This window comes from Cyphomyrmex costatus, unplaced genomic scaffold (genome assembly GCF_001594065.2).
Source record: "Cyphomyrmex costatus isolate MS0001 unplaced genomic scaffold, Ccosl1.0 scaffold255, whole genome shotgun sequence".
Taxonomy (NCBI): Eukaryota; Metazoa; Arthropoda; class Insecta; order Hymenoptera; family Formicidae; genus Cyphomyrmex; species Cyphomyrmex costatus.
Genome location: NW_017276638.1, coordinates 156,503 through 219,042, shown reverse-complemented (window position 1 = coordinate 219,042; position 62,540 = coordinate 156,503). Strand labels below are relative to the sequence as shown.

The following is a 62,540-nucleotide window of genomic DNA, read 5'->3' as shown; positions in this document are numbered from 1 at the left end:
TAATGCAAAACAATAATTTTAAATTATTTTTTTTTATTATTTGTAGATATAATTAATCTTATAATAAATATTCGATTAGATGAAAAACATCGCGTGCGTAAGACATTAATATCTTAAAATATATAAATATAATCTTATTTATTTTTAGTGATCGTTAAAAGTAAATGTAGCTATACAAAAAGTATATGTATATATCTAAACATTGTGCGGCATTTTTTCTATAGAATTAAGTTTAATGTTAAAGCTTTCTCTTGCAACTTTTATAAGAAATTTTCTTATTTCGTCTATTATCATGTGTTCGACATCACGACATTGCTTCTTTGTCGCAACTCAAGAACTTCCATCAAGCTCGAAATGTTAACTACGTAAGTTACAAAGGAGGCGCATTCTGGCTTGTGCACGAAAACGACCGAAAATTTATCGCCGTGTTGCCAGTATTTTGTAGCCAGACAATCGTAGAAACGTATCCACTTGCACGCCAAGTGTATCACGCCTTACCTTGTAACGTTTGTATACTGTTTATATAGCAGGAAAAAAGCGCGTGTCATGCTGATTTTATTTACAACAATCACGTCGCCTTTTGTTTCGGCGAGGAAAGCTCTCCATTGATCGTCGATCACGAAGGCTCGCGTGTGATTCATAAATTTAACAAGAGGCGTGCAAGACGTGATTTACAAGGCAATTTGCTGGAATGCTCGTTCGGCGATCGAAATACTGATCGAACTGTCGTGGTCAATCTTGCATGTTTCACGAAACTGTAAGGTGTAAGGTCACCGCGCGATTAAATCCATGATTGGCTGAGTGCTGACATTAATAAAGAAGCGCAATGTTATATCAACTCAACAACAATCTTGATAAGATCAGCGGTCGTATTTTATTTAAAGCTTCGTGTAGGTAACTTTGAATATTTTACAATTCTTATACAGTGTTCCATTTTCGATTAGTTTGAATATTGGAATTACTGAATAAATTTTATCAATTTCTTCCGTACACCGCGCAATTTACAAAATATATTGTTCCATATGTCTTTAATGACTAATAACACCGATGCCTTAACTATAATTAATATAAAATAAATTAAGGATATAGTATGATTAAATTAATAAAATAATTAATAGCAATTTTATTGCTTTATTTAAAACCTGGAAAACGTTACTTATTAGAGTAAATACGAGGGTAGTTTTATAAGTTCATGCAAAGTCTAAAACATATCACCATCAGTACATATCGAGATTATTTTTAGTATTCGGCAATTCTTGAAGGATCACACACCAAATTTCGGTAACTTAGATTTATTATTCTATGTTTGGCGTTTATTTGAATCGATCAAGTTTCGTGGTTTGCAAAAAATGTATCAGAAACAATTTTGCGGTCATACTACACCAAAATTTTTTCTGATCCACAGAATAATAAATCTAAATCACTGAAATTTGGTGTGTGATCCTTCAAGAGAGAGAGAGAGAGAATTTGCCGAATACTAAAAATAACCTCGATACGTACTGGTGCTATATTTTAGACTTTGCATGGACTTATCAAACTACCCTCGTCAATTAAAAATTGATTTTAAAGTGGAAACAATATAAAAGAGAGAAAACACTACGCACTTTCAGTAAAATCAAAAACTTTTTTTAAAGATATATGAATCTGATATCTTTTTCAATTCTATAATTACCAAATAACCAATTGCAATCGTTATTCAATCAACGCATGGAGGCATTAACGTAACTATACATATAAATCGTAAGAAATTAGTGGGAATAATTTATTAAATTAAGGGAATAAGGATGGATGTCACCTCCTTTTGACTGAACATGGCTTACTATCGTTTTAACTAAATAATATTTGTAAGAAGTATAATTTTTATCATCTGATGATAGTTCCAACCAAAACATGTAATGATCATTTTACGTCGTTATAGTGCTTATTTCTTATTTCTGCAACTTGTTCTTACAATATATTTTATAATTTTGACTTATCTAATCTAATATTTTATAACCGACTCTTATATATCCTTGATTTTATTTGTTCTTATTCGTATTAGTTATAGTAATAATTCTTATGTGATAAATCAGTATAAATAAATTTTCTAATAACTTTATAAATTATTTATTTATCATTTATTCGAAATATTGAATTAACGACGAAAGAAATATGTATATCATTCAAAAAATAGGAGAAAATTGTATATTTTATTTCATTTTAATTCTTGTATTTAATTTTCGAAGTATATGATTCGCGATGTTCTTCAGTTTCAATCGAATTCGGAAATTCACTTGAAACGTAATCAATAATTATCATCAAATTTATTGTAAAACAGATATCGTTCATGAAGTCTATCGATGCAGAGAGAAAGAATTTCCATCTTCTGAAAAATTTCTTTTTAATTTTCTAGTAAATCCACGTTATTATTATCTTTTTTGAATGTATTTGATATCTCATCTGTAACGTAACATTATTTTAAATAAATTAATAACATCAAAAATATATCTCGAATTACATTACATTAATTTATATTTTTTATAAAAATGTCAAATGAAGAATCAAATGTATTTCTTTTATGTGATGTAACTACTGTCTCAAACGATATTATATGAATTAATAACTATATAATGTAAAATATAATTGTTTAAAATGATTTAACAAATACTATATTATAAATAATCTACTTTTTAAATGTAATAGTTGACACATACCTTGTTACCATGCTAGATCATCAGTCATTCGTTTTTTTCGATGATAATAGTTTTTCGTAATCTATAGATGATCGGAATTTTGTAAATATTCCAAGAATTTTCTTAAAGCATATTGTTTATGCCATGAATGTTGAGATATGGAATACATATAACGAATAATGCTACAAATATCATTCCGGTAATTATTCTCATAAACGTGTTTTGTTTCTTCTTCATTTAAATTGTAAAATGGGAAATTATGAAATGCAAAATTTTCATCGCTATTTTTACTATCGGAAGGATCTATAAACGTCACATCAAATAAATCCATTGACGCGTCGTTTGCATTTGTAGTGCTTTCTTGCAATTCAATTATATCGATTATTTTAGACTTGTTATTTTGCAACGTTGTAACTTTCTGATTAAAATTTCCATTAGAAATATTATTTTCAATCTTGAATTGCTCATTTACATCTTTGTCACATTTGGTATGTAAGAAAGCATTAATGATATCTCCAAAATTATTAACTTTCGGAATATCAGTTGGAGGTATTTCGGAAGAAGTAAAATTCCATTCTTCATCAAATTTAGTAGGACATTCTACCTTAAGAATGCCCATTTTAATTGTTACCTCGCATTGACTTTCTGGAATAACGTCGTCAATATCTTTCTTATACGTATTCCAAAATGAACTTACCTCATCTGATTTTGATATGTCTTTCCGTTTAAGATCTACAAAGCGAGGGGGCATATTAAACCACTGAAATTTATCATCATTTGACGTCGAGAATTCTATATTATCTTGCATTGTTGGTTGCACTGATTCATCGTATATTTCGTTTTTTACTACTTTCGCGATATCCTCTGACGAATGTTGATCTTCTGTACTTTGCATGGTAATCACCGACATATCCAAATAATCTTGGTTTTCGGACGCAGATGCTGACATCGACATATCACTATCATTTGTATCATGCATATCTTCATTTTTAACAACATCGTCACTTGACCTATCTTTGACTTGTTTCGAAATTTCTTCTTCTAATACAGACTGAAAAGTAAAAGAATCTTCGGCTGAATCTTCCATTGATATATCAGAGGACTTACGAAATTCATAAAATGGGTACATGACAGAATCTAAATCTGATTCTGAATGTTCTACTTGATCATTGGTCTCATCAGATAAAGTACTGTCTTTATTGTTATTATATTGTATCACATCTTTGATAAAATCAGAAAACTTCAAATCTCGCAAAGTTAAATCTACATGTTCCCTCGCGTTATCAATAGAATCTTCAAGATTTGGGATTGTAGGAATATTAAATTCTAAACTTTCAGGATTGTTCGGCGCCTCTAATGCATGACTTTCTTGATTTTTTAATATTAAATAATTAGCATCTTTAGTAAAATCATTTCTGCTTTTAAATTGTTCTAAATCATTAACTGCTTTTATATCTCGCAGTTTCTGAAGAAATTGTACATGACGGAGAGAGTTGTTTTTCTTGTAAGTATTAATGTCTTCATTAGTGGATTCGATCGAAGAAAATTTTTCTGGCACCGAGTTCTTTATGAACTTTTCATCGTGCACTAAACTTCCAAATAATGTCATTAATAATCTATTTACATTATATGCTTCCATTATATTGTTACGCTGTATATTATTAGAATTTTGAGTATTTGTTTGCATCATACTAATTGCATCGGTTCCAATTGCCTCGTTTTGCATTAAATTTTCGCCTTTCGTAAATTTTGTGTCTTCTAAAAAATTATTTATCTTATCTATAGTCTCAGCCTTAACAAATATTGGTGGCATTTCTGCAATTGAACGTGATTCCTGTATTTTAGACAGTGACTCAACTATTGGTGGATATTTCTCAAGAGTGACACAAGTAATCTCATTTTCCATTACTTTGGGAAGATAAGTCTGTGAGATCATATAACAACCCCATCCGAGAAATAACATCACTTCTAATATAAATATCAGTTTGAGATACAATATGAATCGCGTGCAACAGTTGGTTTTAAATATGATCTTCTTTACGTATTTTTGCTTCCCATGATACAATCCTTCTTCCAAAAGTTCTATATTATCTGTGCAAATTTAAATTATTATTTATTTAGACATATTGTTTGCAAAATTATTTATATTAATAAAAAATATTTGTTTAAAAACTCGAATATTAAAATAAAAAGATTAAATAAGAGTGTTTATATATATATATATACTATATTATACATAAAAATCCATATATACGATACGATTTTTCACATTACAACAAATAATTATTTTTTAAGAATAAACCAATAAAATAAAAATATATTATCGTATGTGTGTGAAGACTGTAAACTTTTAAACAACGTTTTAATAAATTTCCTATTATAACGATATAAATAATTATCACTTTCTTGTATTTAATATAACAACGCGAAATGCTCACTTTCACTAATGCTCCACTGTTGCTCCATGTTGAGCGAATAATCGTAAATTGAACGTTCTTTAGAGAAATGACATCGTTAAATGTATAGCGCAGAAATACCAACTAATCTTGACCTGGTAAAATAGCAGAAGGTCGAGATAAAATTGTTTCCTTTTACATTTTTAGGTATGAAGATGTTCATCGGGTCATCAATTATCTTTTCCGGGTCAACAAAGCTGATGACTATGTTCCGCTGTCAACAGAAACTCACCTCACTAAAAAATATATAGTTTAATTTTGTATATGAAATAAATTTTCTACATATGTGAAGGCCAAAGAAAAATAAATTGAATAAATTGCATTAAAAACATTGATTTCGCAAACCAAAAATTAAAAACGATAAATTTAGTACAAATTATTGCATACATCAAATTAATCGTGTACTGTATTTTTTATTCATCTTTTGATTGCTGATATATATTTTATTCATCTTTTGATTGCTGATATATCTAAAATGTATTATTAATTGAATTTAATTGAATTTAAATAGTTGCAGTAATTCTCACAACGTATTCACATTATTTCATTCAAATCATTCACATTATTTCATAACATAAAGTAACTCCGTTATAAATATTTACATGACGTGGAATTTATACTACAGAAATAAAAAAAAGAAGTGAAGAAAATTTCGCACGCAACTCTAACTTTATTAAGTTTTTAAAATTATATTATATGTTACTTTACATAGTTTGTGTTTATGATGATATCCATGAGTGTTCTTTAAAGTACTATATATTCTTTTATATCAATTATCTTGAATTATGTAGACCCTCGCAAGCCACTAATTACGATGTGTGTATGCATGTTAGAAAATTATTTATTAAGACATTTGTGTTATATTCTCACAGTTCTCGGCGAAACTTGCACGAATTTGGGAGAATGTTATAAAAGCTACAATTAAAACAGAGTAGTTTGCAGAAACGGAAAATGCTCATGCATTTGGGGTTATATAATACCAAACGATGTAGAACATCGGCAAAGTTCACAATTTTTTTTGAACGGTAAGTAACCTTGACTCGGTTAAGTGTCAGTTAATAGAAAAATTTTACTGCATTTAATTTCCGCCCATAAAGAAATGTACAATAACGAGAATCTTTCTCACGAGCGCATAAAAACTTTTATGTAGCAGAAATGTACTTGCAACATGACAAGTCGCACATTCGCACACCAAAACTATTCGAAAGCTATGTCGTAATTTTTGTGATCAGCATCGATATGCCTTCAACGACTTGGGCCAGAAATCTAGAATAGACGTTTTACACTGGTTCTATAAAAAGCGTGGAAAGCAGTGCTCTCAAATTACTATTTTTCGAACACACAATTTCAGAAATAAGTTTATTAGTCCATAAATTCTATTATCGCGTAAAAATCGATAACGGTAGAAATAGCTCTCACTTTCCAAGCAACGTTTGACTAATGAAAGCTATTTCTGTCATCTGCATTACCTCCTTCCGTTTTATCACTATTCGGGACAACTAGAATAACAAATTGATTAAATTATGCTTCTTTTCAGGTGGTATAACTAATGTCGTATTCAGGGGACTTTTTAATCATATTTTTTTATACTCTAGTAAATTATTTTAGATTTATAAAAATTTGTAATAAATAAATAAAAAAAAAAATTTAAGAAAAAGATACAAATATTATACAAAATTAAGTAAATTGCAATATTAATTATTACTTGTCAACCGCCATTTGTCTGAAAAATAGAACAAAAATTAACTTAATCTTTATACAATAAATAATTTTGCTTTATAGTGTCAAATAGTCCTATTGGAGCTGAAGGCAATTCTGTATTTACTGGAAAATTCTCTGAAAACTATCATATTGCATGTTTGCGTATTGCAAAATATGCATTTATGTGCATATAAAGTATGCATATAAATAAATAAAAACATTTTATATCAAAGTGAAAAGATTCTAAAAATTTTCATATGCATTTACTTGTAGATTAGTATTTTATACAGATGGAATCCTATAAAAAGAAAAGAATAGAAATAAATGTGGTTTTATTGCTTTCTGTGTCAGTATTGGGACCCAATTTGTCAGATTCTCACTTTGCTCTTATTTTACAAGAAAACTAATTTCTGCAAAATTGCAAACAGCATTATAAAGCAAACATTATTATGAAATAAATAGTATTATCCGATAGAAAACTTTTTCTCTCTAGTAGTATATAAATTCACACAAAAATTATATTAGAAAAAGCATCCGAGATTTAACTTGACCGTAAATGGCTTATTCTCATCAGTATTTAGTTTCTTTCTCTCTAGTTTGTATTTATATTTCTAAAATGTTATTTTAATTTAGTTTCTGTTCAAGACATATTGTCCAAATACCAAGTGGTATGACGGTATCAGTGATCTCCCTTTATAACGTGATTAGGTTTCTTATGCGTAATACAGGTAGACGAAAAATGAAACTATATGTATGTAGGCAGCGTGTGATTTAAATACCGCCATTTCCGGCGGTAAAGATTGATTAAAGAAATACTGCGTATTTAAGATTCCGCCAAACGCGTGATAAGGAGACCAACTAGCCGACACGCGAACCACATTGCGTCGACCGTACTCATTATGACGGTTTCTACTAAGCGATCAACGCTCGCTTAAAGTAAGCTTTCGATGACGTCGTCGATATATTTATGGAATTATGACGTCATAAAATAGAAAGAAGAGAGGTCAAGGTGTACTATTATTAGATATATGTACATCCTTTAGGGCCTTTAGGCGATCGACCAGTCGATCAGATAGAACTCTTATATGGTACTAAATTAGTAAACTCCGCCATTATTGAAAATGACTAATTTAGCGCAAGAGAAATTTTTATTAAATTTCTTCGTTAACGATTATCAATAATTAATCAATCAATTTAATAAATTGATAAAAAATTCAGGACACAAAAATAACAAAAAATTTAATAAGCATTTGTATTAGCTGACATTAGATATTTCTGAACCACAAACTCTTTTATTAATTTTCGTTAAAAACTGAGTTAGATATCTTCACACCTTTCTGTCTTTAGTTAATAATAAATGATTACTGACTTAAATTAAATTGATAGTAAAAAAACATAATTAGTTATTAGATTTAGTTTGTAACAGAAATTAGTAAAATACGAAAACATTTGTAACTCTTAGATCACTGAGATGAAAGAACAAATATTATATAATTAATTCATTAAAAATATTATATAAACTTTTTGTGTTTTTGTTTCCTAAATTTATTTTTGAAGTTAAGCTCACACATTAAAAAACCTGTTTATGATGCAAATAAAATGTTTTCCTTTTTAAAATTTATCGTTTAATAGACGAATAAAATTATCTCTTTAAAAACATATAAGAATAAGATAATGAATGTGATATATGTATAATGTTACTATTTTAAAAATCTAAAATTATTGAGACTATATTATCTGCGGAAATTCTATCAAAACTGGGAAAAATAACTTTAAATAATTTTTGAATGATGTCTGCAAGTTTAAAAGTTTTTTAAACTCTCTCTCTCTCTCTCTCTCTCCTCTTAAGATTGCCATCAAACAAGGTGTGCGCGTAATTTACTTAAGCATCAATCTCAATTTATGGATCCATCTACAGTTTGTCACCAAGCACTAAATCATCGGATAGTTTAGTATGAGTAGGACATACATATATGTAATTCACATCTCAGAACTTTTGTTCCTTACAAGTCATATTGTAGTTAATTCAATGCCTATTCAGTGCTGTATGTGATTATGGAACATTATGCATTTCACCAATGTACAGGGCTTGTTATATTGACAACATCAGATATTACATTCTTTTATCAAGGATCTTAAGATTGCTGGTAAAGGCCAAGTTTTCGTTACAGGCTGCTAATGGACGTAGTACTTTCGTCGCCTGGTTAGAAATCAGTTAAAGGAAATTGTGCTACGTAAAATATTCTAACTTGCCCTTTCCATAGAATGCTCTTTTTCAGTTCGTAAATGCTGTGATTAATAATACCGAAGGCTACTGCCATTATCAAAAAGGAAAAGAATATTATTTCATACAGTGTAATGCATGCATCGTTGACATTACAATTTGAATAGCATTCTGCGAACAACCTCGTGATCTTTCATACCCTTCCACACTTGTGCGCAATCTCCGTTAATATGACCTGAGCGAAATTACCACCTATACTATATAACACAGATACGAAATCAGATTAAGGAAAATTATTTCTAACGATCGCAGGAACGAGCTACTGATTTTATTACAATATTTGTTTGACGACTAACTCTGCTTAGATAGATTATTATTTATTTAATTGGTTGCTACAATAATATAACTTTTTATTCTTTGTAGATATAACGTTTTTTTATATCTAATTTAATTTATATATATATATTGATTAAAAATAAGTACTTTAACTTTAAAAATTATTTTAAATATTATTTCTTATCCTAATTTTATTTACATAATATATACAATGAAAAGCCTTTGGAAGCTATCATCTAAGCGACAATAATAATTGGCTATTATTATGTTCTTCTAAGCAAGAATGTCATGTACAAAATTGAATTATAGAATACGGATTTCAAATGACAGAACATTACAGCTGTTAATTTATCCCAAAAGTAATACAAGAGTATACCTCCATACGTTAGGAACTAGGAATATAGAAATTTGATCAGTTATGTTCTATTTAATTCTAATTAATTATTTTTCATAGAGTTTAATTTAATTAATCATTACTTTAATATTACATCGTTAAATTTTAATATATGTCTTTCAACATATTATTAAGATCCAATAAGATACTATAAGCATCAGATTGTTAGATTACTTGTCAATTTAACTAAGTGATATTACTACGGTAGTGAATATGTATGCGTCAATGCTAAAAATCTATCAGCGTCGTGGGGGGGGGGACTACATACGCAGTAATTAAAATTCACACAATTATAATAAGCACTGTGATCCAGCTTTGACCGTTAATGGCTTCCTTCTTCTAGTTTGTTTATTGCTTATCAATTGTACGGTCATAAAATAAGATTTAATATTTGTTCTAATTAATTAAATTAAAAATAAATATTATTATGATAAAATAAAAATTGTTAAATTAAAATTAATTAAAATTTTTAAATCAATTTTTAAATACTGATAAAGATTATAAACAGTATTCAACTTTATCAGAATTTCAAACCAAATAAGTTCTAAGAAACGTTTTTACTATTAACATATATTAGATTTGTATATCTATCATATATTTTGTTAAATAAAATTTTCTTAACTTTTACATGTCTTAAATGTCTTAATGCTTTCCTTATGATAACACAAACCTTATGATAATCTTATGATAACAAAACCTTATGATAATTGCTATATAATAGAAATATACACGTGTTACATGGCATATTGTATTATATGGTAATTATATATATTTGATGTGTTTGTTGAGAATCAGATAAAATTTAAAATTTATCTGTTACATGTAGCATTAGAAGCATGTTTTACAAGTGAATATATTGTAGACACAAACAGGAAAGTTCAAAGATATAAACTTCTAGGCTTTGTATTCAATAGTTTTATCGCATAGATATGTACATCTATCACAAGAAATTGAGCCACTTATAAATCTTCAAATAAGGTGATTTGATATCGGATATGGTATACAAATGCTTCTCTCTATCAGCCAAAACGTTCTCTCGTTTAACCGTTATTCGCGCACCGAAGTTAACGAAGGGATGCGAAAGGTCACACGCCAACCAGATGGACAGCCGATAGAGGCTCGACCTGGCTTCTTTCTTTATAAAATGGGTCAGAACTCACTCACGCTGATAGGAAGTGACGCTACTACAAAGATCGTAGGCACGGAATTTTCAAGTTTCACCACGCAGTTAAGTTCTTGAATTTTCTAGCATTTTTTCTGTGCCTTTGTACTGATTTTGCACTCGGAAATCATATAACAATCTAATGTTGCAGATAATTAAGCATAGAATAATTTAACAAAAGAATAATTTAAGTAAAATTGTAAAGTATATTGTTAATATTAATTCTTTATAATAGCGCAACATAAAGTGGATGATATTTCTTCAGATTCTTCAAACTTGAAGTTATCAGTTTTTATTGTAGATTATTTTCCGCAATATTGATTGAGTTTTTTGTGCATTGTATAACATAAGCAATTATTTTATCAAAATAATAATCATATATTTGGATATTATTTAAAATAGCTATGATAATCAATAATTTTATTTGTTCGAGAGAAAATTTTTAAATGATATTTAAAAAATGTATTTATCTTCAATAAGAGATTTGAATAGGATATTCTCAATATGTATAATATATGACATATATGTATTTAAATAAAAATCGAATTACAATTTATTCATGAAATAATTATGATATTTCTCCTGCACGGACTTCTAGAAAACATTTAAGAGGCGTAGCCAAGCATTACAATCTCTACAATCAATGCAGAGTTTTGATATTATCTATAAATTACAAAAAAATCGTAGCGCGAAGTTGTGTCGCAGAGGTCACGATTCGATTTAATAAGTTCGCGTTTCTTGCGCTGCAAAATGTTCTTGCCCATGCATAAGCGTCGCCGGGGGACTAATGCAGGAAGAAAATTACGGACGGTCTAAGATCTGATACTGCGGCCCATTGCACCACGTAATTCCCTACATAACTTTCCAAGCCGGCTTGCACAGGCTTGCGCCGATCTAGGACGCCGTAGAAAGTTTCGTGTCTGATATCGCTTTGCACACCCGTGACGAAAATCGTCGTTGAGAAAGACGTCAGCGCGGAGGAATGCAATGAGCTGGTGCAAATTGCGGCCGCCATGCTGCAAGCACCCCAGGTGAGTATAAATCCTCGACTCTCGGTTCCGTGCTCACCCGCGTCTGAAAGAGGTAACGCGTTGTGGATTGTGTCGCAGCGATTTTCTTGCGACCCGCGTACATACCGGATCGCGTGTCCGACGTTACCCGCCCTTATGTGTCATGCGTTATATGGTGCTAACGGAGGCCAAGGTCACGCGGCCGACCAGACGCGCGAGAGTACGCAACGATCCATCAAGCGAGAAAATCAGTTTTGATCGAATTTCTCAAGCCGGCCAGACATTTATTGCAGAAGTCATTAGATTAATAATTTCAAGAAATTAGATCTTTGTTGCGAAATGTTTCTATACACGATGTATAAAAAAAATATAAATTAATTTTCTCTTATAGAGTATATATATATAGATATATATACTGTATGTATATATACCATAAATACACTTGATATAATATAATTAAGAAAATAGTTTGTTCCAATATTTTTATGCATTGCGATTGCATCTGTCATATCAAACTTTTTACTAAAAATTTAATTTCATTCGAGCCATGATACAATCTCTCTTACACCAAACTTTTTTACTAAAAATTTAATTTATAAGCTTATAATATTGTTCGAGAAAAAGGTAAAATTAGAAATAAAATTGATTTCATAAAAAAGTAACTTTTACGAACTGCATGATTCTTATTATTATATTTACTAATGTAGACAATTTTGTAACTTAATTAGAGCTTACAAATATGCTAATAACATATTATGAATGACGAAAAGTGAACATTGTGGAAGGAACGGTTACGTTTAAGTGTTCGTTAAACTTGCGCACTTTTCTCATCAGATTTCAGCGGAGCTGCCGCAAAATGTGACGCTCGATCGTATCTGCAGAATAAGTGTTTTTTAACGCGCATGCCTAACAGACATCCCAGATTTCTACATATATGATATATATGGTCGCAGCGCATTTTATTCTTACGTTTCATAAAATGACGTTCACTGCCAGCAATTGCTATTTAAATGAATTTTGTATACCGAGCACGCAGCGTTCCTTTGAATTTATTAGCATCTATTTATGACGAAAAAATTTATACATAACAAAAGATACATGAGAAAGAAGTAAGTTATCGCGCGTCATTTGCGAATTTGGCCAAGTTATCTTTTTGCGATGACCTCATTATAAGCATCCGCTTGATTAAATATTTTTTATCTCCTTCGCATGAAGCAAGTGATTATTATTATATAAATATAATATTCAACGTTTCAATGTTTAAATATCAATGCAATAAAAAAGTCACGTAGAGCTGACTGTCGTACGTTTCCACGGCTGACATAAATATGCGCATTTATTATCATTACACAATTTAAAATTCGCGAAGTTTTATCGACACGTGTACGTATCTATACATTTTATTTCATGAAAACGTGCGAGAAAGAAACTTGTATTGCCATCTACCAAAGAAATCGCCAACTTACTCTTTCAGTGATTTAGTCATATCAATATAGCTTTCAGTAACATTATACAAAATTATTCAACATATTTTATTTAATGCTATTATAGCCACTTATAAACTGCATTCATTTATAAAATTTATTTTTATTATGAGTCAAACAAAAAAGATTATAACTGAATATTAAAATTTTTTATCAATATATAAAAGACATAAATACTTTCTTTATTACTGTGACAAAAATAATTATGCATTTGAAACAAAGTTTAATGAATGTTATATCATACAAATTCTATCTGATATATTATTTTGATATTTTTTTAATATTAATTTTACACTATTTATTTATGCTGAATTAATATTCCACTAAGTACCTTCTGTACTTCCGATCTGTACTTCCGATATCATTTTAGTATTCAACACGTACCACGTGGAGAATCCAACTTGGACATGGGCCAGAAATTTTCCATCTCAAAACTCAAAAACACACACGTCTCTTAAAAGCAATGCAATTACCAGTTGCTGATATCCAAGCAGATCTGTCTGGAAATTTGTAGAAAGTAACGAATTGCGCGAAAGTTCGCCCCGATGGAAAACAAAATTTTCCTCTCTTCTGCCTCTTCAATATTTTACCGCTGAATTTATCATCTATTTTATATATGATCGGGTTATTTAAATGTTTATGGTTTAAAATTTTTATTGTTATTTCAGAAAGCATTGAGAAAATACATGTAAAATAAAAAATCATGTACTTTCAAGTTCTAATTTTTAATTTTTAATTCTTGACTATAATTTATTGATAAATATATATGGGCTACATATGGGAAATTAAAAATATGACACGCACACACACGCAAAAATTAAGCTTGATTTAGACATTAGAGTTATCAATATAGTTATCAATAGTTCCAGCTATAGATACTCGCCACTAGATGGACGGAACGATTTTGACAGAGCGTTTTCCAGTAGTATAGTTCAGTGGTTCTTCTAGCAATATATACATATAATATATATATGTATATAAGTATTTTTTATTTATTTGTCGGTACTATACAATTTAATATTGTTTATTTGTACTTTAAAAATACAATTGTAGAATAATATAAGTGTTTGTAATAAAAATATTAAATATTAAAACATGTTGCATTATAAGTTACATTATAATGCATTATAAGTTACAAGTATATACAAATTGTATTTTTTTTTCCGTAGGACAATATTGTATTGTAAAACAACATCCACATAAGAAATTACACATATTTGCCATATTTTAATGCAACGTATTTTCGTCTGGGTATTTATCTGAAACAGCCGGGTGCAAGCATTTTATGCATCTACCATGTATTAACCAAAGGTAGCTTCAGCTAAAGAGCGAATCAGGACCGAAGGGCGCGATCCGTTCGAGGGGTTGATGCGTAAAGGAGGAATATACGGCTTACCAGCTAGCGACGCTAGTATCGATCAGCCGCACACGCGTGTGATTCAGCGGTGCGGCGTCTGGGTATTCGACGACGATTCCTCCATGATTATCTATCCAGTCTATATTTCCAATCTATATTTAGAAAAGGACTCAACCCCATAAAGAATATTTTGCTTGCAAATATATATTATGTCTTTTAAAAAATTTGAAATAGTCTAAAAATATATTTATATAAATAAAACAAAAAAAAATTTGGAAAACAAACCGTTTATAATTACTTTAATCAAAGTTTCTGTTGTAGAATAGCATTGTATCGAATATATAATATTTATAAGAGTGCACAAATTATTATCCTTTTCCAAAAATATTGCGTAGTATGTAACATATATTTAAAGATAAACAGGAAGTATGACGCATTTTTTATCGAATAAACTTATCTGTATTAAAAAAGAGATATGACAAATTTATTTCATTGAGGTTTTTCTTAATAAGTTTTATCAGAAAATATCTCAAGGTTGCTGTATTAAGTTAATCAATTTAAAATTACATTTAATATATTTAATTTAAAAAATGTATATTTCAAATTTAAATTGTGCAAATTTGAAAACTGTAAACTTTTATTCACGTTTTTTCTTGATTTTTAAATTAAACACATGATCTTATTTAACATTAAAGACAAAATTGTTTTATGTATATCATTATCCAGCAGTGATGTCAACCAGTCCTTTCATTTATTTATAATAAATCGTTAATTTATTTCTTCATTATCTTAATCAACAGTTAATCACTTTGTGAATATATCGAAAAATTGCATTACTATTAAAACAATCTGTGAAATATTTCATTTATTCTTGTATATTCCTATTTATTCATTCTTGTAAAAATTTATAATAAACGTACACATGTATACAAATTATATCAAAAATATGTTCTATTCTAATTTTTATTAGATAAGTAGAGTTTAGGTATCAATGTAAGTTTAGGTATTGATGCAAACGAGTAATATTGGCTGAGAGAGAGAGAGAGAGAGAGAGAGAGAGAGAAACGTTAATTTGACGGACAAAATATGTCCTTCATACTCCTCATTGTCAGTAAGAAATAATTTTATTGGTAAATGGCCGTCTATCATCCGTGACAGTTAGACATGTACGTGCGTTATTGAAAGATCATATGCGAATAATAGTCTACGTTCGCTATTGCACGTTTGAAAAATAAGAACGTATTGCAAACAAGCAGGAATGGAAATAGGCCAGACAGATGGAAACGACAGGATCATAAATTGTAATGAGGAAAGAAAAATACACCTAAGTTGCTGAGCTGCAATCTGCATAGATTATTGGGTTCAAAAGGTTTAACGCACCAAGACCGCCCAAGGCTACTGGTTACAGAAAAAGCGAATGTCGGAAAAGAGGAAAAAAGTGCGCCTCTAAACAAAAGGATATGCAACTTTTGAATATCCAGTGTAATTTTAAAAATAATAAAAGCGTGAGATTGTTCGCTGGAAGCGTTATGGATGCTTTTTTGGTTTGGCTATTTCAGTTATCATTTCATTTATGTAAAGCAACGAATGTCGCTCGATAAAGGAGATTAACGAGCAACGATCCTTGGTATATATTCAGAAACATCGTTCTTATATCATTCTGTCTGCTTCGAGACATTCAATTACAACGATGCTTTGTATAAATCGTACAGTGATGCATGTTCCGTGCATTTATTGCTAGACATGCTGTATACATTATAAATACTTTAAATCAGAATGCGTAAAGAAGGAAACTTAAAATGTAATATTTTTTAATATATATTATTAAAAAAACTAATGATATATATGAAATATATTAATAAAAAATTAAAAATGTAATTAATACATTTTAAAGTTAAATTATTCTAGATAATAATAAAATTTCCTTATATATTTTTTTTAGCATATCTCTCCCTTTAATAATATAATAATATTTTATATTTAATACATTTCAAATACATATCGAGAAATATAAGAACATTATTATTTCTTATCATTTACTCAAGTTAAGTATGATTGAAATATTATCTACAATTTATATATTAGATTGTCTTTTTATATTTAATTTTTAAAATGTCAATAGGAAGAAATAATATTTGAAAGAAGTGATAGTTGAAAAATGAACAAATGTTAACTAGACTTTATTAGCAATTTTGTACCTTTTTAAATCATTATTTGAAAAAACTAACATAAAAACTAACATAGAAAAATATAGAAAGAAATTTGAAATCTACGTAAATTGTTCATCCTAACATCATATTTTTTCCTGTCTCAAATACATTGTCATTTATTTCTGGTGTGATCATACACGCTTCAAATGGGTTGGGCATTTCTCTTGGAACTTGCAATTCCCAAATGTAATTTCTCGTGTTTTCAGGATATAAAAAGGACACTCTAAACGAATACGAGAAGTGTAGGTTTTTTCAAATAATGATTTAAGAAGGTAAAAAATTGCTAATAAAGTCTAATTAATATTTGTTCATTTTCCAACTATCACTTCTTTTAGATATTATTTCTTCCTATTTAAAAAATTTAATGTAATGTAAAAAGATAATATAATTAAAGATCGTTTCAATTTTTTTTGAAATTTTCTTTAAAAAGTCTCTGGTATGATATCATATTTTATTTTTGTTAAAACGACTACCATTCATAATGCACTGTATTATAACATAATTGCATATGCATATTTATATTTACACTTGTTATGCTATTTACGATTTTATCTGTCAATAATTTTGACGAGGCATTCTTTATTATTATAGCGAATGTTTTTAGTATTTAAAAAAATAGATAGAATTTCATTAGAAAAATTAACACATAACGCTCTGTTTTTTTTAAACTAAATAATGCTGTTTTCTTAATTTAAAAAAAAACATATAAAAATTTTTTTTAATTATACTTTGCTATACATCAATATATTTTAAAACTTTTAAGAATATGTTTCATGTTAAAAATACAATATACTAAAAAAACATAAATAGACATATTAAGAGACAATAAAAGTTTTATTTTTACTTTCCTACGATTGTAAATATTTAAAGAATATATATTTATATGCTCCCAATTCTACACATTTTATTATATTGTAAATTGTGTTTTACAAAAATTATTTTAAAAAATGTTTCTGTCATTATTTAAGATATAATTATTAATAAATTGTTAACTTCAACTATTTATTAAATCTTATTAAATGTCCAGTTCCATCTTGATACTTCTGTTAAGTTATCTAAACAGAGATAAAATCAATTAGATATAAAATCATTAAGAGATAAAATCAATATTAGTTTATCCTACTAAATAAGATATATTGTATTAGAAAGATGTATTCATCGATTATTTTTATTGTATAAGATTACAAAAAAAATCGATTAATAGTGGCAAATGTATATATAAGTAACTTGAGAACTTAAAGTTTAGAAAAATATTAATTCTATGACATGTTCATACTTCGTATCATTAGATAATTATTGTAAATATGTTTATTAAATAATAACAATATAATTTAAATACTTACATTTTTCCATTTTTCAATGACAATCATATTTTATTTTTCTATTCTCCATTCTTAGTTTCAATGATGATGATTATCATGATTATCATCTTCTTCCGGTTCTAGTTTGTAAATAGAAAAGAATGTTATGCACCAAATGCAAAAGAGCACAAATAGCAGCAACCATGATGTAGAATTGAATCTATTCCATCCGAAAATAATATGACGGACTGATAGAAATTGATTTTTATTGGATTTCGAGCAACAAATTGTTGCGTTACTCCGGTTATCGGGCATGATGTCAAACACTCTTAAGTTATTCGATGAATGACAAAATATTCAACGAGTATTCAGCGAATTGACTTACGTCTGTTTGTCTGATAAATGAAACACCAACATCAGTAATAAAATCAGTGAATGTGGCCTTTAATAAGTTAGATTAGATTAGATACTGCTTCTGGATAATCGTCAATTATCTGAGAATATAAAACGAAATGATTAAACTACAGGAATTAATAAGTAAAGAAATTAATTCGCAACTTGTTTGTATCTGAATATAAAAAAGTAATTTTTGATAAAGTTTGCTGTATGTAAGATTTATTTGATATGAGACGTGATATGATAATATTATACAATATTTCTTAAATAAATAAAAAATTAGATATACATACACTGAGAAGAATTACTTCTTCTTTTTATCTTATTGTTAGTTCAAGGCAAGCCTCGTAACAATAAAAAGAATTTATTAAATTTTAATAAATATTACTTTGAATATAGTCCTAGCGGAACATTTTTCTTTTACCTAGTAAACAATATTTAGATAAAGGTAAAATATTTAGATAAATGAAAAATAATTACATAAATCGAACTAATGATTTTTGTATCTAATAAATATAATTTTATATAATAAATATTTTATTTGGACTATTCAAAGAAATATTTATTGAAAATGCACAAATATAATAGAATTATATGTTATTAGCCTATTATTTTAATAGAATAAATAGTTATTAAAGCATCTTATATATGATTTAAAAATTATCAATTTTAATAATTTAAAAATGTATTTACGGAATACATTTTTAATGACAACAATCTGTATTGTCATTATTAGCTTTTGTCCATTGGAACAACCAGTATCCAAGAGCTGTTCCAGTTCCAATAGCAATGCAGAGCCAATAATTGTACGTCATAAAAATAAACATAAGGAAATAGCCAAGCACTATTTGAATCACATGCAGGAACGTTTGAAAGAAATGTACTCCGGAAAATAACAAGGCACTGTAATAATAAATAACGTCATAAAATTGTGAGCACTTTATGAAAACTAGTACTATTCACACATACTTTCTCGACTTCTTTTGCTGATTCTTCCTGAGAAATGTCGTGCTCACGAAAAGATACTCACTGAAATGTACGAGTATGTGATTTACGGCTAGCAAGTTTTTCGCGTTTTAATAAATATTTACTCACCGATAAGATTTTAATCCTTCATACAATGCAGTTAAAAGAATGACGCCAATTACGGAACCAATCATTCCTTGCACGTTATTTATACTCCATTTTTCAAATAGAATAGTTTCCGCGACACCGCCATGAAACGACATCTGTAAAAAGTATGCAACCATTGTAATTACACTAATTGTACTAATTAGGAATGCTACAGATGAGAATCTAAGGTACATCATCAGTACTTACTCCATGCATCTTGTCTTAAGATATTACTATCAGATACTTTCGTAAAAGACAACGCGCGCTTTATGATATCGTCGTGCGAATAAATTTTGGTCAGACCGTTATACAGCTGTCTCTCTATCAAAGATATCTTATCTCTTATACTTATTTATACTCGCGTAAGAAGTTTGAAGTTAGAATCAGGAAAACCTATTTAATAATGGATATTTTACCACTTTATTTATTTCTTTTAGAATTTGAAATAAATTACTTCAAATATATGTATATTATTATTAAATTTCAAAACAATTTATAAATTATTACTACATACATATATAAATAATTTATAATTATATATACAGGGTGTACGCAATTAAAACTTCGAGAGTGTAGACTGTATAGAGGCTCGATAAGAAAAACGTCTTGTAGAGATATGCTTGTTTTTGCTTAGATTTAGAGAAAATCACAAAAAAGACAAAACGTAGTTTTCGTTTTTGTACTTTTTTATTACTTATTCATGTTGTATTTATTTATTTGCTTAATGTAGATATTGTTTAACATATTGGTCTCTTGCAGAAATGCAAGCATACAGTCTGTCTAGTAAGAGCGTAGCAAGGCTTACCCACAGTCGAGTAAAGATATTATCTGAATTTTTGTTTTCGCCGATAGGTGACACCTTTGTGCTACATGAATTATAAGCAAAGTAAGCAGCTCCGATTCGATTTCTCAATTGTTCTCTTGAGTTGATTGACAATCTTTCTGCCTTAGAACCCTCTACACAAAGAAGTCCAGTGGTGTCAGATCAGTTGATCAGGAAGCCAAAACACTACTCCTTTACGTTCAAGAACAATGCAACTACGTTTTGTCATTTTTGCGATTTTCTCCAAAATGAGTAGTAAAAACGATTATATTTCTACAGAAAATTTTTTTCTTATCTTAGTTTATCGATCCTCTTACACACTCTCGAAGTTTTGACATTTAATTTCCTGACATCTGTGTAATTATAATAATAAAAAATAAAAATCTCTTGAGAAAAAGGAAGAAAGAAATAAAATTAAGTTATATTTTTTAAATTGTTCACAAATTATATTTCAATTTACAGAGATTGTTTCTGTAGCGCATATAAGGTTGTTTACTTTATAGAACGTCTAATAATAGCGCATTATATAACCAATATTATTGCTTTTTTTTACACAAAAGATAGATTGTAGCATCTCTCAGAAGAAATCGTAAAAGTTTCATATATCAGCAAAAGTCAAATATTTTTTTGCTGATATAAAATATTTTATATCAGCTATCCTGCATCTTGTGTCTTAAAATGTATACGATGTCACCAGCTGTGTACTATAGTTACTAGCTCAAAGAAAATAGATAAAAACGAAGATACTAAGTATCTGTGATTTGTGTTTCATTAAGCTCAAACAGCACTAAAGATATTTAATATATAAAATATAGTTAATAGTGTGCGACAGAAATATTGTATAAATTATCTTACGAAAAGACGCGAATCTAAAGATCTTAGAATAAGAGCCAAAAGTTATATGAAAATTACACATATTGGAACATTTTTTATATACCTTTAAATATCTTTAAAGATTGTTGAAGATATGCAATTTAAACTAATAAATAAAAGGATCAATTAATATAAAAATTAATAAAGCAAGATAAAGGATTACGAGTCAAGTAGTGCTTAGTTATCCCTTTATCTTGTTTTTTAATATGCAATTTAATTCTAGTAATAGTAAGTTTGAATTTAATTATAGATTCCTAACATTGCTATCAATACTTTTATAAAGTCCCATTTAAATTTTTGATTGAATTGCAATCGTATGCCAAATCTACATTAGTATCGCTCGTTTATTCTGCATATTAGTGCAGTATAATCGAAATCAACTTGCAAAAGGTTTGTCGCGACAATGATTAATATAATATCACAATCGTCAGCGAACCAAATTCTGGTTCACAATTGTGAAAGGGCCAAAGAGTCCTGGATGTTAAGTAAATCGATTTCTCTCGTTTCTCTCCCTCTTTCTCGCCAACTTTGTCCCCCATTCGGCATACGCCGCCACCACTACTACCCTTGCTGCCCGACGATCAACCAAGATGCCTAGCCTGCGTGAACGAGACGGGCGCAACCTGTAGCTGATCCTGACCGGCGCGCCTCCCTCCGGAAATTCAGCCACGCTCTCAATTCTCAAAGCGCTTCTACTCAGTGCCATTCTTACCGTGCGGCTGTTTGTATCGTCAGCCTTTTGCCGAGGAAAACCCCGGCCCGCTTTGCACGACCTGCGGATTGTCGTCGGCGAATACGGCAATGAGCGTTGGATGCAGGTATATCGTTGATGCAACGAGGGACAAATCGCGCACGGAGCGCCGCGACGCAACCCTTCGGGGTGACCATGAGCGCGATGCCGGCTTACCGAGCTGTCGGGGTGAACCTTTAGCTCTGACGATGCGACGATTGTAAGCTTAACGCATTATCCATGTGCATATTACGAATGGAGGTGCTAAAAATGTGCAGACGCTATCGAGAAAGAAGAGAACAGCTGTAACCACAAGTGAATGAAAACATTGTTGATAAAAGATGCACAATTAACGACTGTCTGTGATTAGCGACCGACGACAAAGGTTACTCTTTTAAGAAACGAATGCCGAATATATTACCGAGCGTTGAGTGTGATCAGAGAAATGTGAGTACTTCCATTTTCTGTAGTTTAAGTCCAATCTATGACATTTTATTACAATTTCATGTGATAAATATAAAATACGCAATGTTATGTACATTCAATAATTATATAGAGAAATAATTTATTAATAAAAATAAAACGTTATCGTAAACTCCAAAAATTGCTTGTATTGCTCCCTTATTCATATTAGATATCAGCATTCCGCTCATTAGCATTTCCATTCAACTGTATCTCTTGTTATATGGTCGAGTAGGGTTAATGTTCTGTCACAAGGTGTTCTTTATATACGCATGTCTTCAGTACATATATACACATGTATATGATTGTATATTTGTGTACGCGACATCTAATAAAATTGAAATAAAAATTTCAATTTTATTGGATGTTGCGTACGCAAAAATTGAAATTAAAATTCAATTTGGCATTCATTAATTTTTTTCAAACTATTTTATTTAAAAATATAATTAATTTTCTTTTATTTTTTTAAGTATTATGTAATAGTACAAGAAACGTAAAAATGTTTAATTTATTTAATCTAACGTTGCAGTAATTTTAGTTTAGATTTTCAGTTTTAAATTAAAAAATTAAAAGAGATGTACATATAAAAGTAATAGAAAAAAATCATCAATGAAACGTAATGCTTCGCTAAATGTATTTTTTTCTATGATAATTAATTTTTTTTATAATAAAGAAGTTATATAATATTAAACAATGCGTTATTCTAGATACAAAAATTTTTTATCAAACGATCGCGTGCAAGTCGAATAAAAGTTATTATTATTCTGTGCGAAAATATCGTTCCGAAAAGTCGACGTAAGTTGGAGTATAATTGCTTTGTATAAACCTTGAACAGTGATACGTATCTCCGTACATCTCCATTTATGATAATAATTGACAATTTCAAATACTTCATTTGCATACATATCCGCGCAAACAAACGTTATAATTTTATTTTAACAAGCGTTCTATGTTTTTTTATCATTATGCTATTAAATGCTAAGCATGTAAATATTTAATATAAATATTTAATGCTGTAGATTATGGAAACGATGTTATGTTTTGATATTTGTGCAAAGAAAAACACAGTCAATAAATGAACGAAAATTGTTCTAATACAATAAAAATTATACACAGCAAGATATATACATACAAACGTATACTATTATTTAATAGCGTTACGTGGAAAAAATTTCAGGTTACAAAGAAGCACTTTATAAAATGTTTTATTGTAAATATTGTTTTTATTATATACTTCTGGGTCTTTTATTACAAATAGATATACATTCTGAAAGTATTGATCCAACAGTAAAGCTTGACGAGAATAACTCTTACTACCCCTATTAATATCTTTTACGAACCACCACCTTATTACACATAAATGAAAAAATTATAATACATAATTTTTAATTATATATTGCAGATATAAATTGATTGGACGTCCAGCAATTTTGGCAAAGAAACACATATCGTCATATTTAAAGTTAATCAACGACATGGAATATAAAATAGAAGACTGATTAATTGCTGTTCATAATTTATAAAAGTACGTCTCGTCATGAACTTCTTTAACTTGTAATTATTCAGCCTCGCATTATACAAAGACACATATGTTCGATTCATAGAAAAAAGATAAAACCTTTGAATTAGAAGCAACGTTAGGAGTGTCTATCTCTACTTTGAATCAACACATCATATACGAAGAAAATAGTGACACGCTATTAATTTTTTATTAATTGATGTGCACTACCTCGAAATAAACAATTTGATCACAGATCACATTTATCAACCATTTTTATACAAAACCTTTTACTGCGATCAAATAAAACTGAATGTTTATGTGCAACATATCGTAATATCGGGACCAATGCGAATGCCGTCGACATAAAATATTCGTGTCTGCAACGTACGGATGTACTATGTCGGCGTAGAAACTTAACTGAAACTACCAAAAGAATAGCTCGATATAATTTTCGACATGAACATTACGTCCAGTATAGGAAAAGGGCGATCGATACTATCATGAGATGTCGTGAGAATGTCTGAAGATGGCAGATGGTCTATGCTCCGATATTTTTCGAGTGATATAAAGTAGCAATAATTAGCAGAACGTCAATCAGCAACAAATACGAAGTATGTCATTTGACAAACAAAGTACTTTAGAAACAAAGAAGAAAGTTTCTTCCGCTCGAAACTCCGACTTTGCCGAATAAAAAATCGGCCGGAGTAGCAGAGAAAGTAGAGAAGCGAGAATAAAATGCCGAAAGGAAGTCCAGGAAAGGATAGCAGCGAGCATATTCAATTGGAGCCTTTGTCTAGGACGCCTAAGCGACATGAATCTACAGACCCTGCGGAAATAGACGCGAAGGCACCGTTAAGACATGCCACGAGGAAAACGTGCGATTCGGGTATGTGTAACATTTTATTATGGATTTATTTCTTATTCCTGCACTAGACTGCACCAGAATTCTTTTTCTTGCTTTCACCAAATATCGTACACGTTTCAAAAGTGTATACCTACTACTTCAGCTATAGACAGTAGACCTTTATACTTTATTAAATTTCTATTTCACGCTGCAAAGAGTATGTGCTAAATATATTTATGAAAATTGCATAATGCAAAAACATAAAATATAATATAATCGATAAAAAGGTATTTCAGATGAAAAGGTAAAAAATGTACAATAAATTTTATTGATTGCCTCCGTGGTTTTTGCGAGAATTATTTCAAGTAGAAAGCAATGTGCGCGCGTCTTCATTAATTATACAGAATTTAGATCGTAACGATCCGCACGATATATTTGGAGTATTTGCTCAAATTGTGTTTTGCTCCGATAACTCTAGTGATTTTATGTTATTCAAATTTAATAAACCCCCCATCTTAACGTGAATACTGCTTATGTAGATGGTTGAGATAGCGCTCTCCCTCGATGCTCGCGTGACCACATATATAGGTTGGCATACATTTAAAATTTGCAAATTGCTGCCCTCCGTGACTTGCTCACGATACAAATCTTACTTAGGAAAATCTAAAGATAGGTGTAGCCTTATACCGAAGAAAGCTTTTCGAATTTACGATCTTCGCAGTAGTTTAATACATCTCAATTCTTGTCTTATTTATTACGTCCCCGCGTGTTCAGCGGACTGATTACCGGAGGACCAACCACACTAATAATCAAAAGCGTACGCAAGATTTCAGTTGGGGGGGAGGAACAAAATTCTATTTTTACACAAGATTTATTGAAACAGACCTACATTAACCCTTTATCCGTGTTCATTTCATATATAGACTCGACATAAAATATTTATTAAAAACTTGTATACTTTTCCATATTCTTTTATTTATTAAATAAAATTAATTATTAATTATTTGAAAGGTATACGCGCATATATTATAAAATAATTATTAAATAATTTATGTGTGATCTTTTTGTTGATAATACTGTAATACCACAAGAAGTTTAAAAACGCCTGGGTCAAAAAAGACCCCCGAACACGGGTAGAGGGTTAAAACCAATCTTCGAGGTTCTCTTCAGCAAACTTTCCTAATACTTGTTCACCTTTTCATGCTGACACTTGACGCTCATTTTCAACATCAAAGTAAATCACATGATAGATATTGACAAATATCAAGCGTCAATTGTGATCACTGACAAGTAAACCTACGGAAGTGTCACTCATCGATTTTAATAAAACTTTGCAAATTTGTAGAACTATGAAAAATTTTTGACACGTATTTTTTTTTATCGGCAAAGGTCCACTCTGAAAGGTGAAAACTACCCCTTGAAGGAAAAGGGTAGATTTAACGTATTAGGTAAAATAAATTGAAAATTTTAAAAAGTAATATGTGCTAAGAGGTTTTTGGGGTCGCTGAATCCCGCTTGATTAAATCTTATGTCAAAGGTATAAAATTCAAAATGTTAAATCTATCTCTTACCTTTAAGGGGTAGTTTCCACCCTTCAGAGTGGACCTTTGCCGATAAAAAAATATACGTGTCAAATATTTTTCCGTAGGTTTACTTGTGAGTGCAAACTTTTTCGGAAATCGACATGTTGGATTGATTACTGCTTATACGAGTACGTTATGGCCTTACTCTCTACTGTGATTGGACCTTATTATTCCGTCTGCAATGTCTTATAATCAGATTAATATCTTAAATATTAATATGGCTTTGCTAAAATTTAGTAGGGGCAACTGCCTCCCCTGCTTCCCTCTGCGTACGCTCTTGCTAATAGTACGTATTTTGAAACTAAATCGACCGGAAAAAGGATCGACGTTTATAACACCAGCCAATTCTTTCGGGACACGTAACTACCACGAACGTATTGCAGTCGGAAAGCGCATGAATGTTTCAATGCGTTTCGCCCAGCGTCGGAACTCGTTTGACCAGATGCGACATATATTTTAAAGTAACACGAGATTCACTGCGACCACAAAATACTAAATAACTCATATTATACAACGTTTTTTGTAGTCGAAGAAGTCTCGCTGGAACAACGTAGAAAAACAGAAAGGGTCATAAGTTCAAAAGTTCAGTCATTTATAGACGTTCCTTTTCTATCCATATTCATCAATGTCAAAATTAGTCTGTATCTTAACTTTATCGATTCGCAGATATTTTTGCTAATGTTATACTCTTAGAAATGTGATTTATTAAAGATTTACAAAAGAAGCATAATTTTATCTAACATTCAGCAAATATTCTTGTTTGTGTCTTTCTTTAAAATGTGATTAATTTTATGTCAATAGAAATCATATATCTTTATTGTGCTTTTACGTGTCTTTACTCAACCATGTCTTCTCTAAAATAACATTAAACATTCTTTTAATATTTGATTTTTAGTTTCTGCTGTGTGTGCGTGATTAAATTGTGCAAAAAAACTTCCATTATCAATAGAAGCAGAATGTTACTTCATAAATGACCGTAATATGATTGTCAGAGGGGTGCATAAAGAAAAGAAAATCGATATGGACCTCTCGAACAAACTGATCCATTCGCGATTCGCCAACAATTCTGATCTCAAAAAGGTCATGGGTGTATCTCATGTGGAATATAATACAATATTATATACATTTGCTTTATATATATATATATTGTGAAAACAGTCCTATATATAATTCTATTATCTATCGTAGTTTAATACAAAAAATGAGAGAAATTAATTAAAATTTTATATATATATATATACAACATCAATTTATTAAATATAATTATACAATATTTGAATACATAATAAGATCCAAATAAAAAATAATTTGTTATTTTGAAATTATAAATTAATAGTTATTTATTATAAATGATTTAAAGTCGAGAAGTGTAATAAAATATTGTACGTAATTTAAATGAAGATTCTCACAGAATTGTCAAAATTTGATTATATGTATGACATAAATACATGTAAATTTTTTTAAATCTTGACAAAAAGTATATAAAAAAGATGCCTCCGCGGAGTGAAAAATTTTCTTTAATACATTATATAATAAAATCAAGTAACTATAAATCATTCAAAACTCTTATATTAACTAAAAGTGACAATGAAAAGAAATAATAGATATAATAAACCTTTTTGTTGCTTTTATAAAATTAAAACAACAATATTCGATAAACTAAATATTTACAATTTAAAAAAATGCTACATAAAGACGTTCTAGAATCGGACCAAATTTTATCTATCAACCAAAACGAAATAGAAAGCCATAAAGCCCTTGCATTGTCTGGTTGACTGCTTCCGCAACTGAGACCAATATCACGATGGGCCACCAACGAAGGGGTTGCAAAGCATAGATCAGGGATGGCGCCACCGTAATGCTAACCACCCCAACTCACGAGGACCGGCAAAACCACCCCCGCAAAGCAGTCCACCACCCACGGGGTTTGGAAAGCCGCCATTTCTGCCTAACTCCGCAGTAGCTATATCCCACGCTTTTAATGCCAATGAAACATCAAGGAATGCGCGCTATAGACTCGCTGACGGTGTTGGGATACTCGACTTAGATTTTATAAGTCCGCGGTTTTTTGCGTACTGACAGTATTGGTTCTTTACAGTAGAGTTGATTGCGGTCGTGCTGCTTTCGCTGGTGTTGCATAAAGTCCGAGTCCCGGTTTGTGCTCGGTGCGTCCGTGTTCCGCACGAGTCAGCGCGTTTACACCGAATGAGTGACGTCGGTCGTTCGCGCGTCACTACTCGCATTTGATTCCTGGTGTTGCTCACTGAATTCCACGCGTCATCTCAAAAGCGTGCTATCGATAAAGCATTAAGATTACTGATTGAGGTTTACGCCTAAAAAAAGCCTAAAAAAAGGCTCAACTTAATTCGATCACATTGTTGCAATTGCGTGTAGCAAATGATAGACAAACTTGAGCCGATAGTAACTGATACGGCTCAAATAACCGTGGTGGCACACGTGAACCGGCTTCACGGAGAATTAAATTCCAAACGCCATCTATTAAAATCGAAATTTTTCCTCGTTGAAGCTTCAATTTTAAGACAACGGTACAGTGGCGAAAGCTCGTTCGAAGGAAAAACTACGAGGCGACGATCAAGCGTCCGCGCAAATACTGGCTGAACAGAGAGAGCCGCTCATAAAAGTCTCCTATGCCTCAAAAGACGGTCAGGTAAAAGAACTCGTTCATCGAAGACCACCACCAAATCAGTTCGCGATGAGCGAGCAGGATGTGGACGATGTTGCTTTTCTGACAGGTGAGATCTCCCTATTGGGTGGCTCGTTGGGGAGTAGAACATTATGCGATCGCGTGCTTCTGACTCTTTCTCTGGTACATGTATACTATACCTAGATTATTTTCTATAAGAACTTGGTCAGATGGCCCACTTATAGTTCTTCACGAGCTGCGAATAGACTATAAAGCACGTGAGTGCAATCAATAAAACGAAAGCTTCCTCTGATCTTTCGAATTACAGCGTGCACGCTTCGTTTTCATCCACCCACGTTGTGATACTTTGTATCGCAATTATACACAGCTTTTATTGTTAAGATCTCTATTAACATCAGAAATAGATACGTATGACGAGTTGATAATTTTGTTCAATGATTTCATTGCACACATGTATTTATATGTATACGCGATTGTGTAAGAAAATATATTTGCAAAAATATTATACGCGTTATAAATGTCATATAATTTATACGAATTGTTTATTTTCAAGACTTATAGATTATAGATTTATTTTATTGTTATTTAAATTATAAATTCCAATAAAAACCGAATGGAATAAAGCTAATGCATTAACACTACGTAAAAATCTCTAAGACAAATCTTAATTAAAAAAAATTTTTTTGTATAAAATTCCTTTCACAGTTTAAGAATATTAACTACAAAAGTAATAAATTAAAATTATTCATGTTTAAACAAATAAAATAATTTTAAAGAGATTATAAAATTTTAAGGTAATTAAAAGATACATAATTTGTTCATTAAAAATGTTACAATTTCAACATCAAATTAAAAAAGATGTATCAAATCTAAATATTATAAAAATAAATATGCTTTTTTACTGTTTTAAATAGAATTAAAGATTTATACCTATAAGATTTACTGGCGTATATATAGGTTTATAGTTTAATTTAAAAGTATTTTAAAAATTAAAAATATTAACATTCGAATTGCTAAAAATGTTTTACTTTATTTTTTGTATGAGTTAAGTGCACTAGTTATTCTGCATAGTCGTGCAGTAATGCAAAATCTAGTTCAAGAGCTTAATCGTGAGGAGAACAAATGTTTCATTATACATGCATCAAAGTATTAAATTAATAACGATGAATATAATTTATAAATTAAATTTAGTTAAATTATACGCAAATAGTATCTTTTATGTACATTTGTAAGTAATTAAATTATTTTTTTATATGTATATACAAAATAATTATAATTTGGAAATTTATTTTTAAAATAATTTATCTCTTTATTTTGTAATTATACTAACTTCTTATTTAGATTTATTGCACATGTGAAAACAAAATGAAGCTGGTAAAGAAAGAAATTTTAGATTATATATTAATTGCTATGAAATAAAATTTGACGTACCTGTAATTAATTATAGTTAATTATACTAAATTAATTATATAAATACAAAGATAACGCTTGTTATATTTAAAAAAAACAACGATGATATTAAAATATGGTATTAAAAACAAGCAATAAAATAAAAGATGACAATATCTATCATCAATATCAATATCTATCATGAGATCTTATTTTTAAATTTATAGAATAATTTGATAAATATTGTCATCTTTTATTTGTTGTTTGTTTTTAATACCGTATTTTAATATCATCATTTGTTGTTTTTTAAATTAATTATGTTAATTAACTGTAAGTTGTATATACGCAATTATAATTTCAGTGTAATTTATACACTGTAATTACACGATCTTGGAGCAAATTTCTTTCTACAGGGTATTCCTTGTTTCAGGAGATAGCAGCGCAGGATTGCACAGACGTAACTTTTATGAGCGCGCAAATGAAGTCGTTAGATGTTCTGAGAGAAAGACTTACTGTGTGCTTTGTATTTGTTGCATGGTACTGCTTGTTACATCACTTATCATCGCCTTGGCGCCTTTACGAACTGGTATTTAAATCTCTATTTTGAGCGAGCGTCATTATTCTTAAAAGTCACAATATTATATCGCACACATTCAGACATCATAAATTTAATTTTTGCATAAAGATCACATTTTTATATTTATTTTTTATTTTCAAATACATATTATTTTTCTTTTTAGGCTGTGTTTGTTCTGAAAAAGACTCGAGTACAATTATGGATGACGAAAAGGATGCCGTACCTCGGATGGAGAATGGAGAGGTACGCACATTTAAATACATGTCAAGATATTAATATAGTTAATATAATATTTAAGACAAAAAATTATATTTATCTTGTTTACTTTTGAAAAATTTTTCCATTTAATTGATCAACAATGAGTCAATAAACTAGATATTAAATTTGATATTGAATTTAATAAATATAAAAGTAGATATTTATTGTCATAATTATATCTACTGATTCATTTTTTATTATCCTGTATTGTGTGCATATATATAGCCTTACTTTGATACTCTAAAGCAAATTTCAAATTTCTATTTTTTGTAGATTTTTAATTTTATGATATTAAAAATATCATAAAATTAAAGTTCGTTACGAATCCGTACTTAAAAATTGAAAGATCGAAGTAGCTGATCTAATATGGCGGACGGAAATGTATCGGAAATCCTAAAAATTTTTCAATTTTGGTGAAATTTGGTATATTGGTGATTTAGGGGACGATCGTTACGAATCTTTAGTCAAAAATTGAAAGTTCGAAATAGTTGATCCAATATGGCGGACGGAAATGTTACTGAAATCCTTAAGATTCTTCGATTTTATTGAAATTTGGTTACAGGTGGTTTTTGGGGACGTTCGTTACGAATCCGTATTTAAAAATTGAAAGTTCAAAATGGCGTTTTGATTCAGTCTTCTAAAATCTGTTTTTGTTAATCTGGCGGATGGAATATAAGGGGGATTTTGGTTTTAGGTGTGTTTTTGAAGTAGAATTTAAATTAGCAAAAAAAAGCCCTTCAAGAATATGTAGTTGATTTTTCACTTGCTGCTATTTTTCTTTGAAAAATTGATGGACGTGCCAACTTTAGTCTTAAGTCAGCACAGCCACACTGTGGATCGAATCCTTCGACGTAAATGATGAGAAAAAAAAATCGGATTCTGGATATTCTTAGAGCAAATAATTCTAAAAACATTTTGAGACCAAAATGATCCCGGCAATTGATTGCTTTAATGTACTTTACTCTTGTACGCGACCCAGCACAGCCACACTGTGGGTTGAATTTTTCGACGTAAACGATGAGCAAAATATCGGATTCTGGATATTCTTAGAGCAAATAATTCTAAAAACATTTTGAGACCAAAATGATCCCGGCAATTGATTGCTTTAATGTACTTTACTCTTGTACGCGACCCAGCACAGCCACACTGTGGGTCGAATTTTTCGACGTAAACGATGAGCAAAATGTCGGATTCTGGATATTCTTAGAGCAAATAATTCTAGATACATTTTGAGACCAAAATGATCCCGGCAATTGATTGCTTTAATGTACTTTACTCTTGTACGCGAGTCAGCACAGCCATACTGTGGGTCGAATTTTTCGACGTAAACGATGAGCAAAAAATTCGGATTGTGAACATTCTTAGAGCAAATAATTCTAGAAACATTTTGAGATCAAAATGATCCCGTCAATTAATTGCTTTAATGTACTTTACTCTTGTACGCGAACCTTTTTTCATGTTTAAAGTAACTTTTATTGCGTACACAAAGTTCAAAATATTTTTTTTTCTTTATAACAAAGGTATAATGCATTATCATATGTTTTAATGATCTGTGTTGATGTTTTTTATATTTGAGTTGATTTTTATCTAGGTTTTTATTTAAAAAAAATTATATGAACCATAAAATACCATTAAGGAAGAATAGTAACATCGATGCCTGATGTCAGTTCTATCTAACGTTACAATTGTCCCCGTACTTACTGATTTTATTTTAGTATTGTTTTGTTGTTCCTTCATATTTTAATTTTATACTTATTAGAGGAAAAGTATTTTTTTCGTTTTGTCCTTTTCATAAATTTTATTATCATTAAATATAAAGCAGTACCTACATATAATAAATACATATGAACAATAATATACAATAAATGTTTATAATTATATATAAAGGTTTATTAATAAACCCAATAAAATAATCATTATTTTATTTATGTGATATAATTGTCCCTCTTCTACTGTTACAATGGTCCCGGGAGTTGGGACGATTGTAACAATATTCCTCATAGTCTTTAAACGAACCTAACCTTTTTTTAGTTACATTGAAAAATTGAATCAAAGAAAATTTTGTAGCTAAATAAATTCTACATCTAAAAGAATATACTTTTTTAATGTAAATATTATATTTTAACTATTATAACACTTTAAAGTCAAAATGTTACTTTTGTTTCCGGTCTCCCCTATATATTATAGGAATGTATTATTCATGTAGAGGGAAGGAATGGGATATAATTCATGAAAAATTTGCAAATTCTTATAAATAAGACGTAAAATGGCATAATAACGTATAAAATGTGTTTACAAAGTTTTGCACACAGTACAGGATAATAAAATATTAATCAGTGAATATAATTATAGCAATAAATATATATTTTTATACTTATTGAATTCAATATCGAATAATAATAAATTTTACAGATATTTCCATGGGATAACATAAGATTACCTGCCTTCGCACATCCTACTAGGTACAATATTACCATGCATCCAAATCTTACCACCTTAGAATTTAGAGGTAAATTAAAAAAGTTTTGTGTTTAAATAAAGAAATGTATCATTATTTGTACATAATAAATTTATGATTTGTTTTCATTTGTAGGACGAGTCACAATCGAATTCTATGTTGATGAAGAGTCCAAATTTATCGTCTTCCATAGTAAGAACTTGACAATAAAGGAACAAGTAAGTAACATTACGATCACATGTACAATACAATATCAGTCTTTGTTTAATTTTCGAGAGTTGACTTTTAGATAGTCAAAGAGGGTCAAGAAGAGCTGAAAATCGCGAAGTTACTCGAGTATCCAAAGCGCGAGCAGTTATATCTAGAATTAGAAGACTTATCGTTTCGAAAAAAGAACAATTACACGCTATTCTTGAGTTTTAATTCAACATTAAACTCTACTGAACTTAAAGGATTTTATTTTAGCAGTTATATCACTCCTGAAGGAGATTACAGGTAACTTCAAAATTATGATTATTCCCTTTATAACAGGTGAATACTTTATCGTTACTTGAATAAGACTGAGCTTTTCAATTTTTTCTTTAATTTTTAGATATTTAGCTACAACTCGTTTCGAACCGACATACGCGCGCATGGCCTTTCCTTGTTTCGATGAACCACAATTTAAAGCTAAATTTAAGATATCAATATATAGAGACAGATTTCATATTGCGTTATGTAATATGCCCGCTATAAATACCGAGGAGGCCGGATTTTACTTGGGTACAAATCTCGTAAGTACATTAGTAAGTAAATACAAATATATTACTTATTTAATTTGATGTGACAGCTACACGATTAACATCTCTAAAGTATCACCATGTTTTTACTTGCCGATCGTAAGCATGACAGATCAGATCACATTATTGCAATTATGGTATTATCTGTGAATGACCACATTTACATCAACCTAGTTCAGGATAATGTTGCTTTTCAGCTACGCGACGATTTTCAAGAATCAGTAGACATGTCAACGTATTTGGTGGCTTTTGTGGTATGCGATTTTAAAAGAGTTTATGAATTAACAAAGAGAAATACGTCTGTAAGTGTGTATGCCTCATCTCATATGCTTCCACATATGAAATATGCCATGACCACTGCTGCTCGTATTATGGATTACTTTGAATCTTTCTTTGGCATACCTTATCCTTTGCCAAAGCAAGGTACGCTTCTCAAACAGAATATGAATAAAACATATAATATGTACTTATGAAAAGATTGTTAATACTTTGTTTTAATATACAATGTTTTATAATATATGTTTCTTTTTGTGCTTAGATATAATAGCAATTCCTGATTTTGAGCCGATTGCTATGGAAAATTGGGGCCTAATTACTATTCGAGAATCGTTTTTAATGTATGATCCACAAGAAACACCTACTGAAATACAAGAATACATAGCCGTTATTATGGCTCACGAATTGGCTCATCAATGGTTCGGCAATCTCGTGACAATGAAATGGTGGAATGATCTGTGGCTGAATGAAGGTGCTGCAACGTTCTTTGAATATAAAGGCGTGAATCATATTTTCCCCGAATGGAGTATGATGGATTTGTTCATATTACACAAAACGCAACGAGCACTCGAACTCGATGCACTAGCCAACAGTCACCCTGTAAGTGTATCCGTCGAAAACCCCATTGAGATAGAAAGCATATTCGATACGGTTAGCTATTACAAAGGTGCTTCCGTCCTCTATATGTTGGAAGTAGTTTTATGCGCGTGTGCTTTTCAAGGCGGACTAAATGATTATCTAAATATGCACGCATATGGAAATACGGAGACCAATGATTTGTGGGAGGTTCTTACAAAACATTCTAAAAATTCATCTACTAGCACAGAACTCGATGTGAAAGTAAGTGCGATAAGTATAAGATATAAGAATAATTATTTTGCGCATTTTTTGCTGCACGTATTTAATATAATTGAAACATATTGGCAGACTATAATGAACACTTGGATCCAACAAATGGGCTTCCCACTTGTTACCATCATCCGTGAAGACAATATTATCACAGCGACCCAAAAAAGATTCCTTGCTTCACCTCGAGAAGGAGTAAATACTTCGCATCCCAAATCATCCTTTGACTACAAGTGGTACATCCCGTTACACTGTTATACAGATCAGGATGACTCCGCAGAATCTTATATGGAAGTGTGGATGAATATGACCAATGGTAACAATTATATTAAAATTTATTTAATTAGATTTCGCTCGTTTTTTTGCAATGCAAAGTATAAAGAAAAAACTGTCTAAATTGAGCGGTGATAAGATTTTTTTATGTAATAAATTTTTTATGCAATAAATTTCTAGTTTACAATGTTAATACAACATAAAAATAAAAAATAAATATAAAAATAAATATAAAATAATATAAATATAATATCGAACGTTTTTTTAGAACTTACAGGTCCTTCTTCAGCGATTCTTATAGATGTTACAATGTCATAGAGATAAACGCGTAATTGTACTACATCATGTCGCTTCGACCGTAAGATTACGCGTTTATCTCTATGACATTGTAACATCTATAAGAATCGCTGAAGAAAGACCTGTGAGTTCCAAAAGAACATTTGATATTATATTTATATATTATTTTATAAACTATCTCAACAGACCAACATTTTTTATTTAATATTATTATTATTATTGTTTAATATTAATATTATTATTAGATAAAAAGGTTTAAATTTTTGTATTATATATGTCAATCACCACGCGTAAGAACGTATGTGTGGCGCCACTTGTTAGAAAAATCCGCATTTCATAGATATCCACCTAATACATGCACATACATTTATATACATTATATATGTGCATATAAAATGTATATAAGATATAACTAGTCCTCTTTCAATTTTGTCACGCAAGGTCTTATGTGAAAGCGTAATCTATATATGTAAATCTATAATTCAGAAGACACATGCTTTTGGCACATCTGATTTCTGCAAATTCTAATTAAGAAATTAAGACAATTATTTCATATTTTATTTAGCAACTTTCGACATATCGAGCGATGTCGAATACATCAAATGCAATATCAACCAAACTGGTTTTTATCGAGTAAATTATCCGAAGAAGATGTGGATCTCGATCATTAATACTTTGATGAAGAATCACACCAAGTTTAGTCCGGCAGATCGGGCGAGTCTCATCGACGATGCATTTTCGCTTTGCGATGCGGGCGAGGTGGATGCTTCAATCCCATTAGAACTTTCGCTTTACCTTGCCAATGAAAGAGATTATGCGCCATGGGCAACCGTACTTCGATATTTGAACTTTTGGAAAGATAGACTCGCCGAGAGTACAGCATATAAAAAATATATCATATTTTTTAGACAACTGATGGGTCCAATTACAAGATATATTGGTTTGATGGATCAAGGATCTCACTTGGAAAAGTACAGTATATTATTTAAAAAATTTTTCTTTATTTAAAAAATTGTTCTTTAATTGTTAGATATTCACTGACTAACACAACGAACAGGATATTAATCCAAATTTATTTTAATGTAGATTATTGAGAACAGCAGTACTAAAATCCGCTGTTGAATTAGAAATAGACGATGTAGTGACACCTGCAAAAAGACTTTTTGAAGATTGGATATCGAAAGGAATACGCATCGCGCCCAATATACGAAAAATCGTTTATATGGCAGGTAAAGAAAGAATATATTATATTTAATATATAAATTGTTGTTTATCATTATCAATAATATAATATCAATATAATTAAAAAAATAAACGATATTAAAAGGCTACGAGTTTATGTTAAGATGTAAGTTGCTCTTCAATTTTAATTCCTTAACATTTTAATATATTAAGGAATTGAAATATGAAATTATACTTATATTCTGTTTAAATTAAAGAGCAACTTACATCTTAACAATAAACTCGTAGCCTTTTATTTTTTGAAATTTTCAGTTTCAATTGTTTAACATTTTCAATATAATTATATATAGTTCGGTATTTATATCCCTGATAGCAAAATATTGCCAATTTGCGCGCAAATTGGCAGCGAACTCGATCAGATTTTGACTACAAAGCCATAGCCATCTGCGTCTGCATTTGGCTATGAATTTGGCGACAACATTTGTTGACATGTTTTGTAGCAGATTTGTAACAAAAACCGAGCAGAGTCTGCTGACAAATATCTGGTAATACAGACTCTGTCTACAATTTGTTGCCAATCTGCAATCAAAAATTGTCAGCAGACTCTGCTCCAAATCTGTTTCCGCAGGTTTTGTTATCAGGAATAATAGAATATTTTTAAAACCACACATCTTAAATGCCATAACCACATAAACCAATCACAGCAACATTAGCATCTATCTTAAATGTCATAATGCAAATCGATCAGAGCAATAGTCTCGATCCACAATCTTACTTTAAGAGGCCTTAAACCGTAAGTCGAAAAAGGTTAAATGATATTAATTTCTGTTTTTAAACTGCTTTGCACAGTCTTCAGTCTTTAATCGTTAGACTTAAGCGAATTGAGCAAAATCCAATTCTTACGGCCTAAAAGCATAAATTCTCTGATGATCAATATATCACTTACAACTTATGACTTATTACGGCCTCTTAAAGCAAAGTTGTGGATCCAGACATATGGTATCTTAAGATGTTAATTAAGATAATCTTTAAATAAGAACTAATTATAAATACCAGTCTTTTAGAGAAAAACGCGAAGTAAAATAATTTGTAACATTAATATGTTTGTAGGTATCAAGTTCGGAAAAGTGGCTGACTGGCAACATTGCTTTGACGTTTATCTTAAAACACAAATCCAAAGTGAAAAATTATTAATGTTGCAAGCTTTAGGCACGACGATGGATCCTTGGTTACTTAAACGTTATCTTCGATTATCACTGAACCGGACTCTGTTTAAGGCGCAAGAAGTTAATACTGTCATAACGTCCGTTGCTGCCAATCCGCACGGACATTACCTCGCTTGGCGTCACATTAAAGCTTATTGGCCGCAAATAGAAGCACTGTATGTAAACGAATCGCTCTCGATAAGCAATCTCATACTTAGCGTTGTTCCTGACTACTTCATTACGGAATACGATTATCGCGAAGTAAGAGAAAGTCATTTCTTTGAAATTTTAATTTTTTAAAAGTAATTACATTTGATCTTTTTTTTTAAATTATACCATGATGAAAATGTCTTATAATTTTTTTCTAGGTTTCAGAATTCTTCAAGCAGCGCGACGTTCGTAGTGCTAACCGCACTCTGCAACAAAGCTTAGAGATGATAAAATTCAACATTCACTGGATAAAAATAAATGCAAAAAGCGTAAATGATTGGCTTATTACACATTTAGTAAAGATAAATAAAAGTTAACCTTCGGTCGCCAAAAAGAAACTGATCAAAATGAAAAAAAATTTAGTGGTGCATTCAATCGTGATACCATTATGGATAACTTTTCTACAATTCTTCATATATCCTTAAGAAATACGTGATACAAATAAAAAGTGAGATTCTCGATTATTTAAAGAGCTAAAAGAATCTCAAACGTCATCTAGGTATAAATTTATGGATCAAAAGCTAATCATTTTTGTCAGTTTCATTAGGAAGTCGTTTCGGTCAAGCAAATTGAATTTAAAAGATGACAACTTTTGAACGAGTTTAAATCGTTTTTCTTTAGAAAGACACTTATCCTGTATAAAATTTGTTATAATTTGCTTGTCGGAAAGGATTCTCTAATGAGTTTATAAGGGAAAAGCCGAATTGTTTTATATGTAATACATTATACACCGACTTATACACATTTTTGAAAGTATTTATTTAATGTATGCAGTACGTGCCAGTTGAATCATTAAGTATAAAAAAAACATAACGAGAGAGCAAAGACATCATTGTTCTTAGGGTAGTCATTGACATTTGGCAAATAAGAGCTAACGACATACGCCTATTGGCATTGGAAGACCTGGTTCCAGCAATGTAAGATTAATTTTAATCGGTTTAATTTACTGTTTATCTTTTTTCTAATTCTTATAATTAAAAAAAGGTAGTAGTTAAACCGAGATTAAGTTAATCTTACATGGATAAAGTCGGGCTTTAGTCTTTCAAGTTTGCTACATTTTAATATAATAAAAAAAGGTAATCATTTTCATGTGATGTCTAAATCTTAAATTTTTTTAATTGCACTATTTTATCACTACAACATTGCTTTAACAGGGAAAGTCGAGCTTGCGACAAATTTGTCGAAGAAAACGCTGATTATATATTATATTATTCACGTACGTCCTATGCGTAAGTCTGCAACATAGCAGATATTTAGAGATAATAGAATTATCATGACTGTATGAGCAATCGTTCGACACATTTAAGTAGCATATCAGTGTATGACAAAAAGAGACATAATACGCTAAATCTTTCAGGTCTATGCCATAAGCACCATCCAGAGAGATATGGCGGTGTTAGGTGGTTAAAGATAAACTCGATTGCGAGAGCCAACTGGATATATGTCAAATTAATTGTAAAAATCGATGTATATCGTGTGTATTGCATATTCATGTTCACTAAAGGTTCGCTGGAGGCGCAGGACACGTCTTGTATGAGGTTCATTGTTCTCCATGCGAATAGAGAATTGAATATTTTATTATGAGAAAATAAATAAATTTGTGTAATCTATAAACACTTTATATATACAAATGTATGGTGTACATGTATTAATATACGACAATAGGATGGCCTTTATTTTTCGAACACGGAATTTTTTTAGTCTCATAATTCACAACGGTTCCTTTTTATATAAAAAAACAATCTCTGTAAAATTTCAGCTCAATCGAATTACGGTAAAGAGTGTCGAAAGACGATTGATTTTTCATATGTACTGATTTTTAGGATGTGTATTTAAATATAATATAAATCTAATATAAAATATAAATAAATTTAAAGTAAAAATAAACGGTCTATATCGAGCTAAATGAATATAATGTTGTTCTTAAATTTTATAATATAAATAAGAACATAAAACTAACTAAAGTGTCGTACACGTTTCGGAACTCATAGGTCTTTCTTCAGCGATTTTTACAAATGTTTGTGCCGTTGGATTGATAATATTTTCTTATGATATGTGATGATGCGATACAGACATACTGATATAATAATTATAGTTTGAATTGATTTTCCTATCCTCAATGGAAATTGAAAGTGACAGATCTTTGAGGGTTTCTTGGATCTTTTTTTACAATTGAAGATAATAAAATCACTATAGATTGGTTCCATAAAAACCTTTTCAGGCAGATACCTTTTCTTTGTTTTTAACCATCCTATTTCCCACAAAATTGAATCTGTTTGCAATTTAGTAGATACAGAGCAATCCTTCTCTCCTACCCGACTTTTCATTAAAAAAAACATCGAATTACTGAAAAACATACCCCTACAAAATTTTTCTTATTTTACTTCACTGTACTGGTGAGTTTCTCAATTTGTCTTCCTAAACTTTACTAACTATTATTAAAATGATAATGTTTCATTAAATCTTCTATTCATTGCCAAAAAAACCATCGAATTTTTTGTCAAAGTTGAACGAAGATGAAGGAGTTACCACTCTCTGGTTCAGCCATTGAAGACTATATTTAATATTATTACTGTTCAGATCATTGAAGATGGCTTAGAGTGAAGCCGAAACGTCTGAAAAATTATTATAAGTATTAGTTTAATAAAATATTAATTATTAATTCGCACTATATATATAATTACTACAGATTGACTCACATTAGCCCGTTTTTATTCTTAATTTAAAAAATGGTTTTTTTGCGATATTTGACATTTTTTTCATAAAGAAGGTCAACGTTATATTGAAATTTCGATCAGGAGTCATGAATGTATTCTTCATCCCCTAAAAAATGCATTTTTTTAATTTCAATACCTTCACGGAAAAAAAAATATAATTCACATAACCAGAAATATTTTATGTGAGCAATATAGCTATATCATCCTAGTTATCTTTATGTGATAAGAATGTGTATGGTTGATATGATTTATTTACTTTGATGTGTCAACTATCTTAATATAGTTACCGTGATCTGATTGTGACAATCATTTACTACGAATAAGTTATCTATCCGTCAAATATGAACGACTCAGAAGTTGCAATTTAAATTATTCAATTCGATTATCAAGATATCTATAATTAACTTAAACACATAATTCTAAGTATATAATTCTTTGAATTTTTTTAATCGTTAATATTTCATCAAAAATTAATTTATCTAGTCAAATTATATTTTTTCATGTATTTCTTTTACAAGTTAGTACTAATTTCTATTTATAATAAGAAAATGTTTTGTGCGGTGATATTTTTGATAAAAAAATATAATAAGTTTCTACGTCTTTTTATCAAAAATATCACCGCACGAAACATTTCTTTATTATAAATAGAAATTGGTAGTAACTTAACCTATTTTTATATAATAGTTTGGTTCATTTACAATGATCTAAGAGCGGTGATAACTATTAGTCTTTACACCACATCAACATAATTTGTCTAAACTAACCAAATGATCCATTTACCATTAAAAGTATTCGTGGTTGAATGTTCAAGAAACAATCTGGTTGTAGCAATCAGATACCGTCATTACTACATTATAAATCATTCAATCATTGTACTGTGGTTCAAGCACACACACAACCACATAAATATATGTAGTTGCTCCATATTTTACTCTTCAATCTGGTTGGCATTACCAGATTTCTGTAGAGACTAACCAAATTGTTTTTCCATGTTACTTTTTTAGCCATGTTATGAAAGATAGGAGCTACTATTTCGAATATAAGGATTGGTAACGCTAAAATCACTTCAGCGGCATTTATAATCACTAACTACCTGCAATATAATTTGCTTTTCTTTTTCATTTCTAGTTATTTGGATAATGGATTAAAAACATTGAATAAATATTAATTGTAATATAAATGTAAAATATTTATATTATCACATTCTATTTTAAGACCTTTAGATGCCTTTCGGCATTCTTTCCCGTTATCCATTTAAGCTGAAATTTTACAGGAACTATTTTTTCATAAAATGGAACTATTTTATGGGGTGAGAAAAAAAATTTAAAAATAATTTCGACCTAATATAAATAAGAACCACCCTAATACAACAATGTCGTGTTTTTCGAACACTTTGTGAAGATCTAGATGCTGAAGTAAACTGTCAATGCTGGACTTACCTAGGATTTTCTTGTCACAGTTTTTAAGGCATGCGTTTAATTCTAGAAAATTTTGGTTAACAGTGATAAGTCTTAATTTTAAACAGGATGTGTCAATTTTTCAGTGCGAATGACAAATTTTTTTTCGATCGTGTAATTAACTGTTTAGACAATAAATACTAGAAAATAATGAGATAAATTGAAAAGTATTTAATTATCCCTGTGGTGGAAAAACTTTTATAAAAAACTATATAGATTGAGACAAAATTTAAAAAAATTTTAATTATGAGATATTTGTAGTGGGATGTAAAGTGACGCGTTGTTTGTTGGAAAAAGCATAAAAAATTCTTCGGCCTCAAATAATGTCACTCTACGTCCCACTATGAATATCTATGAAAAATTAAGAATTTCTAAAAATAAGATCTTGTCTCAATTTATGCAGTTTTTCTGTACTTTTTCGTAAAAGTTTTTTTCCGCCAAGGATATTATATGTCAATTGTTTTAATAATAATTAAGTTTATGTTCTGGAATGAAATACGTAGGCATCTAATAAAACTGATCACACGGATGTCAAGATCTGCTAAGTGTCTAATAGTTATACAAGGAAAACAAAATTAATGTACAAACATTCATGTGCTCTCCAATTTTACTCCTTAAATATTTCTTAATTCTGTCGATTAATTGTATCCGAAATACGTATGTTCTTGTAAAAATATATTTAAAATTTAAGCACTTGTTTAAATGATACACATTACTTATCGTCACGCTCGTTACACACGACGGTTCTTCGGTATTTCTTGCCACAAATTTCTACTGCCATTTTGTGCTTGCCACCACTAATGCCCACTACCACATGACATTATCTAATACTTATAATTAGTGCTTTTCTTATTGGATCAATAACGGCGTATAATTTGTTTACGTTTATCGCATTTATGTAGTACGTTTCATGAGCGAACTGAGGACACGCACGTAGAAATCTCTACACATAATACGTATACAATTCTCGCACATGGAGAAAAATCTGTAAATAATTGCAGTATGAAATCGTTTTTCATTTTTCCATTTAATAGATTTTGATACATTCGCCAAACGGCGAATTAATGAATCGATGCACAATTAAATATCTTATGTGTAAATAGCATATTTTTTCACTAATGAAAATTTTCTCTTATTAAAAAAAACGTTAACGAATGGTAGTCGCTCCAGAATTTTTAAGAAAGGAGCGAACCAACTGGCCTATTTTCACATTTTTACAATGTCCAAAAGTATAGTACTCATGTAAATGCATACGTAATGTATAATCATTTCGTAACTTATATGTTTATGGATCAAAATTGTAGCTGTGAATTTCAATTTAATAACATATTCTTCAAATATTCGACGTTTTCCTTTTTATGATATTTAGATCAGGATTATTATATTATTTAGTTTTAAATAAATAATTTATTAAGGAAGATAATATCAGTTTTATTTCTTTTTGAGAAAAATTTTATAATATTGTACAAAATCGTTTGTACACGAGACGACACAAAAAATGCTGTATCTGGAAAGACTGGATAGTAATCAAGAGTATATACTTACATATTTCACACAATTACACGACTCTATTATATCTTAAGAAAATGCGCGCGTACGCGCAAGACTGTCTCTTATATTAATGTGAATGAATTAACATAACAATATATATTATATATCGTTCTCAATTGTATTGTTGTCATACTTGTCATAAATATTTTATCGTATAAAAAATATGAAACATGTACAAGCATATGAATAAATATGTATTATATGTTTAAAGTACATCTCTGATATGTATTTTTCCTCTTAAATTTTATTTTTTAAAATCAACATATACATTTTTTATCCTTTTCTTTTTTTTTAAATATAATAATAATAGTATACACACAATAACGTTAAATGAAAGGATATAGCGGAATAAGCATGTGAAATGGGCTCACTGATTGAGCTCAAATTGATGTCACTAGTTGCCATCCTTGAGATATTAAACTTCCCTCAAAATTGTATTTTTGGCGGAGTTATGTAGGGGGAAAGTGAAACAGGAAAAGTGATTTTTCACGTCTTATAAGTTAGCAGAACAAAGTGAACAGAATCGATTTTAACCAATATTTTTATTTATTACACATTTGTTCCTAAAAAGTTGCCAAAGAAAAAATTTATTGCTCTGTAGGTTTATTTAAAAAATAATGTTTCGTTAAAGAAAGATTAAGTTAGCAGAACAATACCTATAACAAAGCCAATCTACACACAAAAATAACGTAGAAATTTGTTGCTAATTTGTTGCTATCAAAATATCATTATTTTGAATATATCACATACTAAAAAAAAAGTGTAAATAACAACGAGAAACCTCAGCGTGCTGACGGAACAAGAGTAAAGTATCAATATAAAAGATTTGTTGCTCGCTTGAAATTGGTACTGGAATGTCGTTTGAATTTATTGCTTTTGAAATATGCAATTTAAGAATTTGTTGCTTACAAAATAAGTATAAATAATTACGAAACACCTCAGCGTGCTGGCGAAAAAAAGAGTACTTTTTGAAAGCAACAAATTCGTAAATTGCATATTCAGAGAGAACTAATATGTAAACCTTGATTTTTCGCAGCTCGAAGCAGTAAATAATCTTTAGAAAATCCTTTGAAAGTCTTCAGTGAAATCTCTGAAAATATATAATTGAAATAAATTTAACACTATGAATATGACACATTTATTCTTGACCTAAAATACAAAAGAAAGAATCTAAAGTTTAAATAATTATTAGTCTATATTAAATTAAGCAAAATTAAAGAACTGAATATTCCATCCACTTAATTAAAATATATGTACTTAATAAATAGCCTAAATAACTTTCAGTCTATAAAACAATTTTGGAATAAAATACACTTATTAAGTTAACAGCTTAAATAATTTTTAGTCTATACAAAAGATAAGGAATAACTTCTTACAATCACTAATATCCTAGATCCTAAGTACATTAAAAATTCTTTGATTATTTCCAACAAAACCTGAAAAAGTATAACTGAAATAACTCTAATATTATGAAAATGACAAATTTACTCTTATCCTACAATATAAAAAAAATCTAAAGTTTAAATAACTATTTGTTTATACTAAAGTAAGCTAAATTAGAGAAATGAATATACCATCTATTGAATTAAGATATATTTATATATCTAGTGAATAGTCGAAATATAATTTTTAGTCTATAAGACAATTTTGTAATAAATTACACTTATTTAGTTAATTGCCTGGATAATTTTTTATCCATACAAAAGATAAGAATAATGCGTTTTTGAATAAAAAGAAACTATCATATATCACAAACAAGACTCTAGCGCTAACATATTTTTTTTTTTTTTTTTTGGTAAAGCAGGAGAAATGCGTTTACGCACCTCCTAGCCAGACTGCGGGGGCCCGGCCAGGGTGTGTGGGACTCTCCGTCCTAACCGGACGGAACTACCCACTAAAACTCCTGCTCGTGTCCTTCCTCTGTCATCTGGAGTCGCCCGGGATATCACCAGCGGTATTCTTCCGGGACGACTCCTGGCCCTAGGATGTCTTCACCCTAATTCTCTCTTCCCTTAAGAGGGGAGTCTTCTCCGCGAGAGAGGGGGGACACGGCCTCTCTCCCGTCCAACCCGTGGGTGTTTGGCGCAGGGACAAGTTTTCCGTCCCCACACACCCTTTCTCCATCCGAGGAAAGCGCCGCCGGCGGAAGGAGATAAAACTCCCTCCGCCTTCAAGGTCACCGACCTCCAGCGGCTCGCCCCCCGGGTCCTCCTCTCCTTCGAGGTGGGCGCCGACCGCGTCTCCTACGGTCCGCGTTCCCCTCGGGGAACTCCTCTCGCTGAGAGCGGGACCTGATGCCCTCTCTCACTCGTTCGACCTCCTCCTTCGCGAGCATCACTTGCCCGCAGAAGGAGACCGCGAACCACTTGTTCTCGCTCTCCAGCATCGCTTTGACGACGCCGGAGAGTGAGAGGTCCCCCCCTAACTTTATGAACAACCTTATCCTAATCATAAAAATAATATAAAAAAAAATTTTTTAGAACCAAAATAATTATCGATTTACACTAAAATTAGAGAATAGAATTTCCTAACTATTGAATCACGATAATCTATAAGATGAAATATTATGATAAAATATTTGCAATTCTTTCACATGTTAACTTCCTACAACGACTAATATCCGAGACTCTAAGTACGCTAAAAATCCTTTGACTGTCTCCAGCGGAACCTGAAAATATATAATTGAAATAAATTTAACACTATAAACACGACACATTTATTTTTGTCTTAAAACACAAAGGAAAGAATCTAAAATCTAAATAATTATTAATTATTAGTTTATATTAATTAAGCTAAATTAGAGAGCTAAATTGTAAAAACCGCAAGTGAACACAAACTTTTCTCATTTTAACGGATGATAACAAAATATATTATAAAACGGGCCCCATCCTGTTAGCTACTGATTATATATGTCAAATAAATATCAAAGACACAATTATAAGCCTGAGTTGTGGCAAGTACTTTAATGTTGTTTTAAGCTTTATATTCTATACTTAATATTCTATCTATTGAATTACGATACATGTATTTGATAAAAAAAAAAAATAGTCTAAATAATCTTTAGTCTATAAGACAAACTTGAAATAAAATATACTTATTTAGTTAATTAGCTTAATTAACTTTTACTCCATACAAAAGACAAAAATAATGCGTATTTGAAGGAAAAGAAACTATCAAACATCACAAATAAGACTTTAACGCTAACATTTTACGAACACCTTACTCAAGTCATAAAATAAAAATTTAGAGCTTAAATAATTACGAAATATTGTAATAAAAATTTGCAAACCTCTCACATGTTAACTTCCTACAATGTCTAATATTCGAGATCCTGAATACGCTGAAAATCCTTTGATAGTCTCCAGCGAACCTGGAAATTTAAAATTGAAATAAATTTAACACTATGAATACATAATGTGAATTTTTAATAATGGAAAAGTAAATTAATATCAGCACCTGTACTAACATATACGGATTTCATGGGGCAGCTCTTATAAGACCAAGTCCGAGCCCACCGAAATGCTCCCTAATAACGTCTCTCGCGAGACGATGAATAAAAATTTGCTCTGGAGCCTCCGGCACCGCTCCATCAAGTGACTCAGGATGGGTGCAACCCGTTACGTATCTGCGTAATTGTATAAAAAACGCGCAATCGACAAATCCGATGCACAACGCTGCCAAATCCGATGGCTAAAAGAACGCACCCGATATTATAATTATATATTATAATTTCAGAATAATGTTAAGCATAATGCAACATAAATAATTATCGATTTACATTAAAAAAAATTAGAGAATAGAATTTCTTACTATTGAATCACGATAATCAAAGATGAAATAATATGATAAAATATTTGCAATTCTTTCACATGTTAACTTCCTACAAAGACTAATATCCGAGACCCTAAGTACGCTGAAAATCCTTTGACTGTCTCCAGCGGAACCTGAAAATATATAATTGAAATAAATTTAACACTATAAACACGACACATTTATTTTTGTCACAAAGGAAAGAAAAGTCGCCGGCCCTGACTCCAGCCTTGCCGACCATAGCAAATATGACACTTGGAATCTGCCGTACGCTGACAGTTAGAGCTTGCATTGCTCACTCCAGCAAGTAGACTTCCGAATTAGAACAGGTTTTCTCTGAGAGCGTACGTTGCTCTCTCCTATAAGAGTCGACCTGTAATAGAGAATGAAGGGATGGTGTACCCTTCTTGCGACTGCGATGGCAGCACATCGTCCTTGGTGGCCAATGCAACACGTCGCGGCAAAGTATCACGCCGCGTGTTACCTAATGTACAAAGCAGTACGATCTAGGTTCCGCTCTCGAATCCTTCATTTCTTCGGATTTTTTGGGTCCGGGATCGAGATAGATTCACCTGTCGTGAGTCATAGTTGAGAAGGAATTCTCTATCTCTTTCTCTTTATATCATATCCTTTACCTTCCTTAATCCCCGAAAAGACTCTGAATGATGAACACTCTTGCAGGACCCTGAAGAAAAGTGTGCATGTAAGATGAGATACTGTCGGAGTCTTGAAAGGGAGGTAAAGCGTTCGCAAAAGCGCGCGCGCGTGCAAACATTGAAATCACTACAGACTTGAATCCATCGGAGCTAAGGCAGAGCCACATGCGTCTCGCGAATTATCGCATACAATACGTAATTATCACGCGTACATCGTTCAGAACTCGACAAGTACATATCTTTCTTTTATAGGATGTATGTAAGCCGCAACAAATCATGCCAAAATCCTTTCCGCGCAATGTCGGCGTGAATGGAAAGATTATTGCCGCTATTTTAAATACTACCGCGAGCATATCTCATCGCCACATCGGTGAGAGATTAAATACATCGCCATCCGTAATTTTAGATTATTTATAATAATACGACTGCATGTAAGTGACAAATTAATTGAGATTGGACTCCAGCGGTATGGCCAGGTAACTGCGACTCATCAACCCGCATTGGCAGAAGAATAACAGGCCATCTAGAAATTATAGAAGGTATATTCCTAGGAGCTATTCTTTTGGACGTTAATGTATTCCTCATCGTTTCTCAGAAGCGAAATTAAAAGGAATAATAAATACAAAGAATAGCATTATATCATTTACAATCAGTTAAATAATTAAGGAGTACAATTATTAAAAAGGAAATGCTTAATATTAAACACAACAGAAAAACAGTCTCAATCTTCAGATACATAGGGTCTTCAAAAAGCATATGTTCCGATTATTATATAAACAAAGTATAACTGTGTGTGCATCGCAAAGATCTTTTCTCAATATTATTACGTCTTCCGTGACAGTCAGATAATTTTATTTCTGTTCCCGTGATCGTCTTTAATATTTATATCAAAGTTTAATTTTTACACTGAGGACATTATATAAGTGATCTGTGACATACTCATCAAAGTTTATTACATCACTGACATTTTAAGATTTAATATCTCACAATGTTGCTACCACGAATGCATACTGGACTATGATTTGCGACTCATAATTCAACGTTATATGCGGTAAAATGAAAATATATACATTATTCAATGTTTTCGAATAGAAAATTCCTTTGATATTCCATCAAAGTTAAAATATCTTTTTGAGGAAAATCCTAAATATTTGATTCAATCTCAGAGAGGAAGTTTCTCCCTAGCAAATTCTTTCGTCCTAATTACGTTGAACTGTAAGGCTTACGGTCGCAAACGGGGTCCTCCCACTCTGGGGAAGGGAGGACACGTGGGCAACCAACTAAGAGGAACCCCCCAAGCTAGGGTGTAAGCTATCGTGCCTGGAGCTGCATGGCGCAGGGGAAGCTGCGTCGCAAACGGTGCCTCCTGGATACCGGGCGAACTCCAGGAGTACGGAACCAAGCCCCGGGCATTCGCGGCTCTGCCCGGGTGAAATCGCGCAACCGCGGTACTCGTGGGAACAAAAAAAAAGACTTCTCTAAGAAGCGAACAACCGGAGCGCGGAGAAGGAAAAAGCATGAACGAGTGTGGGTCTATCTAAGATTGACCCCAATTATGAAGGCGGTGTGAACTTTTTCGTATGTAACATTTTTTATTAACATTTACAAAAGTGCCAATTTTACTCATTCAGAAAAGAATTTTTAATATGAGACAAAGACATTACTTATATAAGATGGTATCCAATAATTAGAAAACTAAGGGGAAAATAAAGATATATGCTTTTAATATATTTCTATACCGAATACAAAACATCGAGTGACTCGACCCATTTTTGTTATATCCGTTCGAGTTTGAACCATTCTTGCCACCATTATTAGCACTATCTTGCGACCATTCTTCGAACCTTTGCCACCATTCTTTCAGATCTTCTTGTCACCATCCTTGCCACTATCATGTAAACAAAACATAAATATAACTTTTCTCCAAATATATATGTAGGAAAGAGTCGCCAAATGCAAACCAGTTGCATAAATCGTACTATATTAATTTCTTAAATCACTATTTAAAATAGACAATATTTAATAACATAATAAATTATGTTAATTGTAATGCTATTAAAATAAGTACCCCGTTTAATGTTAAGGAAACCGGTATACAGCCATGTAATAATAACAATTTTAAGTATAAAAATAAGAGAATTGTACAGTCCTCTTCAACGGAGGAAAGAAATCTTAGAGTCACGGTAAAAGTAAATAAATCAGTGCTCTTCTTGTGTGCTCTTAACATCAAATGTGTTATAAAATATTATGCAATAGAAAAGTGGGATCGTAAAAAAAAATTCAACTTTGCTCTTTTTTGTTATTCGCTAGAGTTGATTGTTTCATCGATATTTAAACGTTTCCAATTTTTTTAAGGACTCTATCTACCTATATGTAGATCTTTACGTAGATAAATGTCCTTATTTTATAGATATAAATGCGTTTCAAAATAAGATAACATCTTTATTTCGGGCAAGGCTCTTCTTATGTTCTCTTTTAATAAAAACTTGCGATCTGCTGTTTGCGAGTATGCGATGGTTGTTCTATGTCGCCGATTATTGGCGTCTATATCTGTCAAGCGGATTAGTTGTTCCAAATACTTTATCTTTACTGTATCTTTAGTAAGTATGTTAAAAAAGTTTATCAAAGCAGAAATTACAATGAAATATACTTTTATAGACAAATACACGCACGCACGCACGTACGCACGCACGCACACGCACGCACGCACACGCGTAAAGTAAAGTAAAGTAAAGTAAATTAATATCAGTACCTGTACTAACATATACGGACTTCATGGAGCAGCTCTTATAAGACCAAGTCCGAGCGCACCGAAATGCCCCCTAATAACGTCTCCCGCGAGACGATGAATAAAAATTTGCTCTGAAACCTCCGGCACCGCTCCATCAAGTGACTCAGGATGGGTGCGTTCTTTTAGGCATCGGATTTGGCAGCCGCTGCGCATTGGATTTGTCGATTGCGCGTTTTTTATACGATTACGCAGATACGTAGCGGGTTGCGCAGCTAATTCTAATCGTCTGCGTATCTACTGCGTATCCATTCCCAAAAGAACGAAAATCTGCGCTGCAATCGACTGTGCTAAAGAACGAATTATTGCAATAATTGCTGTTTGCAAACCTCTCACATGTTAACTTCCTACAATGTCTAATATTCGAGATCCTGAATACGCTAAAATCCTTTCATAGTCTCCAGCGGAACCTGACAACATATAATTGAAATAAATTTAACACTATGAATACATAATGCGTGTCCGCGAATTGTGCTCATTTCGCCCTGACGCGAATAATTTCGGCGTGATGATGTTTAAGTTACGTGAATCTGGCAATATTGCTTCCACATACTTTAGGAGGCAGGAGCCTTTAACACCTTACTCAAGACATAAAATAAGAATTTAGAGCTTAAATAATTATGAAATATTGTGATAAAAAATGTGCAAATCTCTCACATGTTAACTTCCTACAATGTCTAATTTTCGAGATCCTGAATACGCTGAAAATTCTTTGATAGTCTCCAGCGGAACCTAAAAATATATAATTGAAATAAATTTAACACTATGAATATATAATGTGAACTTTTATTAATGGATAAAACTGGACATACGAGAATCCGGTGCTTTTAATTTAATATTTTTGAAAGTGAACTTGCCAAAATTGACAAATATTCCTACAACTTCGTCAAACCAGGATATGAATGTCTCGTCAACTTCAAGTCAGACATCGGATGAGGAAGACGAGGACGATGATGACGAAGGTTTCGAAATCAGAAGCTACAATACAGAATCCAACGATGATGAAAGGGACGAGGATTTCTGACCCCCTTCCAAGAAGAAGAAAGAGAAAAGACTTTGACTGCGCAATCGTTTACACAGGACCAGGGGCTCTATTCCTGAAAAGAAACGTATACGAAAAATTAGGAAAATACTATAGGATACGTAACGTATACTGTAGTATTTCTCTAGAATTTCGCATACGTTTCTTTTCAAGAATAGACACCCCCCTGGTGCGTGTACGCGAATTGTGCTCATTCCGTTTGTTTGTCCTGACGCGCATTATTTCGGCGTGACAACGTCCGTTCGGGCAACGCCATTTTCGCGTTGCATCACTTCGCCATTGTGTTTCACGACATGTATTAAAGACGTGATCTGTCCGTATTGCCTCTACATACTCTAGCGAAGGAAGCATGAGCCATTATTAACCAAGAAGAAGAAATCTGTTGGTCAAACTTATTAGAAGAATTCTATTGATTGTAAGTCATTCTTTTTAAATCGAATACATTATGCTAATTCATATAAAAAATTTAGAAAGATAAATCTTATCTTAATAATTCAGACGATCATCTGCCCTACGAAATTAGCTAACGGAGCATTTATTGTTATCACTATCAAAAGAAGGATACATAAGAAACTTGATATGTGTAATAATTTTAATGATGACAATATTCCTAATAATAATATCAAACAGAATTTTTTTACTATTCCTTACATTTCAAATATGTCTAATAAAATTAAAAATTATTTCAACAAATGTAAAACGCTCAAATTAGCATATAAAGGTATGATTAAATTGGATAGTATTATTAAAGTACAAAAGGATAAATTAAAATTTATGTTACATTCTAATGTAGTGTATAGAATCTCTTGTCGTGAGTGTGATGCAACATATGTAGGTCAAACTAGTAGGATTCTTAAAACTAGAATAGCAGAGCATAAGAATCACATTAATTGGAACACTCAACAACATTCAGTTATCACTGAACATAGAGTGAATTTCTCTCATGAATTCGATTGGGATGATGTGAGAATACTTGATGAGGAGATAATTTTAAACAAAAGACTGATTTCAGAAATGATACATATTCATCAACAAAAGAATAGTTTAAATTTACAGACGGATACAGATTTATTAGACAAAGCATACGATTGTTTATTTACTAATATTTGATTTTCATTTTCTTAATAACCTCACTTTAACTTTTAACTGACACAATTTTACTTCATTTATTATTATCATATAACCACTCGACATGATAACACGTTTTTATTGTTCGTGCATCTAACATATCATGTAAGTTAATTTATATTATAACACATTTATTTATTATTTTAATTTTTGTACTTATTTCATCAATTTCGATTTGAAGCATATTTATTGTAATATTTGATGTATACGATTCAATTCTTTGTTTTTACATTTTGACTTTTTTAATTATTTTTTATATTTCGATAATAAATCTCAATTATATTGTACAGTGTTCTAGGTAGCACTTTGATATTAAGTTAGATGTTACATATTGATAAGGATCCGAATTAGGATCGAAACGTATATAAACACAATAAAGGATTATTTGGCACACAACCAACAACCAGTGTTTGACTCGAATGGCATTACACCTCTTATTAGATTTATTGTTATAACATCAGAGCACTGCCAATGATAAATAAACTGCAGCTGTTAATGTCCATGCGGGAGGGGCCCCTTGTCCTCCGCAATATATGTATATTTTTTTATTTGCGCGTGGCCTAGACGCTGTTCAATTTTTGTATTACCCCAGGGGAAATTATTTGATAAATAAAAGCGAGTTATAAACTTATTCAAGTTCTGAATCAAATACCACCTCTTGTGTAGAAACAAACAAAAATTCTCGATACAGTAAAGTAATAGAGCTTCTCAAGCTCGACCATTTAAATAATAAAGAACGGATAGCTATTGAAAGTTCAATAGAACGAAACGCAAATTGTTTTTATTTGTCGGAAGAACCCCTCGGATTTACAAAAGTTCTGCAATATCGCATACATACGGAAGAAAATATTCCGATACACACGCGGCAGTACCGATTTCCTCCCGTATATAAAAAAGAAATCGACCGCCAAGTTAGATGGTTTTATAATATTTTAGAGAGTTATTCAATCGAGATTCTATATGAAGAGATATACGCGTAACAGCACTTACGAGAATTTGCGAATATCAGTAGACCTCTGATGGCGGGTCGACGTAATAATATTCTTCGCAATATTTATCGAAAAACAGCTATGAATAGAAGAGAGAAGCTATTTACAATATTGTAAACTTTTAAAATATTGTAAAACCATCAGAATCTCCATATAATACTCCAGTATGGATTGTCCTAAAAAAGGCTGATTCAAATGGCAACAAACGATGAAGAATGTGTGGTATTAGACTTCTGCTCGCTAAACGAAACAATTATAGGCGATGCATATCCACTTCCCAATATAATGAACATTCTCGACCAATTAGATGGTGCCAAATATTTTTCAGTTTTCGATATAGCTTCTGGATTTCATCAGATAAAAATGCACCCAGATGATAGTCATAAAACAGCCCTTTCAACCACTCATGGTCACTACGAATTCGACCGAATGCCATTTGGCTTAAAAAATGCTCCAGCTGCGTCAAAGGCTAATGGATAAAATACTGACTGGAATGCAAGCAATAGAAATATATATATGTTTATCTAGATGATATCGTTTTATATGTAAGCTCGTTAAGAGAACATAAAATTAAATTCAAAAAATTGATGAACAAACTACGTGAAGCAAATAAACAATATTCGAAATATGGATCCCGAAGATATCGGGAATATTCTACAAGAAATTTTAATAAATGCAAATTTTGAACACAGTGACTCTAGTGATGAGAATGTATCAGACGATTCAGGGTGTATTAATGATACGGTGAATAATTCAGACTTGGTAAAAAAAAACTGTGTCTTCTACAGAAATCCGTGCGTTGAATTCACGAAAACTCTACCAAATCCAGTGTTATTACACAACGGGTACATTATCATTATGTATGGGATGTGTAGCTAATATTGCGGACATTGACGTTCGATCTATGGATTTAATCAGAAAGCACGATACAGACTTCCACGACATGTTTGACGAACGGTTGTGCTCCAACTGTCGGCGACCTGTATACACAATATTCCCGTGCAACATATGCCCAACTACACAATGTAAAAAAAAAATAAACATGAATTATTCGATAATGTGCAGAGAAAAAACAATAGTGCGCTAACAACGTCGGTGCAAATATCGCCGGTGCAGGTATTTCGCGATCGAGAGATACACGCCTCGAAGAGGCGTTAGGATGGAGCGTAAGCGGCACGGTTCCGTTCTGGTAGTACTATCGTTGGAGTTCCCGGATCTCGGACCTAGTGTGCTGGGATTAGGTACCCTACTGGAGTTTTAGTCGGTAGGCCCCGGCTGTGCCGGGGAGAGTCCGACATAACCCTCTCCACACCCCCGGGGGGAGGGTATGCGTAAAGCATTTCTCCAGTATAAAAAAAAAAAATCGGCCGAAGGCGGCTTGGCTCCCTCTCCCCTTCCCCTCCTCTTCTCCGCGACCTGCATCCTCCTCGAAGTTCGCGGGGTAGAACTCCCATATAAATAAAATGTTTTGGCTGAAAGTGTATATAGTGTTAATTAAATTATATGTATTTTATTCTGTCTTACGTTTGTTTTATATTCGTTCGTTCGTTCAAGTTATATTTTATCGTAGCGGTGTCGTCTTTTATCTTTTGCTGCGCCGAGACTTTCTCATACTATATTCTTATTAATTTGAAACTAATGAGAGAACAGGGCTACGAGTCATAGATTCATTAAAATCTTTAATTTTATTTATTCTAATATATTGCGAAGAATATCACGTAATGTTGGCGTTTCGTCCCGGCTTCCAATACTGGACTCATCAGTAAGGTATTGTAATGGAAGCCTACCTTAGACGCCGGTGTAAGTTATTAAATCGAGATTCTATATAAAGAGATATAAGCGTGTCTCAGCACTTGCGAGAATTTGCGAATATCAATAGACCTCTGATGGCGGGTCGACGTAGTAATATTCTTCGCAATATTTATCTAAAGTATTAAATGTATTCCCCTCCCACCCCCCTCACATTGCGCGCCGAACAATCGTCGATCTTAAAACACAACTCTATCTGAAAAATCCCCCCAAATTGCGCGCCGAACTATCGTCGGTCTTAAAACGCAACTCCTAATCATCTGAAATAACGTCTTATTAATTTGCTTGAGAGGATTTTTATAAGTGCGCTGTCTCGTCAGTAGCTTCGCACGTTTCGTTCGATTACAATCGTCTTGTGAAAGTAATGAATTGGGTAATAATTAAAAATACTGAACCAAAGTTTGGTGGCGGGGTACCAGCGGCTTCCTCCGCCAGATTTTCGTGATGTTCCGGATTTCGCGAACCGTGGTCGCGGTCATGGTCGCAGTCGAGGTGAGATTTATGATTCTTTATTATATGCACCGTTATTTCTTACAAATCATGTACTTCGTGTTGGTGTTGGTCGTGGTCACGGTGTGCCTATTTATCAAGCCCTGCGTACATTGATTCAGGAGGGTCGAATTGAAGTTGGAGATCCACGGCCTGGCACTTCCTCCGATTAACTTTTAATATTATTAGTGTTTATTATTTTATTATTATTTTTAACTTTTTATTAGTGCAGTAAATAGTCATTAGTGTAGTGTGTAGTTGGATTATCATATTTTACCATACTATTATTAGTATACAAAAAATTAATTGATCTCTTACACTTTTTTTGCTTCATATCAATTGAAATTTGAAATTAAAGTACTTAGGACTACAGCCCATATAATGCATGCCCATACACTCACCTAAATGACATAATAATTAATGAGATTAACAAAATCAAGAGTAATATGAAATTGGATAGATAAAATTAAATTGTTTAAATTAAACACTAAAATGTAAAGGAGGAAAGACTTGCAAAAAAAAGCCAGTATACTAGGATTATATTCCAAAACATCACTTCCAAGAAAAATTTTACTCAATACACACAAAACCAGTAACAATACGTTACAGATACTACATTATTTTGGAATGTAGACCTTTGTATTTATATATAACTATTGTGAAAGAAATACACAAGAGCGAGGCGCTGACACGACGATTTGCTCTTGTTGTACCTCTCAGTGCAACAAGATATTTTGGGATCTGGTCCGCTTAAAAGGTTAGAACCCACGAGGGGAATACTTTATCAACCGCAGGGGTTGATGGAATCCAATTCAGAGCAGATACACATCAAGCTTTTCCTCCCGATGGTACTAAAGAAGGATTAATAGGAGATTGGCTGAAAGCCTTTCGAATAGATAAATAACGCCTGAATATGGATTGATTTCCGGTGGCTATCCATCGATGTCGTTGAAAAACGAAGACGAACATTGCGAGTATCTGAAAGGTAGAATAGATTCGTTGTTTTCTAAATTAGGTAAACTGGCAAAGTCGACGTGGGGGGACTTCGATTCAAGGCGCTGTCCATCATTTACACGGGTGTGTTCGCGCTAACCGTGGCATACGCGGCTGCGGGTTGGGCGGACTTATGTACGCCACGCGATATTAGATCATTAGGTAATCTGCAACGAATGGCTCTAATTTCGGTTGTAGGATCGTATAGAACGGCATCGGATGACACATTGTGCGTGGTCGCGGGAAAAACCCCTGTTCATATCCTTCACCAGGAAGGCAGGGCGCGATACGAAATCCGATGTGGTAGGAATGCCCAGATAGGGAATGTCATCGTTAACGCTAATGATTTTTACTCACTCCTTCTATTTTTTCTGACTTCTACGACATGAATCTTATATAATTTCTATAATTTTTCGAGACACGAGATTTTCAAGAATCTCGAGTCTAAAAAATCTTATCTTTAAACCCTCCGCAGCAAATCTTGTCTCGATCTCGGGTGCGATCCACTTTACGCTGCAAATGCTGCATTCTTTGATTGGTAAATTTTTTAAATTCTTTCTTCTAATTGGTCAACGAAGCATTTGCAGCGTTAAGGGCGTTAATTTGGGTCGCACTCCTCGTCTTGAAATTCGGGGCGGAATAAGACAAGATTCTCGAAATGTCGAATCTTGCGACATCCCTAGCTGTCTCGTGAGTAGCTTCTCACGTTTCATTCGGTCAAGATCGTGTAGTGAATTGTGTAGTATATTTATAATTGTGTAGTAAAATAGGTAGTGATATTGAAACAAAATATTCTCATCTTCATGTTGATGAAGCGGTGGCTCCACAAATTTGTCGTGTAGTAATACAGGATATTAAATCGAAACATCCTGAGTTACATGTTGATGGAGCGGTGCCGGAGGCTCCACAGCAAATTTTTATACAGCATCTCGCGGGAGACGTTATTAGAGAGCGTTTCGGGGGGCTCGGACTTGGTAGAGCTGCTCCCGTCGCAGATCGCGGACGTGGTCTTACTCGTGGTCGTGGACACGGTGTCCCAATTTCTAATAATTTTTCTGATGGTGAACTTAGGCAGGGACGCGGCCGTGGACACGGTGTCCCAATTTTTAATAATTTTTAGGGGGGAACTTTGGCAGGGACGCGGCCGTGGTGTTCATCCATAGTGTTAATCGGGACTATAAACTTATTTTTATTTTATATAACTTTTTATATCATTATTATTAGTGCAGTAGTGAACAGTTATTACTATAATAAATAATTATGTGCATTTTTATGTTGGATTAAGCTAATTATCTTCATAGGTGAGTCGTATTATTTTATTGTTATATTCATAATTATTATTTAATTTTAATTTTCTTATATATAATTTATATTTCCTTATATATAATTTAAGGCGGTTTACGTGCGTTAGTAAATTTTTCCGTCCTACTTTAACCGTATAATTAACATCTGAATTCCTTTGTAATATCACGTATGGTCCTGCCATAGCGCGTCTAATTTTTTCGATCGTCCACGACGTAACGTTTCGTCGTGTAGTAATACCTTGTCTCCTATGCGGAATTTAATTTCTTTTTCAGATAAGAGTTGCGTTTCAAGACCGACGATTGTTCGGCGCGCAAGTTGGGGGGGGTGGGAGGGTAATACATATATTACTTTGAATAAATATATTGCGAAGAATATTACTACGTCGACTCGCCATCAGAGGTCTATAGATATTCGCAAAAATTCTCGCAAGTGCTTGGATACGCGTATATCTGAATATATAGATTCTCGATCTAATAACTTAAACAGGCGTCTAAGGTAGGCTTCCACTACAATACCTTACTGATGAGTCCAGTAGTGGAAGCTGGGACGAAACGCCATAATTACGTGATATTCTTCGCAATATATTAGATTATAATTTAAAGATTTTAACGATATTATTGGCTCATTGCTCTCTTTCTCTATATTATTTGTTTTTAAAAACATATTGAGCCTTATCTCAATGAACATTTTTAATTTCTTTTGTTTTTTTTATCATGCTATTCCTTCGCTTTTTGCTTTTTCCCTTTTAAGGCGCGATCTTTCATTATCTGGTTAACTTGTGGTTAAGCTTAACCTACGTCTGTCAAGCTGCACCCACCACCATCGAAAATCAAGTTTGTAATAGGTAAAAAATTTAGTGCTTCTTAGATGGCCTCAATATGGCCATCATCAGTGGTGTTACAATTACAAAATTATCCAAATATACACACATATATATATATATATATATATATGATAGAAACTAATAACTACATTTGTCATTGTTATACATTAAAACGATTGTACGTGTTGATTATTGTTAATTAAATTGTTCCATTCGATCCGAATTATAATAAACTTGTTCCTTGTAATGATTATACAATATAATAAAGTCTCGCACATGTTAATCTTATTGTGTTTTTTCGAGACATTTTTCTCAGTGTGAACGAAACTGTATCACAGGAAACGAAAGTGATCCTCCAAAACAAGTATTAAATTAATATACGCTTTCGAGATGCATTTCTAGGAAAATCGGTGACATGGAGAGGTCAGTAGGGATAGACAAAGGGACAAAGAAGTGGCGAATGAAATATATAAAGGGTCGTAAGCGCGCTGTGTCGCAGTAGACGTCTCGAATCAGTCCTATTAAGATATAAGAGTATACAATGGATAGAGTAATTGACAATATCCGTAACATGGATCCCGAAGATCTCGGGAACATTGTGCAAGAAATTGTAATAAATGCGAAGTTTGAAGACGTAATGGACATTGACTCTTCTGACGAGAGTGTACTACCATATGATACTAGGTGTATCCGCACGGTCATTTCGTGTGGATAAAAAATCTGTCCCACCTCGTCAGCACGTAAATTAATAAACATCATGGGCAAAAGTACATTTGCGACCGGTAAGTATAAGTAAAAATAATCAATAAAATATTGAATAAAAAAAAAACTTTTTTTTCTAATAATCAATTTGTTTTTTTTTTTTTACAACTCTTGTCATAATTACTCAAAGCGGTAAATCGCCATGAGTAACTTTCTCTACTTTCTTCATTTGCTATCATTACTCGACGCGGTAAATCGCTACGAGTAATCCCTTCTTTATCTTTTTCTTCTAACCCAAGTTTCTAACGAAGATTGTAGCTGATGCTAAATATTCCAGACGCAAGTCAAAGGAATAAAAAATGGGAGCAAAACGAGTTTACTCGCAAGAGGAGATTCGAAAGCTTGCACCTGGTTACAGAGGCAAAGCGGAAAACTTTGATCCGGTTAAAGATAGATCAGAATGTATCATATGTGGGAAAATATTTGAAGAAGACTGGGTCCAATGCCATAAATGCAAAGATTGGGCTCATGAAGCTTATGTTGACATTGACCCATCAAATATTTATTACTACTGTGACATTTGCAAAGCCAAGAAACACTTAGACCATTGGACATACTTTAACAAGTATGTCCGGGGCTACCCGCCTTCCAGACCGCCAAATATTAGAGGATAATATTTGGTCTGTTTGCGTTGCATGAAATCCCCAGGGTTTCGAGTTTTTCTCGTTTGCGACGTCCCACCCGATGTTTGCGTTTGACCATCTACCAAAATTTTGGAATACTTGACAACTTCTAGCGTTTAACCGCTATTAGTAATCGAAAAAGAAAAGAAGAAGAAGTAGTTGGAAGAAAGAGTTGCTCTTAGCGAATATGAAGTGTTATAGCCCGAACGGCTATCACAAATTATTTCATTTTAACCGACATAGCAACCGGCATCGGAAATGCAAGTAATGTGCAAGATTACTTTCGGACACTATATAAGTCTCTTATCTTTTAAACACATGGCTGGAGATATTACAGCGTCTCCTCGATAGGTGCATGCTGAAGTATGCGACGCAAACCTATAATAATATTTTCGTATGTCTGATATTTTTCCAGCTACGATCTTGAACGTGTACGTACAATTTCTGCATATAAAAATGAAATTCCGGTATTTTCGTACTATATGTGGTAAATATTATTCTTATGTGCTCTGTAATATGATCTCTCTCTCTCTCTCCCCTCCCCCCCCTCT

General features: G+C 31.7%; 2 protein-coding genes across 2 annotated transcripts; one reads left to right on the top strand and one right to left on the bottom strand.

The window, feature by feature from the left end:
- Window positions 1-18,698: 18,698 nt before the first annotated feature.
- On the bottom strand, window positions 18,699-20,071 carry LOC108774493 (high affinity copper uptake protein 1). The gene is made up of 5 exons (XM_018540622.1): window positions 20,024-20,071; window positions 19,799-19,932; window positions 19,673-19,732; window positions 19,397-19,606; window positions 18,699-18,801 (listed from the first exon to the last, which is right to left on the bottom strand). The coding sequence occupies exons 1-4, from the start codon at window positions 20,030-20,032 to the stop codon at window positions 19,408-19,410; spliced, it is 402 nt and encodes a 133-aa protein (XP_018396124.1). The 5' UTR covers window positions 20,033-20,071; the 3' UTR covers window positions 18,699-18,801; window positions 19,397-19,407.
- A 4,869-nt stretch (window positions 20,072-24,940) lies between these two features.
- LOC108774492 (endoplasmic reticulum aminopeptidase 1) lies at window positions 24,941-39,364 on the top strand. Its single transcript, XM_018540621.1, has 15 exons — window positions 24,941-25,091; window positions 29,173-29,385; window positions 31,117-31,272; window positions 31,427-31,506; window positions 33,934-34,030; window positions 34,115-34,197; window positions 34,269-34,474; window positions 34,572-34,752; window positions 34,956-35,181; window positions 35,297-35,874; window positions 35,962-36,196; window positions 37,016-37,421; window positions 37,537-37,679; window positions 38,743-39,098; window positions 39,206-39,364. Exons 1-15 carry the CDS (start codon window positions 24,941-24,943, stop codon window positions 39,362-39,364), a joined length of 3,270 nt encoding a protein of 1,089 aa, XP_018396123.1.
- The last annotated feature ends 23,176 nt before the right edge of the window (window positions 39,365-62,540 follow it).

What these genes read in the sequence shown, in the direction of transcription:
- LOC108774493 (XM_018540622.1), bottom strand. An exon ending in GAAGGATTAAAATCTTATCG is followed by an intron (nt 19,733 to 19,798) that starts GTGAGTAAATAT and finishes CGTACATTTCAG; the next exon opens with TGAGTATCTTTTCGTGAGCA. An exon ending in CAGCAAAAGAAGTCGAGAAA is followed by an intron (nt 19,607 to 19,672) that starts GTATGTGTGAAT and finishes TTATTATTACAG; the next exon opens with TGCCTTGTTATTTTCCGGAG.
- LOC108774492 (XM_018540621.1), top strand. Translation starts at nt 24,941, where the DNA reads ATGCCGAAAGGAAGTCCAGGAAAGGATAGCAGCGAGCATATTCAATTG. An exon ending in ACTTGACAATAAAGGAACAA is followed by an intron (nt 34,198 to 34,268) that starts GTAAGTAACATT and finishes GTTGACTTTTAG; the next exon opens with ATAGTCAAAGAGGGTCAAGA. An exon ending in GCACAGAACTCGATGTGAAA is followed by an intron (nt 35,875 to 35,961) that starts GTAAGTGCGATA and finishes ACATATTGGCAG; the next exon opens with ACTATAATGAACACTTGGAT.